The sequence below is a fragment of the Pongo abelii genome, chromosome 14, assembly GCF_028885655.2.
Source record: "Pongo abelii isolate AG06213 chromosome 14, NHGRI_mPonAbe1-v2.0_pri, whole genome shotgun sequence".
In the NCBI taxonomy this organism is placed as follows: Eukaryota; Metazoa; Chordata; class Mammalia; order Primates; family Hominidae; genus Pongo; species Pongo abelii.
The window spans coordinates 92322048-92394136 of NC_071999.2; the positions used below are offsets into that span (position 1 = coordinate 92322048).

General features: G+C 33.5%; 1 long non-coding RNA gene across 1 annotated transcript; it reads left to right on the forward strand.

Moving 5' to 3' along the window:
* Positions 1-4774: 4774 nt before the first annotated feature.
* Positions 4775-59503, forward strand: LOC129049573 (uncharacterized). The gene is made up of 3 exons (XR_008512782.2): positions 4775-5025; positions 11604-11673; positions 59385-59503. It is a non-coding gene; the product is annotated as an uncharacterized LOC129049573 (long non-coding RNA).
* Positions 59504-72089: the final 12586 nt, after the last annotated feature.

Genomic DNA, 72089 nt, shown 5'->3' on the forward strand with positions numbered 1-72089 from the left:
AAAACAATAAATGGATTTGTATGTGCTCAATGTAATATTTGTACACTAAAATAAAAGTTTTAAATACTCTAAATTTGTTACTTTAAAACCCTACGTGAATGATTTAAATAAAAAAACTAAGAGCTTTGTAATTTCTCAAGGGGTGAATGGTTCAAAACAGCTGTGTTGGTCTACTTGGTTTACCATTAACTTCAAAGTAGCTATTCTCTTAAAAACCTTTAAGCTCTTGAATCTCAAAAAAGTGTATTAGTTTGATAGAAATGTTTAATTAACTTTATTTTGCAAAAGCAACAAGTCTTATTTCATTTTGAAGTATCCTACAAAGCTTCTGATTTATAGATATAAAATAAAAAATCTTCCCAAACTCATACACATGAATCTGTTTTGATTTTAAACATTTTATTTCTTCTTAAGTGATTACTTAAAATTACCAGATGTAGCATGACCAGACTTCTAGTTGAATTTAAAGTAATAAGATTAATACATAATTAAAAGGTATGCAATTCTTCAGGCTGAAATCACTAGGGAGTAAATACTTTGTATAACTATTATAAAAAAATATAGTTTAATTTTAATAAGTATTTTGATAATTTAATTTTAATTCTCACAATAAGGTTTCAGGATCATTGATATTTAAATCAACCTTATTTGGGCAATATTTTTATGACAATGGCAGATAATTCACAAGTTTCATAAAGTTAACAGCCAAATAGGGATATAGTCAAAGTGTACTCAAAAATACAAGCCAGGCTTTTATTTCTGTATTTGAAATGACATTATATATTTGTCACTAATATTTTTATAAAAAATAAAAAAGTTTAAAATAGCAAACAGTGTTTATGTCTATTTTAATTTAAATAGATTATATTTCTATGTGTATCTATTTAGAGAGATAGTAGTATACAGTAAAGAAGGTCTTGATGTTCATAAAGCTTATATTCCAAGTAGGTAAGCTAATACACAAGCAGAAAAAGGCATGGACCATATTATAACTAAGTAGAATGTGACTGGCCTTTACATCACTTTAGGTAGTTCTCAATTGAAAGGCACATCTTCTCTAAGGATTCAACATAGGGCAGATAGTTGAATAATATTCAGTCATTAGAAATGCATAACAAAAAAAAAGAAAAGAGGTATTATCCCCACATTCCCCTCTCCCTACACACAAAATTATTCCATCTTCTGCAAAATAGGCAGAAAAGCTGAAACATTGTCTTCAAGGAAAAAACAATTAGATGTGACGGACACGTGGACTGAGGTCAGATCTTAGGAGGCCTTAGAAGTCATGGTCACGGATAATTCTATGATCAATGAGAAGATATTAGAATGTTTTAAGGAAGGTAACACTACAGTCTGAATTTCATTTACTAATCTCACTTATTGGGAAGTGTGGTTGACGGGGAAAATTGAAGGCATAAAATCAATGACTTCATAGAATTCTAGGAAAGTCTTAACGGTCATTTGAAGCAGTGTGATTAAGTTGGCTTTGGTAAAAATTGCTTCCTATCTGGAGCCAGAACCAAGTGGAGTTGCTGATGACAGAATATGCAGAGTAAAATATGCTTCTATTTAATAATACTAAGAATGCAAACAATGGGGTTTTGAAAGGCAAGAGAGACATGACAAGAATGAAGTTTTCAGGTTTCTATGGAAAACAACTGTGATATAAAAATTGAATATTATCAAGTCATCATTTAAATAAGAGTATGAAATGCAGGTAATGACAAACATACATTGTTTTAGAAAGTAGCAATATAACAACCAATATTTTAAAAAATATTTGTATAAAGAGTACTTAAGTAAAAAGATAAATACTGGAAGAAACTGATATTTCTAAAAGATGACTCAAATTTACTTATATTCTAAAAGCAGTCTAAAATGAGAAAATTATATACAGTATATGTCATACACACATGCACACACACATACACACATAACTAAATGCATGTACATAAATACATGTAATTAAAAATTTCATATAGAAGAAATAAAAGTAGATGAAGTTTGCATGTTTGAGTGAAATTGTGGATGGAAATATTGAAGAAAATAAATACTTCAAATCGTTAACAATAAGTTAATTGCCAATTAGAAGAATAAAAATAGAATGTTCCCAACTCTGGCAAAAACCTAATAAATGAAAAAAAATTGAAAAAGAACAAAGCAAACAAAAATACACAAAAATGAGATGCCAGAAAAATATTCTAAAATTATGCCAGTAAATGATTGTGTGAGTGGATTTAATCTACATATTCAAATTCACCTTGGTTAGATGATATATTTTTTAAAGGCAAGCAGTTTGATGTGATTAGTAGTGAATACGTAGACAGAAGTATAACAGTACTACTAGAAAATTGAGATATTATTAATGGCATGTGAATGACCATGACCAAAGGTTTTGTATTTTTAGAGCAAACATTTAGGAATGAGTTACTCAATCTTTCTTCTTTAAAATTTTATACAGGGTCTGGCTCTGTCACCCAGGCTGGAGTTTTGCAGTGGCACAATCTTGGCTTACTCCAACCTCTTTCTTCAGGCTCAAACTATCCTCCCACCTCAGTCTCCAGAGTAGCTGAGACTACAGGCATGCACCACCATAGCCAGCTAGTTTTTGTGTTTTTAGTAGAGATAGGTTTTGCCATGTTGCACAGGCTGGTCTTGAACTCCTGGGCTCAAAGTGATTTACCCAGCTCAGCCTCCCAAAGTGCTGGAATTACAGGCATGAACTACTGCGTCTGGCCTGAGTTATTCAATTCTTCATTCCACAAGTACCATTATGTCATCAGGGGAAGATACGGATATTGCTGTAAGCATATTACAATTGTCCTGGAATAATATAATGAACAAAGTGTTTGGGATGGAGGCAAAATATTTTATACTGGGGATAATCTAAGAAAAAAATCAACATCATGGGATTGTTTAAATTTTATCAGTAAGATTGTGGATATTTATAAATCATTCATGTGTTTCTTGTTTAGATTACATGACATAACATTACATTTTTTAGTGATTCCAGAAAGACTATGGTGAAAATGGGTGAGAGAGGTTGCAAGGGGAAATCAGAAATGTATACTTGCCCAGACTGTACAGCAAACAAATATATAAATATCCATTATCAGAGATCATGGGTAGTGATTCAAATGTGAGAATTGTGGAATTCACCATTCTTTGTTTGCCCAGATGTATTGGTTCCAGCATTGTTCATAATAAACTTTAGGGTGGGAAACATTAATCCCTAAAGACACAGACCTACAGCTACACTTCTTACATCATATGACACAATCCAGACTAATATAATAATCTCTGCTGGAACTTCAGGCACAAAGGTGGTAAATCATACCCTTCGCTTCTTAGAAAAACAAAATGAAGTTTCTGTTGCTGAAATCCGAGATCTTCTATTTCCACAAAATATGTAAAATTCTTGTGACTAAGCTCTTCCTTTAATTCTATAAACTATTTTCTTTTCTTTTTGCTAGTCATTTTTGCTTTCTTCAGCTGGGAAATAGAAAACTCAATAAATTATTGAAATTGGTTTCAAAGTGCAGGCAGTAGGTGTTATTCTCTCTGGAATATATGATGCATTTGGAATTAAATATTGAGTTGCATTTCAGTGAATGGCAATGAACCATGGTTTAAGGAAGCTGCTCTGACATTATTAAATAAAACTTATTGAGAAATATACAAGCTCAAATATCAAGTGAAGAGTCTGCCTCCAGGTTAAAAATCTATTTTTGATTTTTGAGGCCTGACCATAGGCAATAACAAAGGCTTTACCTGGCAGGCTTCACAGGGAGAGCTGGCCTCCTCACACCAGGGGAGTTGACGTGCAGCCAGCTTATTGCAGTCTTTGATGGGAGTTGCAGCCAAAGACTCAGCCACTGCCTCACCTCCTCCCCTCTGCAAGTCACTCTCTTCCCATATTTGCATTGCTAGCTTGATGCCTCATTCCTTGGACTAGATTCCTTCATATTTGAGGTCTTAGGTAGACATCTTCCCAATGAAAGCAGAATGTATTCTTTGAACTACATGGATGGCTATAGATGAATTGTGTTTTGTAAGTGTATATGTACATGTCCTAAACATACACACTCTACCTACAATGGGATTACATGTTGATAAGTTGAAAGTATTGTAAGTTGAAAATGCATTTAATACACCTAACCTACAGAACATAATAGCTTAGCCTGCCTTGCCATAAGCATGTTCAGAATACTTTCCTTAGCCCTGAGTTGGGCAAAACCGTCTAATACAAAGCCTATTTCATAATAAAATGTTGACTCTTCATGAAATTTATTAAATACTGTACTGAACGTGAGAAACAAACTGGTAGTTTGGGTACTCAAAGCACAGTTTCCACTGAATGCACATCACTTTCACTCCATTGTAAAGTTAAAAAATAGGAAATAGAACCATTGTATGGCAAGGACCATCTTTACACACCCCCCCCCACACACACGCAAGCACCACAAATAAAATTATGCACAAAAAAAACCAGGAAGAAAACCTCTTACTTTGGACCAATATGAAGTTGTAAAATAGTTCTGGAAGTTAAAATTACTTGTACATAATTACTATATACTTCTGCTGCATGACCTTTCACACTTTCAGGGATGAGACACTCATTCACAAAAGTTCTGGAGTTATGGTGAATATGCTCTCAGCTTAGTCTGAGAGTCAAAAAGAAAGAGCTGCTTCACATGATGTCATCCTTCTCCAGGGCTGCCAACATGTAACAATGGGTCAATACAGGTTTATACAGGCCCAGCCTAGCTGCCTCAAGCCAGGACTGCTGCAACTGCATTGTAGTTTTCTCCCTCTGTCCAATTCTACTCCCATCAATGACTATCATTTTCTAATATCAAGGAACTACCCAATAAACTTTCTGGAGGCAAATCATCTCGGAGACTCAGATCCAAGACAATTGTTGCCAGGAGTAGTTTGAGGAAGCAGTCTAAAGAATGGAGTTTGGGAACTGGGACACCTACTGGCTGGCTGTATCAATGGTAGATAGATCATGAAAAGTTCCAGGTATGTTGTCATGGTACAATTTTTTTATTGGGACATCAGAGGAAGGGAATACATTGACAGTTAGCATAATCCAAGCATTTGATTCGAAAAAACAAATTTTTGCAAAGTAGTAGTTGTAAGGATTATGGAATTGTACAATTGCTGCTGGGGTAAATTTACATACTGGAGAAAAACAATGAGATCTTATTCAACAATAATTGAAAGTGAAGTGTAAAAGAGCTAGAGCTTCCGTGACTGTCATCCCCTGCAATCAGAGGGCAGAGGATCAGGTCCAGAATTTATTTTAATGATAAGTTACTTAACAGGTAAAATGTACATTATTCAAGTGACGGCTACACTAAAAGCCCAGACCCAAAAAAATAAAAAAAAAAAAGCGTAGGAAAGCTCTAAATAGATTGAAATTTCAACCTTGGAAACTCTGATGTTCTAGTCAGAGATCTGATTGGATGGGTTAAGTAATCTCTCTCTCTCTCTCTCTCTCTCTCTGTCTGTCTCTCCTCTCCCCTTCTCTCTCCTCTCCAGACAGAGAGGTGTTAGCATAGATGAGTGGCCATGTCACTTAAATTAAACAACTGTGCTTTAGTCACAACTGCATGTACTCTTTCACACTTATCACTTCATCAGTTTTTGAGCAGTTTGAAGGCTGCGTGCCACGGCACATTGAAACACAGCTACTTCTGAGTACTTGTGTGTTCTCTAAATTATATACTATGGCTTCTATCTATCTATGTACTCTCCAAACTAGGGAGTAAACGATAGATACATGCTAATTTTTATCAGATAAATATTTCTCTAGAAGAATGGACAAAAAAAATGTGTGCTGAGGACAGAGCCCAGAAAGCTCAGTGGCAGTGGTTCCTCAAATCACAAAAACTATTTCTGAAAATAGCTTCTGTGGTTGTCACTTTCGTTTTTCCTGCCTTATTTCCTTAATTTCATTGCTATTAATACAAATCTAGGTGAAACAAGCTTGAAAGCATTCCATGCCCTCAAATTAAATCCACCTGTCTCCATCCATATTAGGTATAACTTTCATAACCAGATTTTTTCTATGTTTCAATACCAAATATTTCTATTTGTAATAAGAGAATTAAACTTTCATAACTATTTTACTTACTAATATTGATTCACTCTTTGAAAAGAATATTTTTAAACACTATGTGTCTGAGTTTTACTATTTTCTGTCTTTTCTTAGTCTGGTTGGAGCTTGAGCTCTGGAGTCAGACTGCATGAATTCAAAAGATAGCTTGACTGCTTTTAATAATTGTGTGGGGAAGAGATACCTGTGCTCTCTGCGTTTCATTTTCCCTATGCATAAAGTGGGGATAATAAAATGCATCTGTGGAAACTCTGTAATTCGTAGTGGAAGTACAGCAAACTTTCTCATATACTTTTGTGAATTTCAGAAGCAATATAAGGAAATTACAGATTTTCATTTTTATTTTGCTATGGGAAAACCATAAATAAATGTTTATATTTGTTATATGGAAACATAATCCAACAAATAGAACATTATTCTCATTTAAAAAGCCATTAGTTTGTTTACCTTTTCTTCGGAGGTAGTAGATATTTAAATGTTTTCTAATAGCATAGGTTTAGTATCGTTTTCAAATTTCCAGTTATGAGAACAACTTGTAGTCCTTTTAAAGACATTCTGCCTACAACTGACAGTGGTTGTAAAAGCTGTGTTTATATTCACTTAGGACAGGATTCAAATACCAGATTCATCAATTCCAAACTAAGATGCTTTGGGCAAAGTTTCATAAACATTTTAAGCATTGATATTTTTTCTTTCCTTTGAATTTTCCTTATGCATTGATATTTTGTCTTTTTTTTCTATTTTCACAGTTAAAATAGAAAAAAAAGACACAACTCATTGAGCTACTTGTAGGAACAGTAAAAATTTTACAAATGTCAGTTACAGTGCTTGACATGTAGTAAATATTCAAAATATTGGATGCTAATATCTTAGATAACTATTTTCATGGATTAAAATTAGTAGGTCAGTTGTGTTCTGTCAAAATTTCTAACATAGCTCTATTGTTTTTAATTGTTTAATTTTGAAAGCCAAGTTTTGATGACAGTTCATTTTTGTATTATCATCTTTGATATTTTCCTTTCCAAATCTGAATATCTTATTCATCTTTACTTTTTTTCTGTATCAATTGTCAATATATTTCTTTTTATCATTTTTCTGATGATCAATCAGTCCTTTCCATGATACAGTCATCTTTACAGATTATGATAAGTACATATCAGAAAGGGAATTTCATACGTTATTTAAAGGAAAAATCAAATTATTTTTCCTCTATATTCACATTCAACACAGAACACTTCTGACAACAGATATGCAAGTTTTTCCCACACCAACCAATTCTCCAACACCAGCTTGGTGTCCCACAAATCACTTCAATTCCAACACTATATACATGGAGTTAGCAACAGATCCCAGAAGTTAAGGATTCAGTCTTAACAAGACTTTCCCCACTTCAGATGACAATTGGAAGTCCAGGCCTTCTGTAGTTCTGACCAGGGGCTCCCACAACTCTCTTATAAGCTTTTATAATTTGCTAGAATGGCTCACAGAACTGAAGAAAACACTTTACTTATCATTTACGTGTTGATTAAAAAGGATATGATAAAAGATGCAGATGCACAGCCAGTTGTGGAGGTACATATGATGAGGTCAGTAGGGTCCTGAGCACAACAGCTTCTGTTGCTGTAGAGGTGGGGTGCACCCCCTCCCAGCACATGGAGCAACAGCTTCTGTTGCTGTAGAGGTGGGGTGCACCACCCTCCCAGCAGATGGATGTACTCAGTGACCTGGAAGCTCAGCAAGTATCATAGTTCAAAAATTTTTATAGAGCTTTCCTCTTTTGCACACCACCCTTCTCCTGGAGGTCAGTAAGTGAGGCTGAACTTTCCAACCCTCTCACCACTTGGTCTTTCTGGTGAGCAGTCCTATGCTGAGGCTATCATGGGGCCCTAACTTAATTCATTTCATTAGCATAAACTTAGGTGTGATTAAATGGTGCTAGTTAAGAATAACCACAGACACTCCTATTACTCAGGAAATTCCAAGGGTTTTAGGAAGTTTGTGCCAGGAACCTAGGGACAAAAGCTAAATTATTTCTTAATATACCACAGACTAACTTGTAGGACAGTTTCCTACAGATTTAAGACTTTTTGAAGTTTAAAAGTCTTTGAAGAGTTATTTAAAGAGTTATCAGTCATATGATGCCAGTTGGCATTAAAAAGCAGTGTATATAAACAATTTTCATCAAGCATGCATTCTTGATGAAATCAATTCCTTCCCCAAAGATTTGTACATTTATTATATTTATATTCCAGAAGATGTAATGTTAGGTTCAGTGTCATATTCCCTTTATTTGTTGTCATTTATACATTTTTACATGAAAAGCAAGTATGTTTTGGAATATATACTATTTTCCAATCATTGCACTATGTGCTATTATTTTCTTTCAGTTATAGGAACAGAATCAATAACAAATAGAAGATGCTGAGATGAGGAAACTCTGTATGATTGCATCCCAGCACCACAGCAACAGAGAAGCAGCTTTTTAATTTTCCATTTGATTCAGATGTTAAGTTTCTCTTCTAGAAAAGTGTTTTCAGTTCTATAATTTTGATTATTATAGATAAAAGCCAATGTGCACAATTTATTCATTTACATATGGCATCTTTAAAGAAAGCTAATGGTCACATATATGTCTACGCATGTTATAGACTATTTGCTTTTAGAGATTGTAAATTGTAAGTTAAAATTAGAAAAGAAAAATGGAATATAAATTATATTGCCTAAAATTACATTATAATTTTATTCATTTAATGTATATATTGCTGAAAATAAGACAAATATATTATTCTTTTTCTTTTTCTCTCTTTCCTTTCTTTCTTGCTGTCCTTTCTTTTCTTGGCTTTCTGAGATAGTCAAGTTCTAGAATAATTTTTAAAATATATTCATTTAGGTTATATATATATATACACACATATCAAATATTATATATGTGTGTATATGTATGTAACCTAAGTGTATACATATATATAAACTAAATATACATATATATAACTTGATTATCACATCATTGACTTTAGCTTTTTGACTGTAGTCTGTCAAATGCAATCATAACAGCAAATTCCTCTATATCTGATCTGTGTTTACCAGGTTTCTTTTGGCACTAGCATTATATGATGCTTCTATATCTCTTGATTAGTATTGACTTGTCCCTGAGTTGTGTGTTAAATTCTGTGAACTTCCAGGGCTGTACACTTCATTTTAATCATGGCCTGGCATTAATCTTTATGAGTGATAAAAATGTGTGCTCTTGGAAAGTAAATTGATTTGAGTGCATGCCAACTATTAGGTACTACACAAAATACTTAAAATCTCTAGCTAGTGTTTTTGAGATTTGAGGTTATTTTTAAACATATATACCGATATGGTTTAGCTCTATCCCCACCTACATCTCATCTTGAATTGTAGTTCTCATCATCCCCACATGTGGTGGAGGGACCTGGTAGGAGGTAATTGAATCATGGGGGCGGTTACCTCCATGCTGTTCTCGTGATGGTGAGTGAGTTCTCACAAAATCTAATGGTTTTATAAGGAGCTCTTCTCCCCCTTCACACTGTACTTCTTGCTGCTGCCATGTGAAGAAAGACATATTTGCTTCCCCTTCCACCCTGACTGTAAGTTTCCTGTGGTCTGCCCAGCCACGCTGAACTGTGAGTCAGTTAAACCACTTTCCTTTATAAATTACCAAATCTCATGCATGTATTTTATTAGGAACATGAGAACAGACTAATATATATACGTTGCCGTTTTAAGACATTTTTAACACTAATAAAAGTGATGTTAAATGAGTTTAAATTAACTTTTTAGGTTGAGAAGTGACATATTTTTTATATGAGAGGACACATTGTCATGCATAATAAGTGTTTAAATAAGGCTTGGGTTGACATTTTATATTTTGGGCAGACTTTGAATTGAAACTTTACTTTCCATAACGCTGAGACACTCTATAGAGAAGGTTATATAATTAATGGTAAGTACTTTTTTAATATCCAGGTAAACATTGAAGAAGAAATATAATTTTAATTTGTAGAAATGAAAGTTTCTTTTAACTCTTAGCTCTTTAGCATTTCTAGTTCTCTTTTTTAAAAAACTTTTTCAGTTCATTAGCTTTTTTAGTTCTCTTTTAAAAACAAACTTAAAGAAGAGGGAATAGTGATTTAAAAAACTGTGTTTTTTTGTAAAAACCCCAAACCACAAAACTAAGGATGAATAATGTGATGGCTTATGAATAAAACAATTTCTCATCTAACAAGAAATTCATAGTATGGTAGTCTGGAGCAGTTTTTAGCATTTTTGATGGTATTAGATTTAGAGATCCAGTGTCACATTCTTTTTCTCAGACATCCTTTGTTAAGCTAGTGGCCTTGGCTTCACAAAATACTTACTAACAAGCATCAGGCCAAGGTTGCAAGAAAAAATTAGGGAAGGCTAAAGAGCAAAAAAAAAAACGCTTACACCAGTGAGCCCACTTACATAAAGCTTCATCATAAACACCAAGAAGCCTGCAATATTGCAGCAACCTTAATAGGAAGAGGTCCCAGTCGGGCAGTCTGAGCTCTACCTTTAAAGTATGTTTAAACTGAGGAGCATGAGAAGTTATTATTTTTTAATGTGTAAATTTACATTACACAAATATCTCTATCATTTAAATGTCAAGAATAATTACATGTTTAGTTATTTAATATAAAAGATTATTACCAGTAATTCTAATGTCAGATTTGTGTGTGTATTCATATATATAGGTCTTGCAAATTTTATAGACCTATATGATTTCATGAATTTGCTTACATTGCTTAACAGTGCAACAATAATTTTTAAAGGTATGGTTACAGGCCAAGTGTAGGATTTAACACAAAAGCAAGTACAATCAATAAAGATTTACTAATAGGTATAATAATGTCTGTGCAGTATGTGAAAATTTTTTTCCCTCATAGTCTCTCTTCTATAAAATCTCACTTGCTCTCAGAATAAAACTCTATCAGCATTGTTATCTTGATTTCACAGAAGTTTTATTATTAGCAACCAGCAAATAACCTCAGTTAATTCAAGGCCTTCATAGAGATATTTTTATAAAGTAATAATTGTTGAAGAGTATTTTAATAGTAATTTCAGATAGTAATTCATAAAGAGAGAAAGTAAGGAAAGAAGAAAGAAAGGGAGAAAGTTACCCAAGCAGGCTGGAGAGGCTGAATAGAGGGAGGAAGAAAAGGAAGAAGACAAGAAGATAGATTCATTAATACTTCTTTTTGCAAAATATTTTTGAGCTCTAATATTAGCCAGGTGCGTATCTATGTAATATGGTTCTGGCTGTAAGAATTATTTTTAAGTATTAGAATTAATGAAGTTAACATTCAAATGAATTGAGAAAATGAACAAAGAAGCCAATAAATGCATGGGATATCAGAAGTTGATAGTACAATAAGGAAAAAACTCAGGGTAAGGAAACGTTGACAGAATTTTTCTTTCTTTTCTTTTTTCAAAGGGAGCATGTGATACATTTTCTGACAATCTGAAAATTAGCGTAGAAGAGAAAATAGTGCTGGAGTAAAACAGTAAGTATTTAGGGGAGGAGCAGCTGCAAAGTCTCTGTGATGAAAATATATACCTAGAACAGCACAGCGGGAGGGTTGGTGGAGCTAATGGAGGAAGACAGAAGGGTAGGGAGAAGGAGTAAGAAGGAAGGGCAGAGGAGGGAGCAGACTTCACACAGGCCACAACCACATTTCTGGATTTGAATCTGGGTCAAATATAGAGTAAATCATGGTATCTGAGCTGTCATGACCTGTCTCTCTTTCTGATAGCTCTATGGGGAAGAAAGTGAAGCGGAGAATTCTACATTTATATTTTTTTTTTACCATTTTTCTATGTGCTATTTATCACCATTTTAATTTTTTTTGCTTATATCTATATCTTGCGTCTATTAACATGTAATAAATATTAAAGCAGTTTATTTACACATATGTGTACAAATGCACACACATCCACATTGATATTAACAATTTCTTCTTGTCTGTTTCTGGGATTTAAAAGTTTTAAAAAATACTTATTATTTTTATTCACAAATGTTTCCCTCTAGTTTGTCTTATATTTTGTCATTACATGCTAATTCAATTTTGGATAGATAATTTAAGATTGTATGTTAAGCATATTTCTCTTTTTAAAATAATTCAATATTAGAATCGTATTAAACTACACAGATATATCATTAATGATAATATACTATAACTTACAAATTTTGGTGTCTAAGTTACAAGCTTTCTTTTATTCTATATATTTTCTTTTACAGTTTTATTTTCTGTTTCTATAGTATATATTTTATTACTTTTCAGCCTACATAATTAGCATGCTTTGTATCTTTGCTTACTTTTAAGAGACACTTAATTATCATTAAGCGATAATCATTAATGCTTCTCAGATTAATTATGTAGTCCTGCTGACTCTTCTGCTTCCAAACAGGTAGCTCTTTCTAGTATATTTTTGTTTGGAAGGCCCATATGATAAGTTCTATTCAATAATATGTGAGCAGAAATTTCACATTGCTACCAGGTGAATGCTGGTATTGTGTTATCCAGAAGTCTCTATTTTCTTCTGTCATGGCAACCAGCAATGTTTATGATAGTTCCTATGATACTGATGTAAACTATGAAGGTCTACAATGAAAATTTCCCCATTCCCTCAATCAGCCCTACAGGGTCATAACTATGAGCTGTAAATTATCCATTGTTGTTTTAAACCATCAAATATTTGAGTATGTAGCATCATCAATTTCCTGTAAATAATATAAAAACTGCTACCTAGAGTCAGGAAGCATCTATAAGAACAATCATAAAATATGAGTCACTTTCAGATGAGAAATTTGTTGGAAAAAAGAAAATTATTATAAGAGGACACATGATTTCCACCATAAGGAAGCAAAATATGTAGTACTCAGATAAGATATTTAAAAAACTGAATTTTACTATTATGGGTTGGCTCCACTTGTCTGTGTTTGAAAAGGTATTATAAGAAAGATAAGGTTGTGAAATGGTTAGCTAATTTGCTATTAGAAATGGAAAGAAATAGAAGTACTTCACAAATTTAGTAATTTGTATGGCATGAATAAATTATTGCTTCTCAATCCCAAACAGTCATCCAATTAGCAAAGTCTTTCATCAACAAGGCAGATTAAAACTCAGCTTGCAGCTAAGATAAAATAGTGGGGTATGGCTGTCACATCCATAACCAGAAACCAAGAAAAGAGATTCAATCATTACCAAGCAAAGCCCTTTAATTGAACTGAAGACTCAAAGCAAATTTGCTAAGTGTTTTGTGATTCCACAGAAGCCTTCTAGGCTTAAATCACTTCCCTTTAAGGAGAGACAGGAGGGGTAGAAAATAGTGGGTGGGAGAGAGAGACACACAGAGAGAAAGAAAGAGAGAGAGAGAGAGAGATTGATTCATCCTTGGAGGCTATTAGCAAAAAAAAAAAAAAAAAAAAAAAAAAAAGAGAGAGAGAGAGAGAAACCTATGAACATGGCTACAAAAAACAAAAACAAACATTAATAACAAATCCTGAAAATGTGACATACAACACATTGGTAAGAATAAAGCAGAAAAGAAAAACGCTGTTCTTTGCTTTTGACATAATTTCACTGCAAAATAATCACCAACTTAGAACACAATGTGTCTGTCCCTTTCAGACTTAAAATGACCCTTGGGACAAAAAGGAGGCTGAGAAAGTGTTCAGCCACCAAAAGCCATATTTCCTCCTAATAGTCAGTTCAGAAGGTACAAAGAACTTTAATAAAGAATAACTTTTTAGAAGGTCGGAAGATAAGAGCCAGAGGTTACGGACTGCAATGGATTTGAATACCGACTTCTAGAGATTGAGAGCCCTAGAATAGAAGGGTCCATTCCTGACCTCGAGGCATAAGGGCATGAAAATTTTCATCTTCGGATATAGTAGAACTTCAGTAGAAGTCAGGGTCTCTTCTGTATCTCCTCTCAACTTTTTTTTCCCATTTTATCAATACATTTTTTCATGAATCAATTATATTTAAGGAATAGTTTAGGTTAACAGACTAATTAAGCCAAAATATAGTTTTCATATACCTCCTTCCACATACACAGTTTCACCTCTTATTAATATCTTGTATTTGTATGCTAAATTTGTTACAATTAATAAACCAATATTGTTTTTAACTAAAGTCTATTAAGTAAAATCCATAGAATAGTGTTCACTCTCCGCATTGTACAGTTCTGAGTTTTGACAAATGCATGATACCATGCATTAATCATTACAATATCTTTTTTATTTTATTATTATTATACTTTAGGTTTTATGGTACATGTGCGCAATGTGCAGGTTAGTTACATATGTATACATGTGCCATGCTGGTGCGCTGCACCCACTAACTAGTCATCTAGCATTAGGTATATCTCCTAATGCTATCCCTCCCTCCTCCCCCCACCCCACAAGAGTCCCCAGAGTGTGATGTTCCCCTTCCTATGTCCATGTGTTCTCATTGTTCAATTCCCATCTATGAGTGAGAACATGCGGTGTTTGGTTTTTTGTCCTTGCGATAGTTTACTGAGAATGATGATTTCCAGTTTCATCCATGTCCCTACAAAGGACATGAACTCATCATTTTTTATGGCTGCATAGTATTCCATGGTGTATATATGCCACATTTTCTTAATCCAGTCTATCACTGTTGGACATTTGGGTTGGTTCCAAGTCTTTGCTATTGTGAATAGTTTTCCTCCCTAAAAATCTCATGTGCTCTACTTACTCACCTCAAACTTGTTCACTTCACACTTTTGGAAACCACTCATCTTTTTACCATCTCTATAATTTTGTCTTTTCCAGAATATCATGTATTTAGAATCATAAAGTATGTGAGTTTTAAAAAAAATCACCTTTTTTCTATTTTCCACTGTTAATTGGATGGGTGAAGGACAGATCATTCCTCATAGCTCATGCATTCCCAGATCTGTAGAAGCTACATTTGGCACATGTTTTAGCCAGAGATTTGAGGTCTTTGTGCTGGATGCCATGATTGATAATCTTGCCATTTGGTGACCTGGAGGGCATCATGTCTTGCTTTGGTCTAATGACATGTGAGTATAAGTCACTTGCATAACTTCTTGCTATAACTTTTAAGTGCTTGTGTATAAATCACTACGCATGACTGCTTTCTGACAAGATGACTTCTAATGCTTGGCAATTTGTTTCCCTGTTGACCTGGATCACTGTACTTATACTAAGTAGAAACATCAACAACTGCCTTGCAATAACAAGTAATGAGGGGAGGATGGAGTCAAACTTGTTTCAATGAGAATTTGATTTTTGATACCCTCCTTAGTTTAGTCTTTTTACTAATATACTCATGTATTTGAATGCTAGTTTGCCTACATAACAAAATTATAACCATATCAATGTTAAAGACAGTGTGTTCTTTCACTTATTAAAGTGAAGTTTTCTGCCATTATAAAGACAACACTCATAGGTTACAGATTATGAAACAATTTACGCTTTACTTTCTTCATTGTGAAAATCAGAAATTTACGTAAGTATGTTTTAAGTGTCACCTTTTTTCATCATTCTTATTCAGAAAATGTCAAATTCAATCATGAGATTATTTTTTTCTTCCACAACTAAGAGAATAATGTATTTTTAGTTTCTGCTTTTTTAAAAATATTCTGTTATTTGACTATTACCTTTTCAGGATATGTCTTTCATATTTAAGAGCTTCTTATGCTTGTTTCTATCAAACATTCTGTTTCAGTGTTTGTTGCATTGATATGATTTTATATTTCTGAGGCTGTTCCAATTTCACTTTCAAAGTGTTATTTTTTTCTAAAGCCTACATGGAACAGCCTCAGCAATATACTATTTATTTTATTCTAGTCTAACTACTTATTTTTATTTTGTTTGCAATTCTTTAATCCTTTTTTATTTTTTTCCTACTATTTAAAAATCTCTCAAAGAATCCAAATTTCACATTTCAAAAATTGTCTTACATTTACTACAGCCTCAGTCACACTCTCTCTCTCAGTACCAGTTGCTTAAGTTGTTCATGTTATTATTGTTCCAATATATTTTTCTTTTTAAAATTCCTTTTTGAAGCTGGTCATGGTGGCTCACGCTTGTAATCCCAGCACTTCGGGAGGCCAAGGTGGGCAGATCACAAGGTCAGGAGATCCAGACCATCCTGGCTAACACGGTGAAACCCCATGTCTACTAAAAATATGAAAAATTAGCTGGGCGTGGTGGGGGGCACCTGTAGTCCCAGCTACCTGGGAGGCTGAGGCAGGAGAATGGCGTGAACCCAGCAGGTGGAGCTTGCAGTGAGCCGAGATGGCGCCACTGCACTCCAGCCTGGGCAACAGAGTGAGACTCCATCTCAAAAAAATAATAAATAAAAATCAATCAATAAATAAATAGATAATTCATTTTTGAGTTTTTTAAAATTAAAAAGTGGCTGATCTTGTTTTGTTTTATCTCCTTACTATAAATCAAATTTTAGAGCAAATAGAATAAGTGACTGTCATAGATTTCTTCAATAATGTGCACATTTTTGTGTGTACAAATAATTTTCTTAAAGTAGGGTTTAAATTATGGGGCAAATAATTTTGCCAGATTGGCTTTTATCTAAATAAAATGAACAATTAAGAGGTAGGTAATACACAAAACTATAGGTATAAACATGAAAGTTAAAGAATATTTTCAACTATTTTAAATTTCTGGTTGAAACATCCATTACTTTCAGGATTTAAAAAAATATGTCTTTGTACTGTATTCCACAGTTACTCTCACTATGATTTCTGCCTAACTTTAATATTTTATTAAAGTCTTATTTTCCTGGGCACATCATTATTTTGCTTAGAGAATGTTTAATCATTAACTTTAACTCAAAGAACCTAACAAGATCTTTAATTAACATTTTGAGCAAGGTCACTATGTATAGCCTAAATGAACTGAAGTTTTTGCTTTAAATAATTACTTCAAGGACTGGCCTGTTTCTCAACCACATTTCCTATAATTATTGATTCTTTGCAGTAAGGCACTCTGGGGTCTCATGGTGAAGACTGATCTTATCTTTGCAACAGCTCTGTGATTTGCCAGTCCTTGGTTATTACATATTCTATTAGATTGCTCTATTCTGCACTTCACAGAGTTTCAAAATTTTATACAATTTTTATTTATTTATGTTTGAGACAGAGTCTTGCTCTGTCCCCCAGGCTGGAGTGTAAAGGCATGATCATGGCTCACCCAATTATTTTTTAAAGTGTTGCCGTTTTCTGTTTTTCAGAGCTCTTCTAGATTTCTCCCATTTGTTTCTCACCATGTCTATTATTTTTATTGAGGAAAAGCAATGTAAGTGCTCACCAACTGGCTCTATTCTGCTATAAAATTTTAACGACTTTGGATATCGATGCTTACAATATTGAAATGAGTTGAAAGACCCTTTAGTGTAATTGGGCTATATTTTCCTTCACCTACCACCCAAGATAACTCACCTTCAGCTAGCTGTCTTCAGAATTTTAAAATCAAAGCTATGTGCAAGGACCTAGTGTTAGAACCTCCACGTAGTGGGATAATCAAAGCAGGAAAGTTCAATTTCAAGAGACAGGACTTAAGTCTTATTAATGTAATGGAGGTTTAAGGTGCGATGTTTTATCCTTCCTCAGATAAATCAGAATTACAATTGAAATTTATCACTTTTTCCATCTATTTCATTTCTGGAGGATCTTAAACACCTAGTAGAGACCATATTCACTAAACCCAGATGTATAACCTCCTGAAAACTCTAAAAGTTTGAAATATTCCCTTTTTCCCTGCATTCATGCCAATCCCCATGTGAGTGCTCTATTTCCTCCATTGTTCCCATTACCCTTAATAAAACCCTGTATGTGCACGAACATTGTGTTTGGTCAGTCTCTATTAACTGCCAATAACTGGGTGAATAGGGCAAGACTTGTACTGAAAGATTTTTCACAAGGACTTTATGTGTGGAGGTCTAGTTCTCCAGAAAACTTCAATTAAAAAATATGCAGACAACTATAGAAATGGCAGATATCACCATAAAGATGAAAGGCACATACATATGTTCACCAGGGAAATAATTATAATGAAACCTCAGAATTAAATGGACAGGGAAAATAATAAACTGAAGTTAGAGTAGTGGTGATAGGACCAAAGAATGAAATAGCAAATAAAGGAATGACCCCAGATGGTTATTCTTGCAAGTCAAGATTATAAGTCAGAGAGTTAGTGCTAAGGTTGAAACAAAATTGGAATACGAAAGCCTAGTTGTGTTAATTATCTGGACTATGAGTAAATTACTAAATGCCTCTGAATTTGTTTAAACTACAGTTACAAATATTTCTAATTCAATGTTCTTTGATAAAAATCAATAAAGTTTAAGAACAAGTATGTCTTGATTACTATGAAGGTAAAACATTTGTGAAATCCCTTGCAAAAAATTGTTGCATAAGAGATATGACGAATTGTTTGGATTATTTTAGTATAACTAAATCAGAACTTTTGGAAATCTTGTAATTCCAAAAAGATACTTCTATGCATCTAAGTTATTTTCTTTTCTTTTCTTTTTTTTTTTTTTTTTTTTTTTTTTTTTGAGACGGAGTCTTGCTGTGTCGCCCAGGCTGGAGTGCAGTGGCGCGATCTCGGCTCACTGCAAGCTCTGCCTCCCGGGTTCACGCCATTCTCCTGCCTCAGCCTCCCGAGTAGCTGAGACTGCAGGCACCCGCCACCGTGCCCGGCTAATTTTTTGTATTTTTAGTAGAGACGGGGTTTCAACATGTTAGCCAAGATGGTCTCGATCTCCTGACCTCGTGATCCGCCCACCTCGGCCTCCCAAAGTGCTGGGATTACAGGCGTGAGCCACAGTGCCCGGCCGCATCTAAGTTATTTTCAGCCATGACACTTTTCAATATAAAATTTTTACTGACAATCAGATTTTTATTTGATCTCTACTTTCTTAGGGTTAATAAAACATCTTTACTATGTCATTCAAAACAATTGCACACACCATGCAGAATAAACTCTAAATGAAATGGCAGGACCCGCAAGCCTTATCAAAAATCTGATAACTTTGACATTAGTAGCAGTCACCATTTAACTAGGTCAGGTTCTAAAAGAAAAGTGGAAACAAAAATTGCTCAATTTTTTATGTCAATTGAAATATTAAATTTGATTGACAGAGGCAGCAAATTCAGAGTAGTTCAATAAATGGAATTGTCTGACATGACCCAGAGTGCTCACTCTAAGTTGCCTGGAAAATAAGCTATCAGTAGTAAGGGAATGCCCCCTCCTCCCAGCAGGAACTGCACCTAAGATAATCTTGCATGGGATTTTTGGTTAACCCCCATCATTTATGCCACTCACCCTCAGTGGAGCTCTAAGATCACAATGTTGCTCCCAGTCTCCAGGGACAGATCAGTTGGTGTTTTCAGACAACTTTTAAATAATTCGCATCTTATAGTTAGAGTGCTAGGTGTCTTGGAGTTTAGTTTTTACACCTCTTAGCAAAATTGTTTCCTAGTTTGTGCCAAAAACAATATGGAATGTATGGGACAATATGGCTGGAGAGTGGTCCCTTCACTAGAATCAAGATCCAAACCGTAAATCTACCTCTACTCTGGCTCCAAGATATGGAATGATAAGAGACTAGGAAGACTTTCGTCCTGACTCCTTTCTTTACTGACCATCAATTTGTGAGTTTTCTTTCCTCAGTAAAGCCCCTTCATTAACCAATGCCATGTCTCAGTTGAAGTCTATCCCAGACCTTAGTGCATGGCATATCAAGACTTATAGGGATAATAACAACACTCAACGCACACACACAGACACACAGACACACACACACACACACACAAACACACAATTTAGCTGATTATATTTTGATGCATGCATGAGAACTTTGGGATATTTTCTTGAACTCAACATAATAGTAGATAAAAATTTTGAATTTTCCTTTTTGCCATGACATGTGCAGAAAAGAAAGAAGTCAGATATATGAACCAATAAATTATGAAAATTCTTTACCTTCCCCACAGAAACACATAAATGAAAAAATAGAAGCTTGTTATTTGGACCTTTTCAAATATCCATGATTCAGATTTTGAAGATTAAAATAACACATCAGTATCTTTATATCTATCCATATACTCACCTACTATATGTATATGCACTTATAGTAAATAAATACTATATAAATAGTAAGTGAATATACACACATGTATGTGCATATACACACATATATACACACATATTAAGGTTTATGTATAATCATTCAAAGTGACATATGTATTTTTAAATATTTTTGAGTTTATATATAAATTTATATGAAATATATTTCTGCTAGTTTCATATTATATTGCATTTCAATATTAATATTGTTTATTTTAGTGATTGTCTATAGTATAAGGTTATGCTAATACAGTTGTATTGAATAATATTGGACTCAAATTAAGCTGATTTTAGATCTATTTATTACTTTTTTCCAAACAGAATTTTCACTACAAAACTGTGGCTATTCCTCATATGATTTCTGAAGTAATTTGAACATTCTTTTATATAAATACTAATAAGTGGATAAAATACGTTTTTTAAAAGTCATAAAAAGAGAGTATTAGTCAAAGACTACAAGGTTTCAGTCAGACTGGAAGAAAAAGTTTTAATGATTTATTCCTCTGCATGTTGAACACAGTTAGTAATAATGTACTATATATTTTTAAATTACTAAAATGATATATTTCTAAGGGTGGATGGATATGTAAATTACTAAAATGATATATTTCTAAGAGGTGATGGATATGTAATTAGCTTGACTGAATCTTTCTACAATGTGTACATAGATCAAAACACCACATTTTGCCCTGTAAATATACACATGATTATTTTTCAATTAAAAATAAATAAGTAAACAAATAATTAAATAAGAGCATTTGTGTTAATAACAATATTTATTCTTGTTGAATCTGGGCTTAAAATTTTGACTTAAAGACATTCAAATATAGGTTTTAAACATCTGAGATTTACATATTATAGTAAACTAAACAAATTACTGACAAAAAAGTCCTGGGCTATATTCCTGACAATATAGGAAACTTAAAATTATTTTCTTAATTTACTTATGATTGAAACATGCAGTCAACTTTTAGATATGCTGAATGCAAGATTTTCAACAGTGTACTATTTCTCAGAAACACACATTGTATAAGTGAAATTGATATCTTATTGAGTCTAGGGTTTTATTATATGGCTGCTTCATGAGTCTCCATGCCTTATAATAAGGGTTTATTAATTCATATGAGTAAGAATTCAAGAATTCACATTACATGTTTATTTCTAAGTACATGCTTCTAGCAAATCCTCTTAAATGAAATGTTTGAAGTTGGAAAGCTGAAGTGTTGCTTAAATAACTTAGTTAAAATAAGTACAATTACATCTTTAAATTAATAGAATTTGGCAGTCCAAATGTTTATTTTGTATTATGTTAAATATAAACTGAAACCCAGAAAGTTTATGTGATTTGTGACGTTAGACAAAAACTTAAATCCAGAGTTTTCACTTCTCAGATTTCTTTTAAAATGTTAATAAAGTGATATTTCAAAATGTAAATGCGCCAGTAATAGAATAAACCTGACTACATGTATAAATTAATTGTCTTATGTTGTCTTTTGATAGGTTCTTGAAAATGTATAATTTTGTACATTATCTGGATTATTATGCATACTATGGGGAAAAGCTCCTCTTCTACATCCAACTCAAAGCTTAAGGTTCATAAATTCGTGGCAGACAAAAATAACAATGGGTATATTCTCAGTTAGAAAGTGAGATAATTTGTCTTATTTCAAGACAGAAAAACATTCATGACAATATCCCATATCCATGCTGTCCACAAGGTGAGGAATTGTCGAGTCTAAGGATATTCTACAACTCTAATATAAATAATCAAAGCTCAAATCTTTCGTGTCAGAGTTATTGTGCATTCCTTTGGGTGGGTATTTTTGAAATTCTATATTTTACTTGGTAAGTATACTGGACCAGATGGTGATGTCAGTGAAAATGGTGAAGTAAGAGGCTCTAGAATTCTGTGATCAATAAAATCAATGTGAAAACTAGCAAAATTGTCAGAAACAATGTTTTCAGAGCTATTAAATTTAATCAAAGATTTTTTATAATAGAGGGAGAATTTCCTCAAGAGAAATTGCAGAATCTTGGTAAGAACTGTGAGATTTGTGGTATTTTAGCTTATCCTATTTTCATTCCACTTACTGTTTCTGTAGTAGGCTTAAAAATCAGCAACCTGCAAACATGGTGAAAATCCTTATGCTGGCAACCATGTGAGGTGGCAAAACAAGGTTCAATTACATACAATAGGACTGCTATTATTTTAATTGTCTGTTGGGTCCCTGGAAGATCTCATTTGCAAAACTGTCATTATTTGCTTTGATTTGGAAGTAACCCAGTACAAAAAGATGTTTCTTCCAGGGGCACTTGTAAAAAAAAAAAAAAAAAAGTGTATATGTATGTGTGTGTGTGTGTGTGTATATATATATATACACACACACACACATATATGTATATATATATATATATAGAGAGAGAGAGAGGCAATTGTTTAACTTTGCACCTTGCTGATGATATAGATAACAGTTGGAGCAAACAGTAGACTAACTAAAAGGCTAAAAAGTAAAATCTGGCGGATGAGATGTCTATATAAATTTTGGAAAACTCTGATGTATTCCTGGGAATCTATATGGCCACATGCATGCACAGAACTGAGTACATGCCCAAGGCTCTCTGTCCATGCTTATAACAGACCTAGGAAAACAATAAGCTCTCACCTCTGGCTTACCTTGAGTCTTCATATAAGCAGGAAATGAGGGCTAAGGCAGAATTGTCAAACATTTAATTGAGTGTTGAAGACAAGCTTGAAGACACACACAAAGCACCTCAGCAAAGATTAGGAGAATATTGGTTCTACACATTTAACCAAATTTCTGTCCAATAATTTACAGTCCACTAAGCTACTGAGCATAGATGTAAATGATCACGTGTAAAAAATAACGTAGTCTTTGCAGAATTACTCAGTAATTTAAAAAATAAAAAAAGCAAAAACAAAAACCAAAAAAAACCCCAACAACAACCACCACCAATGTTGTTAAGGGCATATGAAGAAGACTTAAATAGGTCAGGCATGTGATTCACGCATGTAATTCCAGCACTTTGGGAGGCCAAGGCAGGAGGATTTCTTGAGGCCAGGAGTTTTAAACAATCCTGTGCAACATAGTGAGACCCAGTCTTTATAAAAAAAAAATTAAAAAGATAATTAGTCGGGGCTGGTGGCACGTACCTGTAGTCCTAGTTATGAGGGGAGCTGAGGGAGGAAGATCACTTGAGCTCGGAAGTTCAAGGCTACAGTGATCTGGAGAAGCACCACTGCACTCCAGCCTGAGTGACAGAGCAAGACCCTGTCTCAAGCAAACAAACAAATAAAAAGCCTATATCAATGGAAAGGATTACAATTTTTTGAATTGGAAGTCTTAATATTTTTAAGACAGTTAAATTTCTTTAATCTATAGATTTATTGCAGTTCTATTAACATCCCTGAGGTCTTTTTATAGGAATTGAGAAGCAGATTTTTAAATTTATATGGAGATGCAAAGGACTTAAGCAGCCAACATAATCTTTTTTTTTTTTTTTTTAGAATAGAGTTGGAGAACTCATATTTCCTGATTTCAAAATTTACTACAGACCTACAATAACCAATATACTGTAGTACTGGTAGAAAGATAAACAAATAAATCAATTCAATAGAATTAAGAGTCCAGAATATTCTTTAAGTATTTGCTGAAAATTAATTTTTGACAGGGTGTCAAAACAATTCAATAGAGAAAGAATAGTTCTTTAAAATGGTTTGGTATGACTGGATGTCTGCATACAAAAAAGTAAAACTGGACTTTTATTTCACGCTATATATGGAAATTAATTTTAAAAAGACCAGTGCCCTAAATATGTGCTAGAACCAGAAAGTCTTAGAAGAATACATAAAGAACAATCCTTATGATCTTGGATATAACAATAGATGCTCAGATATGACACATAAAGCAAGATTAACGACAAAAACAGATAAACTGAATTTCATCTTATAGTATTTTAAGATTATGATGTCATCATTTAATTCCAATAAATAGAGTGGGATTACTAGGTTATATGGTAAACATATGATGAAACACATTTTTGTATTGTAAGTATATGACTGTGTGTTAAGTATATAATTATATGTAAACCCATTTGCTTTCTTCAGTGGTTGCACAATTTTGTGTGTCCACCAGTATTATATAAAAATCCCAGATACTCTGACTCCAGACCAGCACTGGGTATTTTTACTTCTTAGGTGTCGTTTTTGTTGAATCCCAAACTGAGAAGTGTGTGAAGTTTCACTCTACTTGTAAATGCACAACACGCAATCACACATAACTCAAAGTTTTATCCTCCTTCGAAATGTAAACTCATAGGGAGATGAGTCTCTACTTCCCTCCGGAGGTCACTAATTTAACTTTTATCAATGTATCCCATAACTTTCATAACAATTGTCCCTAATGCAGTATGTAAGCACCTGTTTCTGAAGGAAAAACAAGTTTTGTTATCCTTTGGACAAAAGTAAATGTTCTAAAAGGAGGCAATTAGTTGTAAGCCTAAAAACAATGACATGTGAGTAAAGAAATGTTTCTGGGAAAACAAATGCAAATATCGTCTATCTTTATAAGATTTACATTTCATCACTAAAGAGGCCAGAATTTTCTAAGAACACTATGACTTCCAGCAAAAATGTGTCGTCCTAGTTTTTTTACAGAAGGTTTTTATCAGTTTGCAGAAGTTCCCTTCTATTACTAGTTTTCAGGCAGCATTCATCACGAATATATATTGAGTTTCAGCCAAAGCTTCTACTATGTACAGTGTGATGGCATGATTTGGGTTTTGTTTTGTTTTATAACATGCTTTTATGGTAACATTGGTTACTTTTCAATATTGAAACCTGAGATAAACCACAACTGATCACACTGGAAGTTTGTCAATATGTATTTCTGGATTTGATTTAAAAGTATTTTGTAAATATTTTGTGACTCTATTCATCAAAGGTATTGTTCTATGGTTTTTAAAATATATAGACAGGTATTGTCTTTATCTGGTTTTGGTATCATAATAATATTAGATTTCTAAAATAAGATGGAAATATTTTGCGTTTCTTTTACTTTTGGAAGAGTTTATATAAAACTGGTATGATTTGTTCCCATATGATTGGTACATATTGCTAGTGAAGTCATGTGCACCTGGGATTTTTATCATTCTAGAATATTTTATTTTTCTTCTCTAATAGAAACATGTTTGTTGTAAATATCTCTTTAAGCATTGCTTTATCTGTATCCCCAAAATATTACATCATATGTTTATTTTCATTTAATTCCAAGTGTTTTTTATTTTATTTCTCTCAAGATTTTTTCTGGGGTTTATGATATATTTAGAACTATACTGATAATATCCAATTAATAATTTTATAAGCATATGACATAATTGATTTTTAATTCAATCATGATCCAAAAACATAGTTTGTAGATTTCTATTATAATAAATTCTTTGAGATTTTATATACCAGAATATAAATTATATTGATAAGTATTCCACATGAACTTGAAAGGGGTTGTATTCTGATATTTGCTAGGGTATGCTGCCTATATCAACTAGGACAAATTTTTAACAGTGTTTTTCAAACACTGTTTACCAATTCCCAGTCTATATATTGCAGCAATTACTGAGAGAGGTTTGTTGAATTTCCTAAATATAAAGGTGGATTCTTATATTTCACATTTTACTCTTATTAGTTTTTATCTTATAGTATTTTAAGATTGTGATGTCTTCTCTTTTTGGTGATATTTTATGTACCAAATTCTACTTTGATAGTAACATAGCCAATTAATTTTTCTACAAATTTGTCTTAGAATGGCATAGGTATTTTAATTATTTTGCTTTAAGCTTATCACATCTTTATATAAAAATAGGTTTATGGGTAAAAAATTAAAGTTATACAAAGTGACTAAGTTCTAGAGATGTGTTGTATAACATTGTTCCTATAGTTAATAATAAGTTATTGTATACTTAAAATTCTGTTAAAAAAATGGGTCTCATCTTAAATGTTCTTACCACAAACAAACCAACAAAACAAAATAGAAAACACAGTTGTTCAGGGAGGCCAGTCTTTTTGTTCTAGTCAGGCCTTTTGCTGATTGGAAGAGGTTCTCCCACATGAAACGCAGTCTGCTTATTCTAATGTCACCGATTTAAATGTAAATCTCATCAAAAGAAACCCTCCATGTTGACACAAAATTAACCACCATATCTGCTTTCTCATCCACCAGAGATCACTGAGTTTCTTTTACTTTTCCCCCAAACTTTATTATTTATTTGTTTTTACTTAAAATAATTTCTTTTCATTTATTCTCAACTATACTGACCTTTTATTCTGCTATATGTAATGTACCATTTAGTCTAGCCAGTGAAATTAGATTTTCCATAATCAAATTTCTAAGAGTAGAACCTCTAAATTGATAGAAAAAGAAGAACTTTGATAACTTAGATTATAGTCTAAATTGCAAGTAAATTATATTGTAGGCATGTAAGAATAGAAAGGAAGCAATATGTTTATATGAATATGAAATAAATTGTTTTTCAGCCATCTGCTGCACCACTTACCTTTTTCCCAAAGTAATCATGATTGTTCTTGCATAGAAATAATTAAATCGAATGGTAAAATTTAAACACTATAATTTTGAAATTATATTTGCCTACAAGAGTTTTAAAATACCCACTATTCCTTAAAATACTCACTACTCTTCCAATAATCATTCCTTCATGATTGTGTTTTTTCAACTCAACATTGTGTTAATCTATATCAAATAACTAAGTTATTGGCTTTGATTCAGAATGTCTATATCGCTTTCTTCCAAAAAAGCACTCTGTGATTTTTTTTGCTTTTTGCTTTTACTCAATAAATTCTGATGAATTTATATAAAAGCATTGCTATTTATCCTGAGAATCAGAAAGAGATTGTCTATGTTAATTATGCCCTTGAATGACTAATGCATAATATCAAATAGATGAAGAAGAAAAAATGAGGAATAGTAAATAAAGAAGTCATGCGAGTTTTAAAAGACTTCATTAAACTACTAAAAGTAATTTGCCACTCACCACAAAACAGCCTGATGAACACTTCTAAAATTAATAGTGAGCAAAAATGTTTTTAAAAGTGCTAAGTGTTCTTTACCGGAACTACATAACAGAATAAAAATTACCCCAAAGACTTATAACAGTAAAGCATAAAAGAGTAATTTAATTTGGATTTTCTTTCTGATATCAGTTAGAATGATATTTGATTATAATTAAAAACTTAAAAAATACTTTTTAGGGGAATCAGAATTATAATATATTTAGTGGTCTGCCATTTCTCAGACAATGGGAATGCATAACAATCAAATTAAGTCAATGACAAATATGCTAACATGAGAAATCAGCTAAAAACTTATCAAGTGAATGATCTATGGAGAAATATGACAAATTTGCCAAGAAAACTTTCTCACAAATCCTTGTAATTTTTAAAGAAGACAACCATATTTTAAATTAATAGTTAATGAGTATCAATTTACCTTTGAACATCAGTAAAAAGCTTATTGAGAATTATAATAGTACATTACTGCTGTACGGTTAGGGAGAAAATAGTGTATCGAAATCACTGAGAGGCATTTATTTATTTATTTATTTATTTATTTATTTATGCAGGCATGCTTACTCAGGTCCAGTTTATATATAGTCTGCTAAAATTTGTGAAGAAGATTTCCATTAAGTCAAAGAGGAGTGTAATTCTCTCTAAATCTTTCTACAAGACCAGCATTACCCTAATATCAAAACCAGATAAGGGCACACACACACACACAAACACACACACACACACACACACACACACACAAATAAAACTAGATGCCAATATCCCTGACAAACATAGACATAAAAATCCTCAACAAAATACTAATATACTGAATTCAGCAAGACATCAAAATGATAACTCACTATGATCAAGTGAGTTTTATTCCAGGGATGCAAGCATAGTTCAACACATGCAAGTCAATAAACATAATACATAACACTAATAAAATGAAAGATGAAAACCAAATGATCATCTCAATAGAAGCAGACAAATACCATTTGATAAAATACATTTATTCATGACAAAAACTCTAAACAAACTAGGCATAGTTGAACAATCCCTCAACATAATAAAAGCCATATACAACAAACCCACAGCCAACATCATGCTAAAGGGGGTTAAAGCTAGAAGCCTTTCCCTTAAGAACTAGAATAAAATAAAGATGTCCACTTTCACCACTCCTATTCGACATAGTACTGGAAATCCTAGCCAGAGCAATCAGGCAAGAAAAATATATAAAAGTCATCAACATGGGAAAAGAAGTAAAATTGTTCCTCTTTGCAGATGATATAATCTTATATCCATAAAATCCTAAAGACTCCATCAGAATACTCTTAGATCTGATAAGTAAGTTCAGATCTTATAAATTCAGCAAATACTTCATATACAAATTATCATATTTTTCAAGATACAAAAGTAACATAAAAGAGCTGTAGCATTTCTAAACACTGACAATGAAATAAGCAAGAAAAAAAATCAAGAAGGCAATTCCACTTACAACTGCTACCAAAAAAAAAATACCTAATAATAAATGTAACCAAGAAGGTAAAATACTTCTACAAGGAAAACTACAAACACCAATGAAAAAAGTTGAATAGGACACAAATAGATAGGCATTCCATGCTCATGAATGAGAAGAATTAATATCATTAAAATGACCACTCTATCCAAAGCAATCTACAGATTCAATGTAATCCCTATAAAAGCACTAACATCAATTTTCACAGAAATAGAAGAAATAATCCTAAAATTCTCATGGAAAAACAACAACCAAAAGCCAAATACCCAAAGCAATCCTGAGCCAAAGAAATAAAGCTGAAAACGTTGCACTATCTGATTTCAAATTGTACTACAAGGCTACATTAACTAAAACACCATAGTGTTTAAAAACAGACACATAGACCAGTGGAATAAAATAGAGAACTCAGAAATAAAAACACATACTTACAGCCAATTGACTTTTGACAAAAGAGTTAAAACATACAACAAGGAAATGACACCTTCTTAAACAAATGGTAGTTCAGTGTGGTAAAACCACTGGAGTTTTCTGGTAGTGAGTTGAATGACATTATTTGACACAGAATTTTAAAGAACCCATTTGTTGCTTTATAGAAAAATAATCTGTGTGAAATTGGGCAGGGATGAAGTCAAGGAGAGTACTTCTGTAGTAGTCCAAAATGAGAATTAGGGGTAAAATAGTAGAAGTGGTGGGGGATAATGAGTTCAAAATATATATTTTAGGTACCTTGAAATGTTTTGTAATTGATTGCATGAAGTATATATGAGAAAGGAGGAGTCACAAATGGCTGTAGTTTATTTAATTTGAGCAACAACACAGTAAATTGTGGGGTCAGTTGTTGAGATGGGTGACAAATATAGAAGTAGCATATTACAAGGTATATTCAAAAGTTGTTTTAGACTATTATATTTTGCATTGTTGATTTGGGAAGAGTAATTAACAAATTGTCAGAAAAGCAAAATATCTGAAAATCTGTACCAAGACACGTCAATATCACAATTCTGTTAATCTGGTATTTTTACAGTGATGATCTTAAAAAAAAAAATTTCCACAAAAAGTATTTTATTTGTTGTGACTGACTTCTTCATCTCACAAACCCTTAATAATTTTAATTTGCTTTTTTCAGGTTTATTTTTCTATCAAAATATTTGTGTGAAGGTCATATAAATACCAGAAATTATCAACCCAGAAATAAGAAGCATAATTTTGCATGCAGCTTATATAGGCTACTTTGAAAATAAAAATGCTCAAATGTTAATTTTATAGCCTATTATCTCTTTTTGTTAATGTAATTTAATATCATCACATTATTAGTATATTGGAAAAGTGGAAACATTAGTTGTGAACTCCATAGACCAAGCACTCAATATTTCACTTTTTTTAGACGACAATGGCAGTTGTTCCACATCCCCATCTACATCTATTGTAAAGGATCCATTGGCTTTGCTCAGGCAGCAACCTAGCCAGTCCCAGGGGAAGAATCATGAGTTGTCTAATTCATTTAAATTTATCCAGCAATTCTTGTAATTGGGAGGAGAGAAGAGAAAGGAGATTAACAGCACAACCCAATAATGCCTAACAAGATATTGTGCCAAGGTTACTGCTTTCTTGCTCTTTGCTAGCTTGAGATTCCCCAGGGAGGTTTCTCTGGCTTTTTTTTTTTTTCTCTGTAAGATACTTAGAAGTAATCTGGGCCTGGAACAGAGGAAATTATTCTCCAAGTTTCTGTCACACCTGTGCTTTGTGTCCTGCAGTGCCTACAAATGTGGGAATTTTCTCCAATTTGAAAGTAAAAATTATCAAGCTCCTGCTTGTCATTTCCTATGGGCGAGAGCTTACATTCAGCAATGCTTATTGGCTAATTCTTCATCCACTTTTTATATTTCCAAAGTTGTTGGCATTCTTTGTCTATTGTTAGCTCCCATCTAGTGTAATTTTCCCATATGCTTTTACAACATTGATTCTTTATTTGCATTTTGATACAGTTTTGGGAGAAGAAAGAATTTTTAAATATTTGATTTCAAACTAAATATTTAATTAGAAGTACTTATTGAATATTATTTATGAAATATTTAGGGAGTTGGCAAAAAAGCTAATAAACTAATAACACAAAACACTGTTACTGTACATGGAGAGCTATTTCTTAAAGTTAGACATTCTCAAAATAGTAATGTTCAGACTATCTTAATGGTATAATTTAATCACGTATTACAGGTAACAAACCATGGAATATCATGTAATAAATCATTAATGGGATTTTATCTGTTTCACTGATTTCAATTTCTAGAACTCATTGTGCATTTTTTTCCATGATTTCTTTTTAAAGCAATAGGAAATAAAGGTGTTTGCCAGAGAAGGATATGAAATGTTGGATGGCACTGTTGGTCTCATTTCAATTTTGAATACTCTATTGTATTTATGTGATTTCTGAACTGCATCTATATTGGAAATTAAAATGGAAGCATTTTGGCAAAAAGGTTTGATTCTTTTATATAAGTCTGCATGTATAACTTAAATTAGAATTTGGTGACCAGGCCAAGATAGAATACAAAATGGGATTATTTATGAACTTTAAGTGAACCAAGAATGCAGATGTAAAAGGTCAATTAAAATAATGCATGTTATGGAAACTGTTGCTGTGAAAATGCAGGTGTCACATATATTCATTCTAGGTGAAATAGTGGTGGATTTTTATTGCTTCTAGAGGAAAAACTGGCAAATTTTCTAGTAACATCGCATGCCAAACATCACAGGTTTGAGTGGTACAATCTATAGCTGTGATGCCGGACTTTTCTTGGCCCCATCCTTAAACTCACAGCAGGGGTGCCCCCTCTACTCAGCCTGCTGCACTCATCCCCTTGCAGGAGGGAGCACATGAGTGAGTTAAGTGCAGGACCTGGCTGGCTGCTCCAGGTGCCAACACAGGAGCAAGCTCCATGCGGGGCCCGTGGCCAGACCAGGTGTGTCACCTCGAGGGGAATGCAGTGGCACCCAGGTGAGGGTGCTCGCCACCCAGAAGCCCTAGAGGGGGTATTACAGTGCTCTTTTAGTTCTGCCGTTCACAGTCTGATGGACAGCAGTGTTTTAGCAGCTCAGCTGGTCCCTTGCCTTGTTGCGTGGGGTGGCTGCCCTCTGCCTGCAAGGGCAAAGGGCCAGTGTGAAAGCCTTTTCTAGGTACCTGTACTTGGTGGGTCGCGAGCTCCTGTCCAGCATCCAAGAAGAATAGAAGTCACTTGGATAATTGAAGGCTGGTGAAGGCAGATAATTTTATTGAGTGATAAAATGGCTCTCAGCAGAGAGGGGAGCTAGAGAGCAGCGCTGGAGAGAGCACAGGAAGGGCAGTTCATCTTTCCGGAAGTCAAGTTGTTTCTTTCCCGAGTCAGGCCGTCTCCCCCTCCACGGACTGAGTCTGGGATCTTTATAGGCACAGGATGAGGAGTGTGTTCTGGTTGGTTTGTGAGTATGCAAAAAAAGGTTAAAGCAAAGCCATCACTCAAAGGTGGGCATGACAGTGTAGAAAACCAATTAGGAAAGGGTAGATATATGCAAAATATGTGAAGGGTGGGGATCAATCAGAGGAATGTGTGCCAAACAGGAGGACACGTTCTCAATCCAGTCTAAGGATTTAACTTCTAGTTTGGCTTTCAGGCTTTAAACTGTCTTCGGCTTAGAGGTGGGGTTTCACTGGGCAACTGCCCGTTACCTGCCTAGGCATTTGGCTGCCTTCTGTCACTACCAGCTGCACTGCTTTTTCTAAAAAAAAAACAAAAAGCAACAACAAAAAAACAAGCACACAAAAATCTTAAAATTCTTTAGTAAGAACTAGTACTAGACACATAATCATTATTAATAAAGAGGATACATATATTTTTACTAATAAATACTTATAGGAACAGGTAATAATGGCTGGGGGCGGTGGCTCACACCTATAATCCCAGTGCTTTGGGAGGCCGAGGCGGAAGGATCACGAGGTCAGGAGATCGAGACCATCCTGGCTAACATGGTGAAACCCCGTCTCTACTAAAAATACAAAAAATTAGCCAGATGCGGTGGTGCCAGGCGCCTGTAGTCCCAGCTGCTCAGGAGGCTGAGGCAGGAGAATGGCCTGAACCTGGAAGGCGGAGCTTACAGTGAGCCAAGATGGCGTCACTGCACTCCAGCCTAGGCAACAGAGTGAGACTCAGTCTCAAAAAAAAAAGAAAAAAAAAGGAATAGTTAGTAATATTAATGATAAAAGTATTTAAAATAATCTGGTATTGCTGATATCATTATCCCATATATTACCTGTGCCTGAATCAGTTTTGTAAGCTCTGTTTAAATTACAGGGGAGAAAACAACATAAAATTATCTTCTTCCTCTAAATCCATCAGATAAAGACCCCACAGAGATCAGAAGTTGAGAAGTGTCACTTTGCACACTTGTTTCTCTTTCTCTTCTTGGTTATTTTCTCCTCTCTATAATAATTCAAGATAATACATTGCTAATGGGTGCCCAGTCCTTTAATTTGTGTGCTTTTAAGACCCTTACACCTAACAGTCCCCAGACAGGGAGTAATTCTTCAGATGCTAATAAAATAAAATATTTTCCATTAAATTGAAAGGGAAATGTCACTTAGTTATCTAAAGAACATAGAAATAATTAATGGGATAGATTTTTATGGACCATGACTTTGAAATACCTTGAAAACTTTAATGGAAATTCTTGTCTTCAAAAGTTTAGTCCAATAGGTAATCAAATGATGTGCAGCCTCAGAGGAATCAAAAAACAATATACACAAGAAGCACACACAAGCAAGAAAGTCTGATGTTTGTAAAGATCTGAATGACTACCATGCAAACCTCTGTGTACATTCTGGATACTGGTTATGATCCAGAGCTGGTGCAGATCAAGAATGATCTGGTTTATTTACTTGCATGTTTTCATGTCTCTGCTGACATATTCTATGTTTTCAATCATTATTTTTTCTTCATTTTTTTCTAAACATATTTATAGTAGCTGCCTTAAATTCAATGTCAGCTACATGCTGGGTTCTGTAGACTGCATATGGGGTATGTGTCATGTTCCTGTTTCTCTTCAAGTTCGGCATTTTATATTGCTTGCCTCCTCTTTATTGCATAAAAAGTTTTAGACCTTTGCATTTTGTTACATTTATATGAATAGGTTTGAGTTTTTGTTGTAGATTTCAACTTAGTTACTTGCTGTTCATTCTGAGCTTGTACATTCTTGATTGGATGATGATTGGAAAGTCTCGTATTTGACCCCCAGGCAATTCCAAATGGGTGGGATCCTACATATAAACTCTGTTTCCTTCTCAGTTCTTTACGTGGTAAAATTTTGTACTTTGTCAGGGTGGACATAGTTTAAAACTTACTACAGGTCATGTACCTTATCCAAAGTTAAGGCCTTTCTAGTGTCTAAGCTGAAGGCTTTGAGTATTAACAAAGTATGAGAATGGAATAATTTCTGCTGATCTTCAACACCCTATAGAATTTTTCAGTCACTAGTATCCTTGTTCTTCTCTCAAATCCACAGAACCCATGCTCTGTAAGCTATAGATAGACTATTCTGAAGCCCTTATTCAGAGACTCAGAGTGGGTACCTGTTTTCCCTGCTGCATAAATTATTTTCCCAATCTAAAAATCTCAGGGATTACAGTTGCTTCACCTATCCTGAAAATGTTCCTTGCTTTCTCACCTCACTGGAAAGATCACGTTCTGCTTGAACTCCAGCTTGCTGTGCCACAGTTGTGGAATTATCACAGTCAGATGGGAGGATCTAATGAATGTGGCTCACCTTTCTGCATTCCTGTATTCAGGATCAGGGATTAAGATCAAATACCTAATCACAGTTGCCTGTGTTTATATATTTTGCCCAATTTTACATCGATTTATAATGTGCAGGCTTCTTCTTTGCCAAGTGTATTGCATAAATAAGAGCATGCTTTCTTCAAAAAAACCATTACGTTTCAGAAATAATTTGTAAATTATCATATTTTTCTCTTGCTGGAAAGAATTCACTTTTGCTTCTGGCAGATCACCTTGACCAGTTGAGAATACACCAGTTTCCCATTTGAATTTCTCTTATTATGTCAGGTATTCTATGTTTGGACAACTATGCTGTTTGTGCGCTGACTTTCATGGTTGCCAGCTGAAGTCTGAATTATCATGATAATTAAACACGGAAGCCATACCTTGACTTGTTTGTCATGGACTTCTAACTTGTCAGGATCTAAACTGATTTTTTGGCTTCATAGTTTCATAAGAACATAAGAAATTCTTTTCAAGTACTCTAACCCTTGACTGACCTTAAGTAGGGGCACATCACAAAAAATCCAATTGGGAATTGAGCTGATTCAAAGCAGAGATTCACTCTAGGTGAAGGCTAGTGTATTTTTGTGTAAATTTGCACCTCAGCTGTGTCCCTTTAGAGACTGCATGCACAAACCTTGGGTGTTTACTGGCTTCCTTCCATCTTACAAAAACCTGATGTCTGTTTTAGCTTATGCTAATACATATAAAACTGTGAAAATGTCTGCTCAGCATCTCCACATTTTCTCTGGCTGCCTTCAAATCACTGTATAGTAATGACAAATGCCTTAAGAATCAATGTGGCACAGAGGCTTTATGCCCAGATATTGGCCCCTCAATTTTTGTTGGACTTGGTAACTGTTCAGCGCCCTCAAACAGATTTTTTATATATATTCTACTTGGTTTTCTGGTTGTCCTCAGTAGGTTGGTTGGTTTGCTTTAAACTAACAAAATATGTAGAGACTGTGTAAACACACCTTCTGTGTCAGTCTATTCTCATGTTGCTAATAAAGACATACGCAAGACTGGGTAGTTTACAAAAGAAAGAGGTTTAATGGACTCACAGTTCCACATGGCTGAGGAGGCCTCACAATCATGGCGGAAGGCAAAGGAGAAGCAAAGGCACATCTTACATGGCGGTGGGCAAGAAAGCATGTGCAGGGGAACTCCCCTTTTATAAAATCATCAGATCTCATGAGACTTATTTGCTATCAGGAGAACAGAATAGGAAAGACCTACCCCCATGATTCCATTACCTCCCACTGGGTCCCTCCCATGACACGTGGGAATTATGGGAGCTACAATTCAAGATGAGATTTGGTCGGGGACACAGCCAAACCATATCATCTCCTTAAGCCCTAAGAATTTAAAGTGCTTTCTCTTCATTGACCTAAGTAAAATTCTAAGTAAACAAGGATTTTTAAAAATTTCCTCCTCAATATTTCAAATGCTTTCTGAAATTAAACTAATATTTCAAAATTAATTAGAATATTCTTGACCTTGTTGGTGTGCTAGTCTCATGGGTATAAACAGTACAGCATGGGAACATCAATACGGTATCTGGAGACACTGTTTTAAGATTGTCAGGATTGGCTATTAACAGATCTCTTTCACCCAACTTCTTTAGTTTTTAGAATATCAGGCAAATGAGCCAAGTAACAGTTGCAGGTCTTGATATAAAAATCTTACAGTAATTAGAATAACTCTAAATTAAGCACATAATTATGACAAAAAATATATATCAGGGACAATAACATCAAAACTTCTGACAATGCACATACAGCATAAAAATATAATCTGATAGAAATGGAAGAAAACTAGCAAATATCTATTTTGTACAAATAAGCTATATGCCCTGTATGAACCGTAGAATCATACTAGCTAATAATAAAAATTAATCTCTTTTGATTATAATTTATAGTTTTTCTCCCTAGAGTTATATTTTTCCTGAAAAAATTGGTTATTTCTCCAGAATTAAAAAAAATTTACTCTGAACTAGTGGCCTTAAATATTATTCTCTAAAATGCAAATGTAACCATGAATTTCAAATATGGCAACACTAATCTGTGTTTTCCTACCACAACACTAAAATGAAAAATGCATTGTTATCTATTAGATGACAGATATAATGACAACCAATATTACATTTGAGACAGTTCATAGACTTTTAGGAATACACATACGTACTTTAAGGAAGGGGTTCCCAAACCACAAGCTCGTTACCGGTCCGTGGCCTGGTAAGAAGCAGGCCACACAACAGGATGTGAGTGGAGGGCAAGCAAAGCTTCATCTGTGTTTACAGCTGCTTCCCATCACTAGCATTACTTTCTGAGCTCTGCCTCCTGTCAGATCAGGGGCGGCATTAGATTATTATAGGAACACCAACCCTGTTGTGAACTGCGCATGTGAGAGATCTAGGTTTTGCCCTGCTTATAAGAATCTAATGTCTGATGATCTGTCACTGTCTCTCATCACTCCCACATAAGGCAGTCTAATTGCAGGAGAGCAAACTCAGGGCTCCAACTGAGTCTACATTATGGTGAGTTGTATAATCATTTCATTATATCTTACAATATAATAATAATAGAAATAAAGTGCACAAAAGATGTAATGCACTTGAATCATCCCAAAACCATCCCCCACCACCCAGGTCCATTAAAAAATTGTCTTCCATGAAACCGTTCCCAGTGCCAAAATGGTTGGTGATTGCTTCATTAAGGGATTAATTACAAACATGAATTCCAAGAATAGTATTGAGGCTGAATTATGATTATACGATTGCATCTATATCTATCGATAAATTATTTTAAATATGAGCATATTCATCTCTAAACATGTAGATTTATGTTATTATATCATAGCTATACTTATGATAATCCTTTCTTTAGTGTAACAAGGATTTCTATATCAGACAGACAGAGATAACTCGGATTAGGACAAGGAATGGAACAGCCATCATCACATTAATTAGTAAAAATTTTATGGTTTTTTTTTGTTTTAGAATTTTTAAAAATATACCATTCAAAGTCTAATAAGAGGAAAGAGGAAAATAGCTAATCCGAACTGTTAGGTCTTTTAACATTAACTTGGACTTAAGATATTTGAAACAATGAAGAGTTAACAAGTAGATTTCAGAAAATACAACCACTAGTCATTTCAAAAGAACAAGCAGTTTTCAATTCTAAAAATGTTGAGCATTTTTACCTGGGCTTTAGGAAAACTACATAAGAGGTTCTTATTTATGCAAATATAAAACAATAGCTAGATTTAAAAAGGAGATTTTTTTTTTAAACCAACGCACATATCAACTGTACGACAAGGTAATGTGTGAAAGGTTGGCAAAAAATACAGATAGTGCCAAATCTCTCAGAACAATGTTTCCTTGAAAGATCCCCTTTTTCTAAATATTTTTGTAGATTATATTGAATCTGCATGATATTTTATTTTCTGTGGGTATTGTGTTTGAGTAATTGCAGCAGTTCTTTACAATATATGAAAAGCCACTCTTCTAATATTCGGAATAGAAATGAGGATATTTCCTTTATCTCATTATGAAAAAAAGAATTTAAAGAAGTAGAGACAAGTCTCTGCTTGTCTTAGCTCAATATGGATAGTAGTTAATGTTTCACATTAATAATTAATTGCATAAGTTTGAATAATTTAGACTTTGAGGAATAAAATTGAAGTCAGACTCTGCTGAGGCTATTTTGGGGTTTTGGCAAGAACAACCTGAGTCTTGGTGGGAGGGGCAGTAATCCCCACTGTTGATTATCTTGAGAGATGAGAGATTGTAGGAATATACATAAAAACATCTGTACAAAAATAAATTATAGTAAGAATGAGAAAAGATACTGTTTTATTACAAATTAAGACATTCAAATAGTTCTTTTCAAAATGTATGGAATAATTTATGAGCAAATAAGGAGGTGATTAGATCTAAATAGAGCCATAGAACAAGAAGTTTGAGAATTATTATTTCAGATAATTTCAGGTACTATTTGCAGAGAGAATCTTTAAGGTTTACTGGGGTAAAGAAAAAGAAAAAAGATAGCCACCATTTTATTCCCAAGGTTGAGACAAGTAGCAAGGTATGAATCAGTAGTCAGAATGTTGGGAGGAAAATATGTAAGCTTATTACTACTAAATCTGATCAAAGAGTGGAACTTCAGATGTACTGTTAATGGAATTAATAATAAATAATACAGAATTTTGATTGGAACAGACTTATTTACCTAGTCATTTGCACAGCTATGTTGCTCTGAGATCAGATGAGTCAGAATGCAACCCTGTTTTGAGAGGTAGATACAAAAAGAAAGTTAACTCCGGACGGGTTTCACATTGGATTCTCAATTAATTGTAGTGGCAGACAAAAGATCAAATTGTGCTAGTAAGACTCTACATACAGCCAAAAGAGAAAAGTGATAATACTTTTCCCCATAGCAAAAACACATCAGTGGAGGAGGAGGAAGTGAAGGAAGTTTGATCATAGTTGAATGTGTTGAAATATCATTGTGTGTATAAAATACTGTTAATGGAAATAAAGAAATATGGAAAAGAATGTTAAAGTTGAAAAGATAAAACATGCAGTGGAATCCTATATTTTGTGCCATCAATATAGGTCAGTTTCTAGGAAAAGTATGGTCTATTCCATTCTGATTCCTTTGCATTTATGCTCTCCAATTTGTAATATATTAACTAGAGAACACTGGAAGACAATTGAATTGTTTAATTTCCCCTGAAGTATAGATGTCAATACTGGAATTTCAATCCATGTTTATCTGTGTCCACATACAGTGCTTCCTTCAGTTTACCACACACACCATTGATAAGCAATTCCTGCCAGACTTTTTGTTTGGATTCTTCAGTGTCTCTAATTAACTAGAGAATATTTGGGGCATTTGATATTTAACTCAAATTATATTATACATCAAAACTTATAAAAACAAGTCTCCATTCATTTATAAGTATTCACTCTTCAACAGTGCATAGGTTACTCATTATGAAGAAGTGAACAAGAGATTAATTCTACACATTTAGAAAAACTGTAATCAGGCCAGGTGCGGTGGCTGCCACTTGTAATCCCAGCACTTTGGGAGGCCAAGGCGGGCGGATCACTTGAGGTCAGGAGTTCGAGACCAGCCTGGCCAAAATGGTAAAACGCTGTCTCTACTAAAAATACAAAAATTAGCTGGGCATGGCATGATGCGTGCCTGTAATCCCAGCTACTCGAGAGGCTGAGGCAGAAGAATGGCTTGAACCCAGGAGGTGGAGGTTGCAGTGAGCCAAGATCGCACCATTGCACTCCAGCCAGGAGACAAGAGCAAAACTCCATCTCAGAAAAAAAAAAAAAAAGGAAAGAAAAACTGTAATCAAATAGTTTTGGGTATCTCTCTCTATATTTTTCTCTCTCCTCTTCAAGTATGTTTTTAGGAGAAAAAAAAAGAACACACAACGCATAGATCCTGAGGTGACACTGTGGTGTTTTTCAGGTACAATAAGTATGCAAGCACGTACAGCACAATCAGCAACAGGAGGCTGTATGGTTTGATAGAGCACCATCCAAATCTCATGTCGAACTGGAGGAGGGGCCTGGTGGGAGGTGACTGGATCTTACGGGCGGATTTCCCCCTTGCTGCTCTTGTGATAGTAAATTATCAGGAGATCTGATGGTTTAAAAGTGTGTGGCACTTTCACCTTCACACTCTCTCTCTTGCTACCAGGTGAAGAAGGTGCCTGCTTCTCCTTTGCCTTCCACCATGATTGTAAGTTTCCTGAGGCTTCCCAGTGGTGCTTCCTGTTAAGCCTGCTGAACTGTTAGTCAATTAAACCTCTTTTCTTCGTACATTACCCAGTCTCATGTAGTTCTTTATAGCAGTGTGAGAATGGACTGATACAGTAGGAGTGGAGACAAGGGTATGGAAAATTGGATAAGATGTTATTTCCAGGCCAGGTGCGCTGGCTCATGCCTGTAATCCCAGCACTTTGGGAGGCCGAGGTGGGTGGATCACGAGGTCAGGAGTTCAAAACAAGCCTGGCCAACGTGGTGAAACCCCATCTCTACTAAAAGAAAAAAAAGAAAAAAAAACAAATATTAGCTGGGTATGGTGGCATGTGCCTGTAATCCCAGCTACTCAGAGGCTGAGGCAGGAGAATCGCTTGAACATGGGAGGTGATTTCAGTGAGCCAACATCGCATCACTGCACTCCAGCCTGGAGACAGAGCAAGACTCCATCTCAAAAACAAACAAACAAACAAACAAAACAAAACAAAACACAGATGTTATTGCCACTGGTTTGCTAATAATTATGCCATAGTTTGAACTTACCATCTTGCACTTAACACACATCTCTTAAATGGAGCTCCAGCAATTTGGGCAATGCTATATGATTACCTCAATTCAAAAACTGTCCAGGTATAATTCTGATAAAATGTTTTATGCATTTAGAGATACTCATTGGTGGTTTTGTTCCGTATGAACTCTTATAGTTCTCTGTTGAAAGGGAATGTATATTAATTTTATATTGCTGAAATAAAGTAAAAAATTAAACGTTTTCATCTCTTTTCCTGATATATGATTCAATGTGAATTATTTACTATTTTTAGCTCATTTTTAATGATCTTCAGTTCTTAAAAGTTTTCCATGTGTTTTAAAATCCCAGGACAGGTGAAATATTTAATTTGTTACAATAATAATTTAGCAAGTTAGGTGTCATACTAAATTACATTTTTTTAAGAAGTCAAGAGCATTATGAAACCGCATTGGTAGTAACCATAGTACTTGTTAGCAACTTGTTAGCAACTTGTTATGTTGCTTGATATTTTTAAATATAGGTAATTAATAAAAATAAATTAGAACTCTGAAATGGTATTGACTGTGATAGAAAAAAAGTCAATAAATATATAATGGAAAGTTTATAGGCTCCTATGAGAACAAATATATTGTTTTAAATGCCAAGTAATTATAAATTCTTTATAATAGTTAATATTGAATTTAATATTTAAAAAATCTGAGTAATGTAGTTTTGCATCAAAACCGTTTTAATTCCTGTTTCATTTAGAAGCTTTATAATTTGGAGAAATTGTCATGAAAATTTTTAAAATGGTAATACCTTCTATTAAATTCAAATAGTATTCATCATAAACTTTATAGTCATTAATTAATAGACACTACAGAGTAGGTGATAATCAAGTATTGTTATCAGTTTACAAAGAAGGTACTATACCAACCTATGAACACAAAATAGGTTAGTAACACGTTTAATATTCTATGCACTAACTGCTTTTATTTCCTCTTCAATTACCTCTTACAATGAATCGCATGGAAACAAAAGGAGATTTTTGCATAATGAGATCAAATTTTAGGATAAATAGCAACTAGATGATAATTAATAAAAGGTAATAATAATAATTAAATTAAAGATATCTCGTCACAGGTCTTATCTCTGAAAACACCTCAAATCAACAAGGAGGAAGAAAAGAAAACAAAAAACTATCTCTTATGAAACCAAAAGTCATCCATAACTCTCAACTTCACTTCTAAGAAGTGTTATAGGTAGAATGAATAGTACACTAGACAACAATGAGCAAGTCAGGAACACTTGTAGGCCTGTCATGGCAAAGCTCAATAGTCAAGTAGAAATATCAGAGAAAAACAGGAATTGCAAATGAGGTCAGCGTCAATTTGGAAATGCGGATGTGTCTTACTTGCCACCAAAGCAAGCCAAACCAAACTGAGCCAACCTACCTACCAACCATACAAAAAGACAAGCAAATCAAAACAAAAACAAAAAAGAAACCCAAACATCTAAGGGCATTTGTCTGTCTCTGTGACACATTGCAGAGAAATTAGGAGGTGTTAATCAGCTTGGCAGTTAAATTTTCTGATGAAAGGAATTATAATAATGGTTATAAAAGGATAATGAAAATCAATAACATGTTGGCCTTTTCTCTGATCCAAACAAATATCTTCGAGGAGAGGAAGGAGATATAACCACAAAGCAGAGTGTCTGTGAGGTGGTGTTCAGTGTTAACTTAGCAAAATGTAAATGATTTGCATTTTCAGTTCACCTCCTGGGATATTTTTTCCTATGACTTTACAAACAGATGACCAAGAAAAAATGTTACATATTCAAGAAATGTTAACAATTAAAAAAATTTAATCATGAGACCTACTCAGTTGCACTAATAAAATGGGCCAAGAAGCAAAGTGATGATGGAAAATAAAACAAAATTTTATATCATAAAACAAGTTAAATTTATAAACAAATCTTTATTTTTGAAAGCTTGGAACTTCAAGATTGTAGGTGTTCAAGAATAGATACTGAGGCAACAGAAGGCAATAAAAATTGAACTGGCAGTGTTCTGGATACAGATAGCAGAAAGCAAATAATTAGATAAACCAATTATAAGAAATCATAAGAATTAGTATCATTTCAAATGGCAAATATACAAAATACACAATACTAAATACTATGAACTGAATATGTTCCTCAAAATTCTTATGTTGAAATTAAAATTAAATCCCCAAGGTCATGGTATTAGGAGGAAGGACCTTTTGAACATGATTCCGTCATGAGGGCACAGCTCTCATAAATAGGATTACCGGCATTACAAAAGCAACTCCAGAAACGCCCTCTCCTTTGTGCCCTGTGAGGACAAAGTTTGAGAAGACAATGTCATGAATGAGTAAATAAGCCCTCAACAGACACCAGATTTTCCTGATCAGGACCTATCTAGCATCCAAAACTATGAGAAATAAACTTCTGTTGTTTATAAGCCACCTATTTATGATATTTTGTCCAAACAGACTAAGATACTAATTTAGAAGGATTAGATAAAAATAAGACAAATACAAATTACTTATAACCCTTTTCACTTTTCCTTTACTTTAGGTGTACAGAATTCTACATCAACAAAGTTTTTATATCCTTTTAAAATATTATGCATACATACTAGTTATGCAAATTTATGGACTACATGTGATGTTTTGAAATAAAAATACAATATGTTACACTTAAATCAAGGTAATTAGGTTATCCGTCACCTCAAACATTTATTATTTCTTTGTGTTAGGAACATTTCAGTTCTATTCTTTCAGTTATTTTAAAATACACAATGAATTATTGTATATTTAAGTGTTATATATAATAAATTGCATATTTAATATATTTGTTGTATGTTTAAAAATATACAATAAACTATTTACAAAACACAATAAATTACTGTATATTTATAATATACAATAGTCACCCTATTGTGCCACGAAACACTAGATTTTATTCTTTCTACCTGTATTTTTGTACCCATTAACTATATCCTCTTTGTTGTCCCCTCTCCACTACACTTCCCACCCTCTGATAAGCATCATTCTACTCTCCTTTCCTTGAGTTCAATATTTTTAGCTTCCATATATTTAATGACAACATGCAAAATTATGTCTTTATGTGCCTGATTTATTTTACTTAATGTAATATCTTAGAGTTCCATCCATCATCTTACCCCAGTTCAAATAGCTTTTATTTTTAATCAAAAAGACAGGCAATAACAAATGCTGACAAGGATGTATAGTAAGGGGAACCCTCGTACACTGTTGGTGAGAATGTAAATTACTAGAGCCATTATAGAACAGTGTGAAGGTTTCTCAAAAAAAACAAAAATAGGACTATCATATGATCCAACAATCCCACTGCTGGGAATATATTTAAAGTAAAGGAAATCAATATATCTAAAGAGATATCTGCACTCCCATATTTATTGCAGCACTATTCACAACAGCCAAGACATGGAACCAATCTACATGTCTATCAATAGATGAACACATTAAAAATACACAATACAATATCATTCAGCCATAAAAAGAGGGAAATATTGTAAACAGAGGTATTGTTTTTGATTGTTTTATTTTCTTTTAGTGATTGCCAGCTTTTAACAATATATTACTCCATTATATTCTTTTTGCTATGGTTTTAATTCCGAAGTCCACCATCAGTCTCAACTTCTTTGAAAGCAATATATTTTTTTGGTCTGTCTGCTTTTAATATTTTTTTTTCTAGCAGTTTACTACTTGTGAATGACCTTCTTTGCATTTCCCTGTGACACTAAAATTGCACTAACTATATTTCCTTGTTCTATAGTATATTTTACTCTTTTTTAATCAATTAAAGTTACTATTGTTTTAGATCTTTGATACTTTGGTAAATATTTTCATTACTACTTGATCATAAAAAACTGTACATTAAATTTAAAAATTCATGAATACATACACAAGGGATGGTCTCATAGTGCAGTTAAATTATAGTTGGCAAAGAAAAAAAAATATACCTATTTAATGCTGCTTTGAATGTCAGCCATTTTTTCCCCAGTTATCCAATCTACATCTTCAATGCTACTTTCTCAAATGTATCATTTGTAAGAAATCAAAAGAGAGTCTAAATCATGAATTGTTAAGTTTTAGTATTCATATTATGTAAATATTAATACAATATTTTGTAACTGACACATCTGTAGTTTGTCATTTTCTAGCATTTTATTTACTATTTTTATGTACCAAAGACTGCATTTGCAACAATTTCCAGAGTATACATTCTTTCTAATTTGAAAAGAAATAAATGGAAATGTATTACCATAAACCATCTCTAGATACATAAACTAAGATATGACATTCCAACCTAATCATGATTCTTACAGAAATTATAAGTAATAATGAATATCTATCTATATATGCTAATAATGTATATGTGTGTATATAGTCATATATATATATATATATATATATATGAAGGAACATAAGCCAATAAAAGCAAAAAACTATCTATATATTGGCTTATGTTTCTTCAAGGCACACTAAAAGTATGCATGTAATCATCATATAGCTGTTATGGAAAACAGTATGTAGGTTCCTCAAAAAACTGCAAATAGAACTACTGTATGAACCACAATTCCACTTCTAGGTTTATATCCAAAGGAATGAAAATCAATATGTCAAAGGGATATCTGTACTTTAATGTTAATAGCAGTATTACTTAAAAAACTGAAATATGTAATCAATCTAAGTGTCCATCAATAAACATCTAGATAAAGAAAATTAGGCATGTATACACAATGGCATAGTGTTCAGCCTTAAAAAATAAGGAAATCTTTTTTATGAGTGACAAAGTAGATGAATTTGGAGGAGCTTATGCTAAGTAAAATTAGTTAAGCACAGAAAAACATATACCACATTATCTCACTTACATGTGAGAAATGTAAAATGGTCAAACTGATACAAGTAGAGAGTAGAATGGTGGTTAGCAGAGGCTGGGAGTCAGTGGTGCGGTATGGGGGTAGGAAAGGGGGAGAAGTTAGTCTTGAACTTATTAAGTCTTACTATAAGTGTGTCCATTTAACACTGCTTGTTCAAATTAGGAGCAGCATGCATTATATCTCAGATCAGAATTTATCTTTTTTAATCTTATGTACCATTTTTGATTTTAGTTAAAATAATGTTTAAGAGAAGCTGACCTTCAATAAATTGCCATGTTTCAGTGAAAATTAAATTATATATTAATAAACCATTTTTAAATTAACATAATGTCTACCTTAAGAAAACTCATAAAATCAGAGTAACCATTTTCATAAACATATTTCAGAAATACTTTCCATTGTAGGCATATTCCAGAAGTTTTAACAGCATGCTAATGATACTCCCACTCAAATTTAAATACATATATGCAGGAGAAAAAAACCCATCATCATAGAAGGTAATTAAAGGTAGAAATAAAATCAAGACAATTCTTAAAATATATTTTAAATCTTTCTCATTAATCAGTCGTTTTTCAAATGTAAATTGTCTAAGAAACATTTGATTGACTACTGTGTTCAAGACTCTTAACATTATCCTGGTGCATTGCTTCAGGTTCTTCTGAAAGCCATGTCTGAGACAAGATCTTGGAGCAGGTAGTTGATTTATAGATGATCACAGGAAGCAGGGGTATGGGTGTGGTGAGAAAGAGATGGGACAAGATTAAAAGCCACAACGAGGGTGCCCTATAAAATTCACTGTTGTAGGCTGTGGGAGTTGCTTCTTTCTGAATCTGTGAAAATCAGAGACAAAATTTGGACACATCCACCTGAAATATTGGCGGCTTGGATTTTTATTTACTAACTCCTGAGCCCCTTTATTTGAAGGTCACCACTAGATATGTTATCTTCTTCAGGGGGTTTAAGTGTAGTGTACTTTGAACATGGAAGGAGTTTGCTCCAGGTATGAGAAAAAGTCCCATAGCAAATGCAGAAGATGAGCAATAGGCACTCGTGGGGGCAGATACTGGCAATGTGAAATGAGCCTGAGGTCACATAGAATTTTTTAGCCATTCTAGCTGAGATCAGTGGAGGACTAAGGAGACATAATGCAGACAGTAGAAGTATCTACCACACCTGGAAATATAAAAATGTGTAAGCATAGGTCACTGAAGGAACTATTTAGAAGTCTGGAAGAAGATATTGGCTTTTAAATGAAAACTTAACAAAAACAGGAATCATGTAAAATAGAGTTATGTAATAAAAAAATATATGCTCCAAGTGTTAAAGACTACATTTGCTAGGTAAGGAGTTACTGGTTACTGATTACGAAGTATATTAGCTTCCTATTGCCGCTGAAATGAATTACCACAAATGTCATGACTTAAAACAACACAAAGTTATTTCCTTACAGTTCTGGGAGCCATAAGTTCAAAATCAGTTATATTGAGCTAAAGTGATTATGTCCACAGGACTGGTTCCTTCAGGAGGCTCTAGGAGAAAATCTGTTTCTTTGCCTTTTCCATCTTCTAATTCTGCCCTACATTCCATGTCTCACGCCTCCACCCCATGCCCCATCTTTAAAGCCAGTCAATGTAGCATCTCTCCTCTTTGAGCTCTGCTTCCATCCTTACAACTTTTCTCTCCCTGACTCTAACTCTACTGCTTCTCTCTTACAAAGATCCTTGTGATGATATTGAACCTATCTGGATAATTCAGTGTCATCTCTCCATTTCAAGATTATTAACTTAATCATATCTGAAAGTCCATTTTCCTGTATAAGCTAATTCATTTACAAGTTCCTGGATTAAGATACGGGTATCATTGAGAGGCCATTACTCAGCCTACCACACCAGATACATTTGAAGTAAAAATAAAATTTGAGAATTTTACCAGAGAACGAATGAATAAAATCTAGCTATTCTTTGATACTCTGGTGTTTTGTAAAACTCACATGTAGTTCTACCTACTTCTCCAATGGTGTCAAAGTTTTGATTTAAGACAAACTTTCCATGAAATTTAAACATCTCCAAAATGCAAATGAAAAACAAAATATGGATGAATTACTCCAGAACAATTTAATAATTTTCTCTGGGCAAAGTAGTTTTTTGTTCCATTCGAATCTATGTTTGGACATAAAGAGTTGGGTTGAATAGTCTCTAACAACTATCTAAAAAATTCACTCTTCCTGTTATTCAGAAAATATTTAGGGTCGCTTATTCATTTCCCAAAAACATGTAATACATTCCATGTTTATTGTGAGGACTACTTATTTCATTTATTTACTACTGTTTTATCCCCTTTAAGTAATGGGAACATAATTGCTGGCAAATATCCGTAAACTGGACATTTTGGAAAAGCTGTTTCTCTATGTCACGGTAAAGCTGCCTTTGATGCCAGAAATATATTTCAGTTCTATAATTGATTGTCATAGCAAATGTCAGGAAACAGCAGTTTTAAGTACGTTTTCATAAAAAGCCTATAGTGTGCAGTGGATTTCATTATGTTGAGTAACGGGTGCATTTTGTAGTATAGTTTCAGTGACTCAAAGTCCAGATATTCTCCAGTGATTTATAATTCTGATTATTAGGATCTTCTGCATGAGGAACCAGCCATTTCATCAGAGAGTTCTCACTTGTGCAATTCTCTATCTTGAATCAAACATGTTTGTAGAACGAAAGATTTAAGAAAGCTTTCTAAATTTTTCAAAAACATAACACTAAATCTACATTTTCAACCTACACTCTCAGCAGATTTAAAAGTTACAATTAGAACTTGCTAAATAAGTGTTTGTATTCTGTCATTCATTGGATACACAAACCACACACACATACACATAATCAAGTACAAACCCACAAGCACAGTTACTCTGCCAATTAAAAGATACTTTATTATTAAATATTATCTATAAAATTCCCATAAAATTATTACCAAAAGTACCATGAAAAGCAGCTGTAAATAAAAAATTATACCTTGAAATACTCCAACATGAATTTTGAAAAAATAATTATTCATACCTTTACAATTTCATTATTAATACAGAAAAGAACATATTGTAAGAATCATGAAGCAAAACATTGCCAAACCGCAGAATTCTCTCAGTGCTCCTTTTTGATTTCTAACAGCATGAATTATTTGCCACTTTTTGTCTTTTATTTAAGTGCAATTCTATAACAGTCAGAGTTGTGACTCACTTCATAAGGCTTTGATTATGCACTGATGATTTGGAAGGTCCTGTCTTCTGTCTCTGGGAAGATGTTAGTATCTGATTTAAAGAATGCTAATTTTGTGATATTGAAGACAGCTATGCAATATAAGTCTTTTTATAATATATTTTTAAAACCTCCAAAGTAATCAAATGATACACAATTTTATACATGCAAATTGATTTTTAAGATACAATCAGTGTCATCCAGAACATTGGGCATATCACGTGGATTACAAAGTTACAACCTCTGCAAATACATCTTGTAATCAAGAAGATGCACATTTGTTTTTAGTGGCTTCAATATATTCAAGACAGCTGGGGTTTTAGAGAACTATTCACTTTAGTTTAAAGAAATTTTTTAAAGATTTAAAGGAATATGCTAAAGTTGCCCCAAGTTACCCTATGCATTAAAAAAATGCCACTCTGGAAACCCCCAAACACTTTTTTTAAGTGGTGACCATCATAATTTAAAAACATTTTTTTCAAGAATGCCAAATAATAGGCCAGCAGCAGTGGCTCAAGCCTGTAATCCCAGCACTTTGGGAGCCTGAGATGGGTGGATCACTTGAGGCCAGGAGTTCGAGACTAGCCTGGGGAATTTGGCAAAACCCCATCTCTACTAAAAATACAAAAATTAGTAGGTCGTGATGGTGTGTGCCTGTGATCCCAGCTGCTCGCAAGGCTGAGGTGGGAGAATCTCTTGAACCCAGGAGGCGGAGGCTGTAGTTGGCTGAGATTGCACCACTGCACTTAGCCTGGACTACAGAGCAAGACTCTGTCTCAAAAAAAAAAAAAAAAAAAAAGCCAAATAAGCCAATATTAAAGATATTGTTGACATGTTTTAATTAAAAATATTTTAGGGGAAAACCATTAATTTATAAGGGTTCTCTTAAAATATTATGTCACTATTAACAAATGGAATTTTTCTGTCCTTGCCTATATACTATGCGTTGGACAAAGCAGTGTGTCTGACCCTTTTTATGCCAGAACACATTGTAAAAATGGATACATTTTATGTAACTGGAAGAAATCAGGCTGGGTCTGGCTGTCTCCAGTGTTACCCAGACACACTGAGAGAAAATGGGATCACTAGGTGAGGATCTATTAGAGGCATCCCAGAGTGCTCTTTCATACCCATTGGGACACTTTTGATAAGGCCTTCCTACTCAGTGCAGTCTGGATAAAAGCCTGTTTTGAAATTACCTGGGAATTTGTTAGAAATTGGGACGCACAGGCTCCACACCATCCCTGCAAAACTTGGTTACATTTTAATAAGATTTTGCATGACAGTTTGCACGTTATAATTTTAGAAGTATCACTTTAAAAAAGTAAGAACACTGATTCTAAGTTTGGTTTGAAATGGGATAACTAGGATATTTCATTGGTGGAATGGAATACTTACAATCAGCGTATGTGGATATTTTACTTGCATTTTAATACAAATATTTTAAACATGAAATAGAGTAATCTCTTTATTAAAACTTGCCATTTCTAACAAATGGTTTCTCATTTAATGTGTATACCTTTTTCTTTCCTCATTCTGATTTATCTGTGGAATAGTCAAGAACAACTTTATTAATTTAGCAACTGGGAAAGTAATTTGTCTATGTTTCTATTTAAAAACATATTTAAAATATGAGATTAGGTTTTAAGGACATATTAGTTATTCTATAACTTTCTGTTGTCTTAGATAAAATTTTTTTTATATCTTTAGCTATTCGTTTATTTCCAATTCTTTGTCATGTTTCACAGTGTACCAAAGAGGAAACTCTATTATCTTTTGTTTTTGGAGAGATTCTTCAAAACGGGTTATGAAAAGGAGAGGTGCGTTTTCCCATTTTATGAAAGTAAATAGAGGTTGAGTATTTCTTATTCAAAATACTTGGGATCAGAAGTGTTTCAGGTTTTGGACTTCCTTGGATTTTGGAATATTTCCATTACACTTAACAGTTGAGCATCTCTAATCCAATAATCTTACATTGGAAATGCTCTGATAAGTACTTCTTTCATGTTTTATGTTGGTGCTCAGAAAGTTTTAAGTTTGGGAGCACTTTGGATTTCAAATTTTTGGATTAGGGATGCTCACCCTGCATTTCAGACATTATTTGCAATACACTCTGGGACACTGTTGCCAAAGCTGCAGTTTGTCTCCTGGAAGATTTTCTCCCCACTGCTTCCAATGAATCAGAAAAATCTGATGCTATCTGAAAATTATGAGATTTCTGTATTAAGATTCTATTCTGCTGCTCCACGGAAGTACTTAAATGTTTCTTTTAATTTTTTAGCCAATCATTTTTAAAAATATAATTTCAGGCATGTTTATAAGGTCTTGAACTTTAAACTCCTTATGAGTCTGAAAATATGGAGATTTCTGCTCAAAAGATTCATTTTCACACTATATCAATCCAGAAATAATGTTTATGTTTACCTTAAGTTACTCATGGTTGTTAAAAGCTTCTTTCATTTTCTTCACTACTGACATTATTCTTGAAATTATATACATTTCTGTGTTCAAAGCACATATAATAAAAAGGTAATATGGTTTAAGTAAATTATTTAAAATCTCTCCAACAAATTTATTACCAGCAAAATTTATCTGAATGGTTAACAGCAATTATCTTTGCATATATCTGTATTTATTTATTTAACATCAGATATTTGGTGAAATGTTTCCTTAAAGCAAATGAGCAACCAAACAAAGAAGCAAACAAAACAAGGGTATAAGGTACTTTCTTTGTACTATGGGGGAGGAGATTTTCATGCTATGTATTTTTCATTTAGGTGCTGGAATTCTTCAATATTTTAATCTGTGTATGCTGATTGTGAAATGGAATACTTACATTCAGAATATGTGGATATTTTATTTGCATTTAATATAATTATTTTAAACATGAAATAAGATAATCTCTAAATCTCTTAAATTTACATATAAATTGTGCAGTTCATGCCCAAAGAAGACACACAACAAATCTTGACACAGGAAATATAGCTAGACACTAACCTAAATACACACACACACACACACACACACACTTTAGATTTAGATATAGTGTTTTATGATGTTATAAAAATACCAATGAGTAAAAAAAAATATAAAATAGTACAAATACTAAATTAAGTAGTATGCTTTTGGTTTTCTTTGAAAATTGAAAATCTGTCTAAAATACATAGTATGATGTCATGATTTGTAAAATCCTTGGGATTAAAAATGTCAGAGAGCAAAGTCTTCATCCCTAAATTTGGCATTCCCTATCTGATACTCTCTCAGTTATACTATTTATTAGTTGAATAACTTTGAAATTTACACATTGCATCTACAATTCATAATACTATAACTTCTATGCTGCTATACATCAGCCTATCAGGAACTTTTTGTTTACATATCATATCATACAATTTCACAATTTGTTGTTGCATTTTAATGTTATAACTTCATCTTTCTACAGTGGTCATTATATAAAGTCATTAAAATATTTTACAAATATTTCTGAGTGTTATAAATATCCCAACTAAATATTCACCTGAGAACTTTCTCTTGAAATACTGTGCAAAACAATGTTGTTTTTTCTGCGTAAATAAATGGTTATTTCTGTCAACGTAAATGAATTTTTTGAAGGAGGGGTTATATTTCCCTTTGGAAGCCAAGAAACACACATGTAATACACTGAATGTTTTTGTCCCTCCCAAATTGATGTGTTGAAGCCCTAACCCCTAAAGTGATAGCATTAGGAGATGGAGTTCAGGGAGGTAATCAGGTTTGGAAGGTAGAGCCCTCATGAATGGGAGAAGTCCCCTCATAAGAGAGACCTCAAGAGATTCCGTGCCTCTGCCATCATGTGAGGACATAAGGAAAAGACCAGTCTATGAACCAAGAAGTAGGCCCTCACCATACACCATGCACTAAATCTGCAGCACTTTGGTCTTAGACTTCCCATCTCCCAGAAATGTGAGGAATAAATGTTTGTTATTTATAAGCCATACTGTCTATTGTATTTTGTTATAGCAATCCATACAAACTATGACATCTTTAAGAATTACATTTTTCTAACTTACCTTTTGATATTACACTTATCCCTTTTCCTAAATCTGATTTTATAATTTGATTTTATTTTCTTCATTTTATCATGCAAAATAGTATAAACCACTTTAAATAAGTTTATGTAGAGAGACAGAAATTAATGGACCAACCAATAAATAAATTAATAAGGTAAACCCATGAATAGTATTTTTAATCTGATAAGATATGAAAGCAGATCGCCAATCCTCATTTGAAAAAAATCACTATAACTGAGACCTTTCATTAATTTCTTATGAGTTTAAAGAACACACACTCAAATGTATTCATTTGGCATTCCATCATTTTGAATAGTTATATTCAACATAGTAATAGTATAGTATATTGCATCTGAATGTGTTCTATGATAACTCCAATACAGAATAACAGTAATTTAATTAAAAAAATTGAAAAAGAGATTGAGTTAAAGGACAGGATGATATAGTTTACTAATAATGTTTAGGAGGGATTTGTTGAGAATTAATAAAAATATTAACATTTATTGATTTCATTGTTCACACAAAGAAAAATAAAGATGAGTAAAAATTCAGTTTAAACTTCATTGTAGTGAATCCTTTTAATCTTAAATGCAATAATAGTTTATATTTACATAATTATGCTCCTCATTAGTTTCAGGTATGGTTAAAAGTCAGAGAAAATAATATGAAGTCTCATTAACCATGATAAGGGACTTGTACATATCAAAACAGGCCTTTAACATTTTTCTCGAGTATATGCCAATTGACTCAGTGAAAATAATTTATGATCTCTTAATTTAACACAATGATTTTCTAGAACTTTCTAATAGACAAGCTATCTATCCCTTTAATTATTTGAACACATTATCAGGACTGTAAATAGACATCTTTACTAAATTTTAGTGACATTGAATATTTTATTTTTTAACACTACAGTGACATTTAATATCTGAAAATAATAATAGTTTTTTTTTAGGTTGAAGTTTAATCAACCATTTATTCTTTCCTTTACCCATTCATGCATAAATGTTTAATGTACAACTACTATGTGACAGAAACTCTACTAGATGTTGGAGATTTAGCCAAATAAGAAAAGAAAAAGACAAATAAAAAAACAAGACACACAGGATACTTTTACTGTTGAGAGAGAGAGGCCATAAATAAGCCAAGAGCTAAATACATAATTATAACTTTGGATCAGATAATTATTTTGAGGAAAAAAAAAGCGGCATGCAAGTATAAATGATAGGATTTGGTCATCAGGGAAATTCTTCTGCAGATGTGACAGTGCCTCAGAGCCCTGCATCAAGTGAGGGAGAACAGCTTGAGAAATAAATTGTGAGTCCCCGAGATAAACAGCAGCTAGAAATTTTTACGGAAAAGACAGGAAAATGGGCTTGACCATAGTTTAGAAGGGAGGAGTGTATACAAGACAATCATAGTGACAAAAGTCAGAACAGATAAAGTCTTGAGGCAAGGGTAAGAATTTTAAAAGTTTCCCCAGTAAGATGGAAGCCGTTGTAGAAACTGAGCATGGTTAGCATGTAATCTGAATTGCATTTTTAAGTGATTACTCTGATGTTTCTGAAAATGTAAGTCCTGTGAAATACTCAATGACATGACTTATGTGAATTTGCAGACATGTGCACTGTCACTTTTGAAGCCAGTGTGCAGGGGCAAGATCCATTCAGCATCCACTGCTTTTCCCCATACAAGCAGCCAGATGCAGAAGTGGCAGCCCCCTGATAGCTAGGTGTGCAGTAAGAGTCTCTGCAAGAAATATACTCCGTGTCACCCATTGGATGATTTTCTAAAATGCACTCAACACTCTCAATTTCTTTAGGTGGATGGTTTCTATCCTTTTATCTAACCTGCTTGAAAAGGGGCCTCTGAACCCATGTCAGCTCTGACCAGTCCCACACAGTCTCTGTCTCTGTCCAACACTATTAGAATCAGATGACCTATTGGCCTTGCTCCTGGCATCTCCATAGTCTCTCAAAGGGGTAGGGTTACAACACAGCAATGCTGAGGAACTAATGCTGTTTGTGGTGAATTTTTACTAAAAAGTAACAGGAAAATAAAAGGAATCTGTGCATATATTACTTTATATTACTTTACCATCTTTTCCTCTAATGGACAAGAAACAGTAACTCCCTATGATCTGCTCAACTGGAGCAATCAATGAGTGAGAAATCCCATTTTTCTGGTCATTTACAATTTTGATTTAGGCTGTGGCCAGGAACTTTGAAATTTCCTTCTCTTCTACCTGATCTAAATTTATTTTTCCCCTCCTGCTTGCTTCCCTTGGATTGTATCATCAAATAAATTGTTAACATATAAGATAACAAATAAATTGTTAACACATAATATAAAGATAATTAATTGCGGTGATGACCACAGGAAAAATAAAGTCTCACAATGCAAGTTTGAAGTTGAAGAGCTTCCCCACCTGGGAGAATGGGGGAATTGGGACCTTGTTTCTTGTGGTTTGTGAGATTGTGCTTTCATAGATGCCTGTTTGGGAGGATATGAAGGCAGCAATCACTGGAACAATGATAATAATAATGATAGACTGTGGTGTGACGTAGCTGTTTTCAACAGAATTCACAAGCTTGTTAAAAATAAAAAAAGCTCAGACAGCTATAAGACAACTTACACTGTAAAGGCTAGAAAGCCAGAAAAATCTATATGGCCACATTAAATGATACTAAAGTTGTAGGAAAAACTATTGAAAGCAGGCTTTAAGTGGGAATGTTAGAGGGAGTGAAACAGCAAAGAATACTAATTGCAGCCAAATCCAGTATCCTGATGGCCATTTGTATGTCTTTCTTTGCAAAAATTTATATTCAAATCATTTGCTCATTTTTCAATTTGTAAGTTTTTTGTTTGTTTGTTGCTGTTGTTTTGTTATTGAGTTGTTTGAGCCTCTTATATATTCTGGCTATTAATTCTTTTTCAGATGGATAGTTTGCAAATATTTTCTCTTATTCTGTGGGTTGTTTCTTCACTTTGTTGATTGTTTCTTTTGCTGTGCAAAAGCTTTTTAGCTTGATGTAATCTCATTTGTCTATTTTTGCTTTGGTGGTCTGTGCTTTTGCGGTCTTACACAAAATCCTTTGTCCAAACCAATGTCCTGGAGCATTTCCCCGAAGTTTTATTCTAGTAGTTTCATAGTTTGAGGGCTTAAATTTAAGCCTTTAATCCATTTTGATTTGATTTTTATATATGGTGAGAGATAGGGCTCTAGTTTCATTCTTCAGCGTATACTTCTCTAGGTCTCCCAGCACAATTTATTGAAGAGACTGTGCTTCGCTTTTTGTACATTATTGGCACCTTTGTCAAATACGAGTTGGCTGTAAGTGGGAAGATTTGAATCTGTGTTCTGTCTTTTGTTCAGAGGTTCTGTGTGTCTGTTTTTATGCCAGTAGCATGCTGATTTGGCTACTATATCTTGGAAGAAGATTTTGAAGTCAGGTAGTGTCATGCCTCCAGCTTTGTTCTTTTTTGTCTCAGGATTGCTTTGATTACACAGAGTCTTTTGTGGTCCATACAAATTTTAGATTGTTTTTCTCTATGTATGTGAAGAATGTAATTGGATTTTGACAGGGATTGCACTGAATCTGTAAATTGCTTTGAGTAGTATTGCCATTTTAACCACATTAATCCTTCTAGTACATAAGCATGGGATATTTTTCTCATTTTTTGTGTCCTCTTCAATTTTTTTAATCAGTATTTTATAGTTTCCCCGTAGACCATTTGCTTTTTAGTTAAATTGATTCCTAAGTATTTTATAATCTTTATAGTTATTGTAAATGAAATTATTTTCTTGATTTCCTTTTCAGATACCTGTAGATATATAGAAATGTGACTTGTTTTTGTAAGGTGATTTTGTATCCTGAAACTTTACTGAAATTCCTTATTAGTTCTCACAGTATTTTTTTTTTTTTTGGTGGACCTTTTAGGTTTTTCTAAGTGAAAAATCATGTCGTCTCTAAACAAGGCTAATTTGACTTCTTCCTTTATAATTCCAATGCCGTTTATTTCTTTCTCTTGCTTTATTGCTTTGGCCAGGACTTTTAGACATTCAAAGAGTCAACAATGTAGAAAAAATGCTAAACATCACTAATCATTAAGGAAATACACATCAAAACCACAATGAGATATAATCTCGCTCCAGTTAAAATGGCTTTAATAAAAAAGATGGGCAATAATGAATGATGATGAGGATGTGTATAAAGGATAACTTTTTTACATTGTTGGTGGGAATGTAAATTAGTACATGAACCTTCATGTACTAATGCATAGAGCTACCATATGACACAGCAATTCCACTACTGAATATATACATATATATACACTAAATATGTATAGTGTGTGTATATATACTAAATATATATATTTATATAGACTAAATACATATATATAAATATATATGTAAATATATATAACATGATTTATATATATAAATATATATAAATATATATACTAAATATATATAAATATATTTATGTTTAGTGTATATATATTTTTATATATATATATTCAGTAGTGGAATTGCTGTGTCATATGGTAGCTCTATGTATTAGTACATGAACTTTCATGTACTAATTTACATTTTTACCAACAATGTAAAAGATATATATATTTAGTGTGTGTATATATACACTAAATATATATCTATATCTACATACAGATATAAATATCTCCAAAGAAAGGAAAAAAATATAAGAGATCTTTGCACTCCCATGTTTATTATGGCACTATTCACAATAGTCAAAATCTGGAAACAACCTAAGTGTTCCTCAAGAATGAATGGATAAACAGCAACAACAAAAACACATAATGGAATATTATTCCATCATAAAAAATAATGAAATCCCATCAACAGAGTTTTTTATTGTTTAATTGTGCTTTGGTTATTTTAAAAAATATATTACCCTGTTGCATTCTGTTTTTCGTAGTTTTAATTCAGAAGTCCATCATCAGTCTCAGCTTCTTTGAAGTCATTTATCTTTTTAGTTTGGCTGCTTTATCCACCAATGTATAAATGAATAAATAAATATGATATCTATCTATATATACACACATACAATGGAATATTAGACATAAAAAAATAAAATTTGGTTATTTGCAGGAGCATGAATGGAAATAGAGATCATTATGTAAACTGAAATATGCCAAGCAAAGAAGGACAGCTACTGCAAGTTCTCACCCATGTGTGGGATCCCAGAGGTTGGGAATGGCATGTAGGAGAGGAAATGGAGAGGAGTTGGTTAATGGGTACAAACATACAGTTGGAAGAAGAAATAAGATCAGCTGTTTGATAGATAAGTAAGGTGGCTATAGTTTATAACAGTCGATTGTACATTTCAACATAGCAGGAAGATAACAAATGATTCTAGCAAAAAGACAAATATTTAAGGTAATGAATATTCCAAGCACACTGATTTGATCTTACAAATTATATAAATACATTAAATCATTACATATATTAGGAAACTATAGACATCTATTATGTATCAATAAAAATTATTTCAAAAAGTCAGATATTCTGAGTCAATCTGAGTTCTAATGGAACAGAAAATGTGGTCATGAGATGAAGAATGGCAGTATTAGTGCGAATGAGACTCAATATCTTGAATTCCCAAATTTTCTTGGGGCAACCTGGCCAACCAAATTGGCGTGTTTCTCATGATGAGAGAAAAATCACCAAACTGGTGTGTTTCTTATCATGAAAGAAAAATCACTTAACGTTTGTTAGGAATTTATAATACCTTACCTGAGGCTGGTTTGAAACAACACGCTTTTCTTCAAGATTGTTTAAACATCTCTCATTGACTCCAAGGCAAAAAACAGTTAGTTGTCTTCAGAGGATGAGCATACAAACAAGGTCTGCTTTCACATTTACACACACACACACACACACGCACACACACACAAATAGGCTCTATGACAAGGAGATCGCAGAATTATCTAATGTGTATTTTTACCACATGTATGAAAATGTATCTTGGGGGTTTTATAATAAGAAGGAAAAGAATCGTATCAGGTTAAAAAGAAAGTATTTTTTGACATGAGGGCAATCACTTATGATTTAGAAGTCAATATTCTGGCAAGAACACTCACAGCCCTTCTTCTGTGTTTGCAGGGATGGCTCCTTGAAGACTGAAAACAATGATTGCTGATAGTGTGCTGAAACCTCTTTGACACTGATTTAAGGAAGGAATCAAAGGGTCAGGTAAGTGGGAATGTTCTAATAAATCTCAGAAACCACCACCTGAATAGATTACCTGAGAGGGCCCAGAAAATGTTCCCTTCATTAGTCCATGGTGAATACATGTGTAAATGTGACACCAATATCTTTGCAAACCTCATTGATGGCTGGGCTAGCATGAAAATGCTTCCTGATACTGATACATCTTTCTTACATAACCGAGGTTAATGGGATTCTAAAGTTAGAGAGCACGATTAAACAATTTGATAATCAAAGACTAGCTGAAGTTAGTTTATGTGAGGTGCATCAACACTGGGGTTGGAGTAAGAGTCCCTTCATCCAAAGGAATATATATGTGAATGGATTAAAACTTATTATATGCCTAGGGAAAAGTAGATGTGCAGTTAACTAATGTTGCTTACTTTGTATATTTAAAAAATTTAAAAGGTGGCAGGAAGATGACTAACATTAACAACCACAATGAAAAAATTAATTTCCTTGCTCAGAGTATTAATTGCCTTTGCTGTCATCACAAATCACTACAAATAAAACGATCTAAACACCTGTTTATTACCTCACAATTCTGTTGGTCAGAAATCCAGGAGGACTCAGCCAGGTTCTCTTCTTTGGATGTTACAAGACCAAAGTTTATGGCGTTGGCCAAATTGAGCTCCTCTCTCAGGAAACTTAGAAAGAATCTCTTCCTAAACTCCTTCAGTTGGTTTGAAGAACTCTATTCTTTGTGATTGTACATCTGTGGTTTCCATTTACTTGCTGGCTGTTAATGACAGGTTGCTTTTCTCTTAAAGGTTGCCCAAATTTCTATTCATTTTCCCCTTTTATCTCAAAGCCACGGAGAGTTTATTGAATTCTTCTCACCCCTCCATTTTCTCCATTTTCTCAGGCTTTCCTTTCTGCTGACAGCAAGAGAAAGCTCTCTGTATTTAAGATCTCATGTGACTATACACAGCTTACCCGGATAGTTGCCCTATCTGAAGGCCTATTGTTCCATACAACATAAAATAATTGAGGAAGTAATGTATTTTTATATTTACAAGGTTTAAGGATTAGGACAGGCATTTGGAGAGTGAAGGAGGCATTTACAAAAATGTTGCTTACCTCAGTGAATTTCTAAAACTAAGTCAATTCTCAAACCCAAAGCCCACTTATAAAAGGTAAGGCTGGATGTACTTGAGAAAAAAACTAGCACTATTACTACAAGTGTATACAATACCTTCCAGTCCTACACCAGATGGACCAGCAGCCACATTTAGGAGGCAGTAGATTCTGATGTGCTGCCCAGATATCCCTTTCAGAACCCACATCCTCATTTCTCCAGATGCCAGGAGAGTTGGCTTCTTCTTTTTTTTTTTTTTTTTTTTTTGAGTCTTGCTCTGTCACCTAGACTGGAGTGCAGCGGTGTGATCTCAGCTCACTGCAGCCTCCACCTCCTGAGTTCAAGTGATTCTCCTGCCTCAGCCTCCCTAGTAGCTGGGATTACAGGCTCCCACCACCATGCCTAGCTAATTTTTGTATTTTTAGTAGAGATGAGGTTTTGCCATGTTGGCCAGGCTGGTCTCAAACTCCTGACTTTGTGATCCACCCGCCTCGGTCTCCCAGTGTTGGGATTACAGGCTTGAGCCAACGTGCCTGGAGAGGAGAGTTGGCTTCTAATGCCTTACAGCTGAGTACCTCTCTGGAATTTCTTAATTGTCTTTGGTCAAGGAAGCTGATTGTTTAAAGTTATGTTCCTTGTCGGTTAGGAGCCCATGCCCAGGGACTGGTCAATGTGTTGTACTTGGCCCTTTGTTTATATTTAAATTAACTCTGAAGAGTCATCCTCATGTCAGAGCGACCTTACGTACAGCTGAGGCTTTTAGGGCAACTGAATTATATTTCTTCTTATTCTTCTGACCAGTTATATTCCTGTTTTCCTCACCATGTTTTATATATTTCTAAAAGGCAAAAACATATCCTTCATACAAATCTTTGCCTCAGAGTCTGTTTTCCAGGAAGTCAGTGAAGTACAAAAGTACACTGAGGAAAGAAAAGTACCCAGACTTTTTGAGGACAATTAAGATAAAGACTCTGTGCTAACTGATAACTGTTGATCCAAATGCTGAAGAATTTTAATTCGTGCTTAAGCACTAAAAGGGAATACAACACATTCTACACTTTCCACTGGCTCTCTCATTTCTGGATCTCACAGGTAGAGAAGTGAGCCAGATATGCCTTTTTTTTTTTTTTAATGGAGCATCAGAGACCTATATAATAAACTTCTATTGTAATAGACTTAGTGACTTTGGCAAGCCTTCTAATTGACTCATACGAGCTTACTGTATTCACTAGACTGTATCATATTTTTCTTATTAACCAGTATTAATAAAAAGAGCAAAATGCCAAAGCAGAATAAAAAGTATATGTATTGACATTCATAAGAAATGTATTTATGTATGTCATAATATAAATCCATGCAGAATGACATTTTCACCATAAAAGTCACAGTAAAAAGAAAAATAAAATGTTGGGCCAAGCACAGTGACTCACACTTGTAATGTAAGCCCTTTAGGAGGCTGAGGTCAGTGGATTGCTTGAGCCCAGGAGTTTGAGACCAGCCTGTGCAGCACAGTGAAACCCCATCTCTATAAAACTACAAAAAATTAGCCTGGCGTGGTGGCATGCACCTGTAGTCCAGCAACTCAAGAGTCTGAGCTCCAGAGGTCAAAGCTGCAGTGAGTTGTGACTCCACTATTGCACTCCAGCCTGGGTGACAGAGTGAGATCTTGTCTAAAAAAAGGAAAAAAGTCTTACATTTTATATTATCTTCCTAATGCTACGTAACACATTACTACATATTTAGTAAAATAATATTCACTTATCAGTTCACATTTCCTTAGGTCAGAAGTCCAGATGGGCTCGACTAGGTCTCTGCAGTGGGTTTCACAAGTCCAATAACCCAGGCCAGCCAGATGGGCTCTGTGGGAACTCAAAGGAAGAATCCACTTCTAGTTGTATTCAAGTTAATGGCCAAGTTCTGTTCCTTGAAGTGTAAGACTAAGGTCCCCATTTCTTTGTTATCGTCAGCTAGGGACCATTCTTACCTTCCAGAAGAAGCCTGAATTCCGTTGTGGGTGACCGCCCCCCGCCGCCACAACATTCAAAATTAGCCATTCAAAACTATCAATGGCATGACCAATCCTTATACTTCAAAACTTCCTTACTTCCTTTTCTGCGACTCAACAGAAAATATTTTTTCTTTTAAAGAGCTTGTTTTATTTGATTAGGCCAACCTAGATGCACTCTTGCATGCCATGCAAAGTGGCAGAAATCATTAAGTGACATTTTAAACTGATATGCGCAGATTCTACACAAACTCAAATATGACAGGGTTATACAAGGGCAAGGAACAATGGTGGCCATTCTTAGGATCCTGCCTACCATACATCCTATGTATAAAAATGTGTATATCATGCCATATATCTTTAAAAAATACAACACTCAAATTGTTTTCTGCAAAATTTCAAGAGCCATACTACCTAGTATATCTGATTGTTCAAAATTATGGGATGAATAATTAAGTTAATGCTTGCAATATCCACTTGAATATCACTTTCTGAAAACATATCAAAACAAATAAATGATTAAAGTTCAAATTTGTTTTTCTCCTTTCCATGATAATAGTTCCTAAAATCCCCAAATCTCCTGTAAAAATATGGGAAGAAGAACAAAATTACACCTGCGATAGACAATGTTTATAGCCTACCAAAATCCGTTTGTTGAAATATTAACTCCCAAGTTGATGGTATTAGGAGGCAGAGCCTTTGGGAGGTCATTAGGTCATGAGGGCAGTGCCCTCACAAAGGCAATTTGTGCCCTTACAAAAGAGGCCCGAGGAAACTTATTTGTCTCTTCCACTATGTAAGGACACAGGAAGAAGGTGTGGTTTATAAGGAACTGGCCCTCACAAGACATTTAATCTGCTCACACCTTGTTCTTGAACTTCTGAGCCTCCAGAACTGTGGGAAATACATTTTTGTTGTTTATAAGCTACTCAGTTTATGGTATTTTGTTACAGCAGCTTGGACAGACTAAAACAACAGCCTAAGTTATTTATTTTGATATTTGTTACATTAAAGGCATCTGGTATATAAATAATATGAAAAAGATGCTGCCCATTACTCTAATATAATAATTTAATTATATTTTTAAAAAAAGACAAGATATAATGTTGAGCAAGTATACCTTTTATTTTATTATCCACTAGTCATAATAGACTGAAATAATTTATATATAACACACTTGCTAGAAAAATGCCTTATGTTATCTGCCATTTTATACTACTGTGGATAAGACTGTTGTTTGCATTTAGTTTACTTTCTAGTAGCATACCAGTTTCTGTAGAATGTTTCTGCTTCCTCTTATTTCCATCAGGAAGTGCTGTTGAAGTCCCTGAATCTATTGGGTTACACCTGAGTCTAATTGAATAATAATGAAGAATATCTTTCCTAAGCCATTTGTATATGTTGTATTTTCTAAATCTCAAGTTCAAGAAAACTGGAAGAATATTCTACCCTACAGAACATAACATTGTATTAGTCCCTTATAGTACTTAAAAAATTTCCAATGCATTATCAAGTTTGCATTAATCTTTATTATGTTTTCTTATTATAAAATAGTACATATTTACTTAAAGATCACTGAATGTTATAATACTTAGTTTGAGTTATAGTATAATACAATTCTTTTTTAAGTGGTATATTCACAATTAACTCCAGTGAGTTCATTCATTTTTTATTCATCTATTATTTGTTTAGTCACTAGACATTTACTAAATCATGTTGGTGAACAATAAAAGAAGAAATATTACTCTATTTTAAAACATTTTCAATATAATTTTATATCATACTGATGGCATACAGGAATTATACAATTCCTTAGAAATGAATTGCAAATTTTGATGCTTTAAAATAATAGTTGGTATATCATGCTGTTTTAAAATTCCAAAGGTCAATGACATGTAACAGTCAAACCCTGAGTTTAAATTTTTCTGTTCTAATTCCAAATTTTCTTCTTGGTAGCTAATTGATACTAAGCAAGTAAACTAGTCTCCGAAAAAGTTACATTATCAATTTTAAAAAGTAATAAACTTATAAAATACTACACAGACACAAGCTATGAAGAAGATAGTGATTATGCAGCAATAACAATACTTTCCATTTTGTAATATTTGTATAATCTGAAGTTCATCCCTTCCATTCTTAAGTTAGCTTTCCGTAAAAAAATATGAAATTTATTTTTCTGAAGAAATATATGTTGACAAAGTCTCGGAGAATACAGTCATGTGTATTCCCAAATTCTAAACATCTGAGTCAGTTTCATTTTATCTTGTTCTGAAAGCCTAGTCATGTGAAAAAATATTGATGGCAGTAAGATTCTAAGGCAACATACGTATAAGTAACTGAAGAAAACTAATAGTACAACAAATGATCAGAAGAAATCCTTCACGAATGTGTTGAAGCAAAATTCAAATCAATATGATTGAATTGTTAGTATCAATGAAACCCAAATAGATGCACCTGTGTAAAAAAGTTGAATATCTCAGAATAAACTAGTCTTAGGCAAGAAAACAACTATAAACAACAAATTGTGCAAGTCGCGGCAAATCATTAAGGCTGAGATGGGTTACATATTTAATCCATGTTGTGAAAACTTGTTTTCTTTTCTTCAGGGCATTTGACTCAAAAGCCCATGTTTTTCCATTAGGTGCAATTTGGCCCTATTAGAGGACATGTGTATCCTTCATTCACTATTTAAGAGAGAAATGTTAAAGTAATTGAACCTCTAGTGCTTTAAATGCAGGAGGAATATTGTATTTGTATTGTTTTAACATTCAAAATATGTAAAAGCCATGTTATTATATTAGTCAAAATACCAGTAGAAAACATTTCAAATTATGTATTCATGCAACCATGTTTTCTGAGCAGCTATATGTGCTAGACTATAAAGAATTAAGTAATAATACAGATATGATATTTGCTCTATTGTATTACTAATGATGGCAGAAAAAGAGAGAGGAAATTACTACGATGTATGATTAATGCTATATCAAACAAAGTAATGTACAATTTGTGACAAATTCCAGGAATATCTAATTTATTCTACACAGTGCATAAAGTTTTCCCAGAAAATACCTCTTTAGCTTAGCTAAAAGTCTTCTAAACTAGCTTTATATTTTTTTCAGTAGTTCTCAAACTGTAGCCTCATTTAAAGTGAAGATAAAAATTATTTCATGGAAACTGAGTATTAAATTATTTTTCTTATATTATTTTAACATACCCAATAATAAAACTAAGAACATAATTTTTGAGGTTTTAATTCTGTGCAACTTTAAAATTAAAACATATTTCACAATGAACTATAAAGCAAAATTTATCTCAATTTAGTGAAACTGATAATGTTTACCTGATGATAAATTGATTCTACCAATATTAATATGGAGTGTATTGCTATGAGGTGAATTTTTGAGTATGGCCTGATTTACTGCTAAAGGATTTCTCAAGCAAATTTTGTAGGTTTTATCCAGTGCAAAAATTCAGTCAATTGTCATTAGGCCTTCATTCTGTGGGAACATATCTCTTTTGTTTTATCTCTTTGTTCTTTCATTAGTGACTCATAATAATTCAAGTGAGATTATTGTTTCTAAGACAATCAGAAGTATCTACTAAAATACGGGCATTTAAATCATATAGCAGTTTAAATGGATAGAAGTCCCACTAATTTTCTTTCGCAGAGTAGACTCACTTTATAACTCTCTTTGAAAAATGTCCCTTTATCAAGGGTCTGACTCAGAGAATTCTGCTGGAAAGTCTATGCACACTCAAAAATCAATAAACATGTTAATAAGATTACTATCTTAAATGTACTTTATAATATATTAGGAATACAGCAAGAAAACTGAATTACCTGAAAAAGAACAAGGAATAAGAGTATAATCAGAACTTTAAAATAAGTGTATCATTTTTATTTCTCAGAGATACTTTGAAAGAACTGCATCCAATAAGCTGAGATTCTCATACAATAATATGCTTTTGGAGATTTTGGCATTTGAAACTTGTTTTGTGCTGTTGTAACAAATTATCTGAAGCTAAGTAATTTATATAGAATGAAATTTATTTTCTTATAGTTTTGGAGGCTGGGAGTCCAGGATAAAGGTAGGTTCACTGTCTGGAGAGAGCCCAGTATCCACTTCCAAGATGGCGCCTTGTTGCTGCATCTTCTTGAGGAAACACTGTGTCCTGCTATAGTGAAGGAACCCAAGGGATGAGAAAGGAGCAAACTCCCTCTGTCAAGATCTTTTATAATAGCATTAATTCCATTCACAAAGGTGGAGCACTCATGATTCAATCATTTCTCAATATCAATACCTCTCAATGCTATTGCTTTGAGGTTTAAAGTCTAACATGAATTCGGGGGGTGTGGTGAGGGGGACACAAGCATTCGAACAATAGCAAACATGGAATTGTTGAAATTAAAAATGAAAATAACAACAAAGTTTGAAAATAGAATTAATTCACGACTAAATACTAAACAGCAAGTTACTACGATGGATGCTGAATTTAAAAATTATCAGAGAACATAGGACCAAAAGACAGCACTAGGTCTATCTATGTTATATCCTTATACCTAAAAATATGCACTTACTGTGCAGGATTGTGTAAGGGCAGAGAATTTTTCCTCCCCCTCTGAAGGTTTGAGTCTGTGAAAATGAACTGACAACAGGCAGATTGACAGGAGAAAAGGCATAAAATTTACTGATGGATAGAAGCACAGGAGCCATAATAAATATGAGACTCCAAGAGGGCCCAGGTGACTGAAGTTTTCAAACTGTCCTGAGGCTACAGGTTATGGGAGGTGAGAGGAGGTGAGCATGTCCTTAGAAATAGTAGATAGTAGCCTGTGGTAAAAGTCTCTGTCAGACCACTAAAAGAATCAGACCTTTAGTTTCTTTTTCCTGTGACTTAGGTTTCTCCTACATCAAGATAAACAGATAAGGAGTCCTCAGAGGAAGACTGTTTGCAGCCCCACAGATGCAAATCTGCTGCACAAGAGGCAGCTTTTCAGAGCTATTCCCCTCTCTGCATCCTCTCTAAATAGTTATATCAAAAGATCCCCAAAAAGTATATTTTGGGGTGGCATATTTCGGTATTCCTAAAATTGTTAAAGTTCTAAAGTGAAATCCAACAGATTTTTAATAGTGTCTAGGAAAGGGGGTGGAATAGGAGGCTGTAGAAACCTGTATGCAATATTTTTATTATTTAAAGAAACGTGATTTTCTGTATAAACAATGTAATTAAATGTAATCTTAAATAATATTAATTGACAGACTTATTTTCAAATAAAGTAATACAAAGTAATATAAAATTATTACGTTATGTATCTCAAACTTAAACTTAATTGGAAGTCAAATTAATATATATATATTCTATCTCAATATAAATTTATATACATATAAATATAGGTATGGTCAGTTATTCCCATCTAGCCTAACCAAAAAGAGAAAAGTGAAAAGAAAAAGAAAAGAAAAAAGAAAGGAAGAATAACACTTTTTCTATTTAAGCTACTCCAATAGGTTACTTACAACTTTTAAGATTCCTTAGATCAGAGACTCCCCAAAGCATTATTGTGTATAAATACATTTCATTAATGACAACAACAACAAAAATCACATAGGGAACCAATTTCTGAGATGATTAATTGCTACCAGTTAAAATAAAATTTTCTTCTTGGTAATTACAACTGCATATTAATTATAAATGTCTACAAATAGCTTAACAAATGCACTTAGAGAGCCAAACAGCATTTATCATAAAACCTAAACTCGGTATTGGAGTATAAAAATTCCATGTGCTATGCTTTCTTTTTTGTGTGGATTAATACTTACCATTTACGCAAATGAATTCTGTGGAAAGTGTCATATCATAGTAAATCATCAACAAAGTGCTTTATTAATATTATGAAAACCTAAAATCATTAATAATTGTAATATATGTGATACTTTACCATGTGAATAAAATAAATCCACACTTCATTTTGTTTTGTGTGTTTTCTTGAATTTGAAATCATAATCAAAAAGAAAATGACAGAGAGAAACTACTGATTGGCTTACTTGTGCGAAGGCAATATTGTTTAGCTTCAAATTGCTTTTTCCCAAAATAGGACTAAGAAAATAGAGCTCCTATATCCAGAAATCTGTTTCCTTCACTGAGCAAATAATCAAAATTTAAATATAAAAACAGATGTGTTGAAACGGGAATATTGTTAAAAGTTTTATTTTCCAAACTGGATTATCCTGATTTATGTTTAATGAAAAATTCATTTTCTTAGACAAGTAAGGTTTATATAAACAGCATTATACAAAAATATAATGGGATTTTCATACATATATATATATACACACACACAATTAAGATTGCTCTTTGATTATACAGTAATATAACTTTTTAATTTTTTTTTACTTTTTGAAATCTAGTACTTATTCAATATTATGATTATCTTTCCAATGAAGTATGAGAGGAAATGTAGGAACCAAAGGAGAGCTTTCCCCTAGACCCTCTGAAGGTTCACTGAAAAATCAATTCACTGAGGCAGATTAATTAGAGTAAAGGAATACAAATTTATTTAATGTGGGTATAACGGAGCATTCAGAATGAAGACCGAAAGATGCAAAGGAAATGCTTAGATTCAACACAGATGGACAGTCAAGTAGAAATATGATTGGACAAAAAGAATATGATCTCATGCTAATGGAAGAATGAGGCAAACAAGCAAGGTCTCTGTGTCCAGAATCTTCTTGGCTTTTTCTGAGTAGGTTTCCTTCTGTGTATGGGGCAAGACTCTCTCTAGAATGGGGGATCTTATGACCTACAGTCAATAAGATAAGTCAGATAATTTCTAGATGACTAGTTTTTACACAAAAATGTGCAGGCAAAGTTAGAGCAATAATTTTAGATTTTATGGTTGGTTTTAGGGACAAGTACTGGTTTCTATGAGACACCTTGGGTAAGATGAGTTCTAGTTTCTATGTCTAGCCATGGGGGAGCGTGGGACTGATGGTGCAGGAGATGGTCACAGAAAAACTTTTGCTTCTGAGGCCTTCATTTTTGTGTATTGTTTTCTGATCCCCAACAGACACTAGACAGTAACTCAAAGCCACATGAAAAAATAAAGTTCTCAAAAAAGGCAAATAAATGGGCAGTCACAAAAGCTAGTACTATTGTAAAAATAGTTGTTAACTCCACTTTTGTTTTCTATATGATTTAAGAGAATAATACATAAAATACTATTAGTCTAAATGTTACTACCATTGTAACTTTGTTTTATAACTTCACTTTTTATTTTCTATATAATTTAAGAGCCTAATGTATTTAAAAGAGTTATTTATTTTGGGGGGCACACAATACATAAAGATGTAATTTTGTGACATATACAACCTAAAGAGGTGGGGACAGAGCTACAAAAGAAGCAAAGTTTTGTGTTTGTTTGTTTTTGTTTGTTTGCTTGTTTGTTTGTTTTGTTTGAGACAGAGTCTCACTCTTGTTGCCCAGACTGGAGTGCAGTGGCATGATCTTGGCTCACTGCAATTTCTGCCTCCCGGGTTCCAGCAATTCCTCTGCTTCAGCCTCTCAAGTAGCTGGAATTACAGGTGCCCACCACCATGCCCAGTTAATTTTTGTATTTTTAGTAGAGATGGGATTCACCATGTTGGCCAGGCTGGTCTCAAGCTCCTGACCTCAGGTGATCCGCCCTCCTCGGCCTCCCAAAGTGCTGGGATGACAGGTGTCAGCCACCGCACCCGGCCGCAAAGTTTTTGTATGTTATCAAAATTAAGCTGGTATAAATTCAAATGAGTGTTATAACTTTAGAATATTAAATATAATTCCTATGGTAAACATAAAAATAAAAGTACCTATAAAATATATACAAAATAAGTTTTTAAGTAAATATCTTACTACAAAAAATCAACTAAACACAAAAGAAAACAGTAATGTATAAAATGAAGAACAAAAAAGCTATAAGGTATCCCTAAAACAAATTACGAAGTGAAAGAATTAAGTCTTTCCTTATCTGTAATTACCTTAAATGTAAAAGTATTATGCTCTCTAATCAAAACACAGAGATTAGCAGAATGAGGAAGACAATACGGTCCAACTATGCTGTCTACAGGAGACTCACTTTAGATCCAAAGACACAAATTGATTTTAAATTACAGAATGGAAAAACCTATTCCAAGCAAATGGGAACCGAAAGAGATCAGAGGTGGCTATACTAAACTATTAAAAAAAAAATAGACCTTACATTGTAGGAACCAAGGGAAAACTTCCCTTTCACTCCCAGAAGATTTGCTGAAAAATCAACTCACAAAAGGCAGATTAATAAGAGAAAAGGTTTACAATTTTTTAAACATGTGCACAAGGGGAATCACAGAGTGAGTATCTACTCTCTCAGTGGGATTCAGAAAGTGTATGTACCATCTTGAGGTTACAGAAAACAATGGGGTATTGGATCCTTGCCAAAATGTGTTATAATGGTAAAATGAATTATAGCGGAAAGACAGTTTATGGGAAGGAGAGAAGAGGAGGCTTGGCTAGGAAAGCTGGTTTTGTTATGTAGAAGAAATCTCACAGATAGGAGCCCTCAAAAAAATTAATAATAAATGTTTGTTTCAGAGCTTCAAAGCTGTTAGACTCAGTTAATCTTTCCTAGATCTGGACAGCGGAAGGCCTGGCTTCACAGATTCTTTACGGAAGTAAATCTCCCCCACAAAAGATAGAGGGCTACTCCTCTTTGCTGACTCTCTGAACTGCCATTTCAAAATATATCAAAGAAATATATTTTGGGGTAAAATATTTTGATTTCTTTGAAAATCAAAACAGGTTCCCAGGAACAAAAGAATAACATTATGTATTAATAAAAATTTTAATACAGCAAGAAGATATAACAATTATAAACATTTACTCACCTACTGGCAGACTATCAAAATATATAAGAAAAAAAAACCTGACAGATTGAAGGGAAGAAGAGAAAGTTCTATAATAATAGTTTCAGAATTTAATACCTTATTGGCAACATTGGATAAAACAAACGGACAGAAGATGAGTGAGAAAATAAAGGATTTAAACAACACAGTAAACTAGCTACATCTAACAGATATATATATATACAGAACACTCTGCGCAAACACAACAGCATAGACATTTTTCTCATGTACACACGGGACATTTTCCAGGACAGATCATATATTGGGCCAAAATTCCATCTGGAAAAATGTAAAAAATAGATGTAATACAAAGTATCTTATTCAAGCACAAAGAGATAAAGTTAGAAATTAATAACAGAAGTGCAATTGGAAAATTCACAAATTTGTGAAAATTAAACAAAACTCTAGTAAACAACTTATAGATCAAAAAAGAAATCACAAGGAAAATTAGAAAATAATTTAGAGATGAATAAAAATGAAAACACAAAAGTGATGCTAAGAAGGAATTTATTCTTATAAACACATATTAAAAATTTAAGCAAGAATCAAATTGAAAACATAAATTTACAACTTAGGAAACTAAAAAAGGAAAAATAAACTCA